Source organism: Coffea arabica, chromosome 1e, assembly GCF_036785885.1.
Source record: "Coffea arabica cultivar ET-39 chromosome 1e, Coffea Arabica ET-39 HiFi, whole genome shotgun sequence".
In the NCBI taxonomy this organism is placed as follows: domain Eukaryota; kingdom Viridiplantae; phylum Streptophyta; class Magnoliopsida; order Gentianales; family Rubiaceae; genus Coffea; species Coffea arabica.
In genome coordinates, this window is record NC_092311.1 from 27,578,750 (window position 1) to 27,650,838 (window position 72,089).

Here is a 72,089-nt window from a genome sequence, read left to right on the forward strand (position 1 = left end):
TAACTATTCAAGTGAAATATCGATTCGTTCTTATTCCCCGTAAATAGAGATCTCAAGTCCTTAGCATTGCCCTCAATTCTTAAATACTCGGGTACAAGAATCCGAAATAAGGTAATTCATAACTCGAGACGGCCGATCCCAAGAGTAAATCACCACATTTGAGATTCCTACCCAACATACCGATCTAATTTTCCCTAAGTATCAAGATAAAGGGTTTATACCTATCACACTCGGGGATAGGAATTTCAAGTTCTTTCATTCGGTGGTAGCGGATAGAAGGGGAAAGGCTATTAGTCATTGAATTAGGAAGTCGGATGGTATTTGGATTGAGGCAGAGTCACAGATTTATAGCGAAACAGTTTCCTATTTCCAAGATCTACTCATGGCGGAGAATGGCTCAGCATCACTTGAAATGCTAAATGTTATACCTAAATTAGTTACTGATTAGGAAATTCGATGCTAACGGATGTTCCTTCACTCCAAGAAGTAAAGGGGCTAGTCTTTTCAATGGATAAGGAGAGTGCTGCGGGTCCGGATGGGTTCACGGGGAAGTTTTTCACCTTTCCGTAGGAGGTGATTGCCATGGGCATCCACAATGCAATAGTGAGTTTCTTTTCAGGTGAGAAGTTGCCAAGAAGCGTTATAGCTACATCAATTATTCTGTTGCCAAAAGTTGAAAATCCCTAAGACTTCACTCAGTACAGGCTGATAAGTTTGTGTAACTTCATCAACAAGATCGTCTCTAAGCTATTATTGGAGAGATTAGCTAAAATTCTACCCTAGATTATTTCTCCGCAATATAGTGGCTTTGTACAAGGGAGGTAGATTGCAGATAATTTTCTGTTGGCTCAAGAGTTGGTAACTGACATCAATAAGTCAAATCGTGGAGGCAATATGGTAATCAAGTTGGATATGATGAAAGTGTATGATAGGGTATCCTGGTACTTTCTTCTGCAAGTGCTACATCGATTTGGGTTTAGTCATACCTGGATTGACATGATTTGGCAACTGATCTCTAATGTCGGGTTCTCGGTGATGGTTGATGGCTTACCGCAAGGTTTTTCTAAGTCTTCATGAGGTTTGAGATAGGGTGACCCTATTTCTCTAGCCTTGTTTGCTATTGGAGCTGAAGTTTTGTCTAAGGCTCTAAATGCTTTATCTATACAGATGTGCTTTACTTCTTTCAAGATACTTGCCCGATGTCTAATTGGTTTGCATTTGGCATATACAGCTGATGTGATAATTTTTTCTAATGGCCTTAAGTCATCGTTAACATTGATAATGGGGGTTTTAGATGATTATTGTACGGCATCGGTTCAGAGAGTTAATTGGCAGAAGAGCTAATTTTGGCGTATCTGTGGTTATCTGCCCAACGGGTAGCCTTGGTTGGACAGGTGACTGGCTTTTAGAGGAAGGCATTTCCGATCAAGTATTTGGGGTGCCCATTGTACATTGGAAGGCAAAATAATGCTTATTTTGCTAATATCTATAACTCAATGGCTAGTCAAATCTTGTCATGGAAGAATCAAGTTCTGTCACCTAGGGTAGAATTGTGTTGATTAAGAGTGTATTATCCTTGATGATGATTCATTTGTTAGCAACTTCCTCTCCGCCAAAGGGAGTTTTTGTGGCGCTGGAGAGGATGTTGGCTAATTTTTTGTGGGGTTTGTCGGACTTTGGCTCCAAATTGCATTAGATGAGTTGGGAGGGTCCGTGTCATCCTTAGCATAAGGGTAGATTGGTCTTCGGAGTATTAATGAGGTCTATGCAACCCTCTCGATTAAGCTCTGGTGGAAATTTAGGCAAAAACAGTCTCTATTGTGACAGCCCCACCTTCCCCTAAGGCGAACCAAAGGGGTTAGCGGACTGCCTGCCCAGCTCTCGCCAGGACTAACGGTTCAGTATAGAGCGATCTATTGCGTTCCGGAACTTACAAACGCGCGTAAACAAGTCAAAATGTCAAAATAAAAAAAAAAACAAAATCGGAGTCGGCTATGAATAGTAACCGACCCGTCAGAACCCAACCAAATATCAAGCAAACATTCACATCTTGAAACTTAGCATTTACAAGCCAAAGTGGCATACAAAAGTATTCAAAAGTGGATACATGTCTGGTTTGCCAAATCAAAAGAGAAACGGTCCCAAAAGTACATTTAGGGTTTCAATAAATGAGCTATACAAAAGATATGTCCAACTAGCTCATTTCGGCAACCAATTATCAATTGCAGTCCAAAAGTATTTATTTTCCTGTAAGGAAAACAAAAGGAATAGAGTGAGCTAATTGCCCAGTGAGATAATACTACTCAAGCAACCAAGTTCATAGATGCATCAAGCTTTTCAGTCCAATTCATCAAAAGTAAATAAAGACACACATCAATAATGATGATAAAAGGATACGGGCGACTCTCAAGAGCCCTTTTCCTCGTCTGCATTCTTGATCGGATCTCATTGACTCTCCGTCAATGTTTAAAAGTAACCATGTGACAGCCCCACCTCCCCTAAGGCGAACCAGAGGGTTCGGCGGGTCGCCTGCCCAGCTCTCGCCGGGACTCAGTCGTTCACTACAATCCTCAATTGAATTTCAAGATATATATATCAAATATACATCAAAGGTTCCCAAACTTTACATATCAAAAGCGAAGCGTCCACGCTTCCGCTGCGCTACTCTGATCCTTGATACCAACTATTATACAGGAGGAAGTCCAAAACTAGACTATTACACATCCAATCAATTCTAAACGTTCAATACAATCCCAATATGAACGATTACACAAAAGGAATTCTAAGTTCAATCCATACATGAGATAATCCACGAATAAACACTACAAGCCCTTCCTTCGCCTTGAGCCCTGTGGAGGGGAATAAAACATTTTTGGGGTGAGCTAGAAGCTCAGCGAGTAACCAATAAAATCAGTAATCAAATCTGTTTAACAATAGTTCATTTCAATGATGTCATTTCAATATGGAGTATCAATAATTCAAGAAACATTTACAATGGAAAGCGATAGTAACATTCATGAAAAGGATACGTTCGTTCTCCTGTCATTTCATTGCATTTGGTTTCATTCGTGCATTCATTCACCCCGTCCCTGGCTTTTGGCCAGGCTCCACCAACCTACAAGGTAATACTCGAGTATACCGAAACGTTCACCCAAGTTCCTAGTCGCCCGACCGAGTCCGCTTCTGGCTCGAGACGACCGGTAACAAGGGGCAATGGCCAGTTCAGCCCAAAAGGCTTACATTCATGCGCAAGTAGCATTTAATCATTAATCATTGAAAATTTCATATTTATTTAGGTCGAGTGCGATAAAGTACACACTCGCCTAGAAAACTCGTTTTAACAATCATTGAAAGCAAAATCAATAATAACAAGACACTGATATGCAAGCACGCATGATATGTAAGAAAACATATCCAAAATTAACTTTGAAAACAGTTCAAAAGTAAATAATGCGGGAAAGCGGTTCAAAAGTAAATTTGGAAACAGTTCAAAAGTAAATAATGCAAGAAACGGTTCATAATAATTTTAGAAATAGTTTGAGGTCACTCACCTCCACGGCTCACAATCCTCGTCCAATATAGCCAATTCCATCATTCAAGTCCAAGCCTTTCACATGAAACTTAAGGTAACCAACGCTATTAAAAATCGGACAGCATTTCCCCATAAATTCATCCTTTCCATCCTACAATCAAACCCAATCACATAGCAATTAACCACAATTGCTCAAAACCAGAAAACAGTTTTGACGTCCTTTTGCGGTAATGGCACCAAAGGTACTACGAGTATCGGATGGAGGTCCAAGACCCACCGTTTCGAAGCTAAGAACCAGGGCTACAACAATGTAGAAGGTCACTCAGTCCAAATCCTAGCACAACTAGGTCAAATATGCAGAATACCAAACCAGAATCGTAATTGCAGGTTCCCAAATCACACAATGCTGTAATTCGTCCAACTCAGTCTACACAGGTCCAAATGCATTGATTCCAAAGGAATATGATAGATAAGGCATCAAGATACATTTCATCAGAAGACACCAACAACAAAATCCAAACCAATTCCAGTCAAAATGGCCAATTACAAGTGCAGTTCGCACATACTGATCACCCAGAACAGCAACAGTAAAAATGACATAACTCACTCTACACTACTCCAAATGCCCTGAAATTTTGTAGGCACCTCTAAAATGTCATTCTCTACACCTTTAATGTTTTGAGATAAGGCCAATTCGGCCTCTATCTAGGACCTAAAAATTCGGACAGAATGTTCATCACAAAACCCTCACTTTTCAATTTTTGGTCCAAAACAGAAATTGGTTGCAATTAATCACTTTTCCCACCTCATAGAGTCCTTAAACATAATTTCCAATCATCAAACATAGCCACATAATCATGCTTATAGTAAAACAGAAAAATCCCCAAAAATAATAAAACTTCACCAATTCAACCAAAACTCAAGATTTAATCCATAAATTTGCATCTTATACTACCACTAAGCATGATTTAAGCATCAATTAAAGGAGGAGGGTGGTTCTTCACAACTTACCTTAAGAACAAGAGAGAGAGAGCTATTGGTCACCTTAACTTTCCAAAAAAACTTCACACAACAACTCACAATCACTACTTGAAGAGGTTTTATGGAAGGAATTCAAGATTAAATGGTTAGTTTGTGAGATTGGACATGATTGGAGCAAGAAACTTGGAAGCTTTTCTTTCTTTTCTTGTAAGAGGAGGTTCGGCCAAGCTTGAAGGAAAAATGGAAGATATTTGATCAATTTTTTTTTTATTTAGTAATTGGTAAAAGGTTGAATAGTAAGTCAAAACAAGATTTAATCATATGGTGACACATGTCCCTCTCATTAATTGCTTGCCTAACTTTTTGTCTCTCTTACACAAATATCTTAACACATTGTAAAATAATATCACTTAATACAAAATTCCAACAAGTTGTCAAAAATATAATGCATTTACCGCACTTGCGGGTCCCACGTCCAAAATACGCTTTTAATTTCTCAAAAACTAACCGATACTAGAAAAATCATTTTAAAACTATTTTTGCTCATAAACTTTATCTGGGGAATTTTTCTAATCAAGAAAATGTAGAAAAGGCGGGCGTTTAAAAAATAAACCCTAGAAAAGTAGAAAATTTCCGGGTTCTCACACTTATACTTTTCGGGGCGTCACAAACCAACCGTAGACTTCACCTTACTTCCATTCCTTCCACCTAACATTCCCCTACCGGGCCCGAACTCCAAACACTTGCACTGTGGTATTACTCGAGTATACCGGAATCGAGAGTCTCTCATACTACAAGATTCCATATAATATTTTCCCAAGGATCATTAATTGGCACGACCAATCCCTCGCCGGCTCGATTCAATCAACTGCCAATGGGGTTGAGCTCAATGATAACAATTGTAGTCATTGGATACTCGTCCAATCGACACCAAGTCAAGTACTTTCATTTCATGTAACATTTCATATAACATTCCAATAACATGATAAACAATAAGTGAGAGTGATAAAGTACGCTCTCACTTCAATCAATTAACATTCAACTCATCAAGTTCAAGTATCAAAGCTATATAGTAACACACAAGTGAGTAGTACACTCACCAAGCATGCAAATGGTGTTTCATGCACTTCCGTCAAAAGAACGTCGTGAACCACCGTCACGCCCTAGAACATGCAAACAGGTACAATGAGACTCGATAACGAGTCATAAACCAATGCCAAATACGACCCCAATAGGGTTCCATAAGCATATACAAGCATTAGGGGAAAACCAGAAAATCCGGAAATGGAATTAGCTTTAGCCCTGAAAAAAACAGTTTTTGACCTCATTTTACGGTAATGGCACCAAAGGCACTACGATTATCGTATGAAGGTACAAGACCCACCGTTTCGAAGCTAAGAGATAGGGATACAATATTTCAGAAAGTCACTCAACCCAGTTTCGAGTGTAACCAGGTCAAAAATGCAAGATACTACACCAGAACCGCAAAATAAGATTCACAGAACGTATTCTAGTGCAAACATCATAAAACAGCGTACATAAGTCCAAATCCAGAAATTCCAAAGCCATATAAAAGCTAAGGAACAGGGATACATTTCATCAGAAGACCTCAACATCCAATTCGGAAGAATTCCTAACCAAAATAACCAATTACAGAAGCAATTCCCAAATTCGGGTAAAACCAGGGCAGCAAGGGTAATTCCATCTTTTCTCAAGCTACACTACTCCTATTGACCTGAAATTTTTCAGGAACCTCTAAAATATCATTCCCTAAAACTTTAATGTTTTAACCCAAGGCCAATTCGGCCTCTAACTATGAGCTAAAAAACCGGGCAGAATGTAGAACATTAAAACCCTAACTTTTCAATTTTCTTCCAAAACAGAAATTGCTTGCAATTAACCACTTTTTCCACCTTCTAACTTCCTTAAATACCATTTCCAATCATCATACATGACCACATAATCATATTCATATGAAAACAGAAAAATCCCCAATAATTACAAAACTTCACCAATTCAACCAAAATCAAGAAATAATCTATAAAATTGCATCTTATACTACCACTAATCATGATTTAAGCATCATTAGAGGAAGGAGAGGGGTCCTTCTCAACTTACCTTAGCAAGACAAGAAAGAGAGCAACTAGTCCTCTTAGCTTTCAAATAACTCCACAAAACAACTCACAAACACTCCCTTAAGGGTTTCTATGGAACAAAAACAAGAGTAAATGGTTGATTTGGTAGATTGGAGCAAGATTGGAGCAAACTTGAAGAGCTTTCTTTCTTTCTTTCTTGAGAGAGAGGGCCGGCCACTAGAGCTTGGAAATGGAGGAATCTTTGGAAAATTTTTAGCTTATTTAGTCAATTGGTAAGACATGGAATAATAGTCAAAAGTTTCTACCAACCCTATCGTGACACTTGTCACCATCATTAATTGCTTGCCTAACTTTTGTCTCTCTTATACCAATCCACTTAGCATCCTCTACTTATCTCTTAACACCCAGTAAATTAATTCCAGTATCCAAAACTTAACCTAGTTGGCCGAATTTTTCCGAACTTTTCGCACTAGCGGGTCCCACGTCCGGTATACGCTCTTAATTTCTCAAAACCTATTCGATACTAGAAAAATCATGTAAAAACTATATCTGCTCCTTAGAAGGATCTAGAATTTTTCCTAATCACGAAAATGCAGAAAACAAGCCATGAAAGATAATAAAACCTAGAAAAGGGGAAAAATTACGGGTTCTCACATCTATGGACAGAGTTTATGCCCGAAAAATATTGTGGGGATCTGCATCCTTGTCTAGTAGAAGAAAGCCATTTGAGATCTTATACATGGCGTAGGCTACTTTCGGTGCAACAAGTAGCGAAGGACAACATTAGTTGGATCATGCAACAGGGCTCAATGAATTTCTGCCATGAGAATTGGATGGGTTCGGGTGCTCTAAGCAATAAGGTTGAGATTTTTCATGACCATTTGGTATCCGATTTTGTAGCTCATGGGGGGTGGAATGTCTACATGCTGTGTCAGTACTTAGATCCAGAATTGGTTAGGCAAGTCTTAAATGTTACACCTCCATCTTTTCGAGGCTCTGATAGAATGGTTTGGTCATTAATAGATAATGGTACATTCTCAGTTTCATCGGCCTATTCGCTTGTCAGACGAATTACTAACAACTCTTGGCTTGCGTCATTTGTTTGGCATAAAGGTCTCGCAATTAAAATCTCCTTTTTTATGCTGAGGTTGTTACAGTTCAGGATTCCTCTTATGGACCAGTTGAGAAGGTTCGGGATACAGGGGCCATCTAGGTGTTGGTGTTGCCAGGATCTGCAGGTGGAGGACTTGAATCATGTTTTTTGCACAGGGGAAATAGCAAGGAAGGTTTGGAGATCCTTTAAGACCAATGCTGGTGAATCAGAGTCGATTTGTATGGTGCGACATATGGTGTTGTTGTGGTGGTTACACCAAGGAAAAAACACTTACCTGACATTCGTTTAGCATATTTTCCCGTCTTAGATTTGTTGGGAATTGTGGAGGGCAAGGAATAGTAATGTTTTCGAAGGGCGGAAAGTGATGGTCGAGGAACTTGCTAATTAAGTGTTTCAGCATTTACGTGAGCTTTTCCAAGTACAGTTTCCATGGGTGACATTTTCCTTTTGCTCTTGGGAAGGTCTGTTTCTCCTCTTGGCCGGCCAACTGAGGAGGTTATCTATTTTGCCGGTTAGATGGTTGTCATCGTAGATGGGATACAAGTTAAACTCGGATGGATGTTCTCGAGGGAATCTAGGTTTAAGTAGAGGAGGATTGTTGTGGGATCGGCAAGGTAATTTTATCTTTGGTTATTCATATTGCTCTGGGAATTTGATGAGTTTGCATGCAGTGCTTAGAGCTCTGCTGCTTGGGATTTGGCAATGTATCTCTCGAGGTTATTATGAGCTGCACATTGGGGCTGATTCTCTCATCCGTGGAGGCTGCAAAGGGAGTTTAAGGAGCTGTTCATGCTTAAACAACATTTTCAAGTGATTTTGCATTGCTAACAGGGAGGCAAACAAACGGGCTGGTTGACTTACAAACTTAGGTGGTAATTCTAGCATAGGAAAGGTCTTTGACAGTTTTATGGATTTGCCTTGATTGGTTCGTGGGGATGTTAAGCTGGATAGACTAGGGTTTCCTTCTTTTCACAGAAGGATATGCTGATGCCTTTTTGTGTGAATCTCTTGTATGTTTTTTTTTTAAAAACCCTTTAGGGGATAGGGTTGCCATACCCTATTTTATTCACAGACTAGAAGGTTTTACTGGAGTTGAATGGGGCCAACCTGACCTCAGCCAATATTACCCTAAAGATACAACTGTGCGCACACTTGGCATGCCTTTCGAGTAAAGAACTAGAGTGGCCCGAACTAAACAAGGCAATTGATGCATATGATCATATACAATCTCACGAATCCGTCAAAGAATTTGCTTGTTGGAAAACATGCATTAATGACACTGAGAACTCCTGTAGTAGTCTTCTAATTTGTCGTAAAATATTACACAAAGGCCATTTAGCAGGTGTCTCTGAGCATACCAATCTGACCAAAACCTACGAAACCACTTCAAAAAATGACTGAAAAACACTTTTGCACTGACAGAGTTGAAGGCTAAATAACAAAGACAAGCATTCCGCCATCAATACATCCTATTCCCCAAATTCTTTATAATATGTGAACACCAATCTTCCTTAGGAATCTCGTACAAAACCTCCCCTCGATGCCTTGCCTTGTCAAACACTGGCATCTGAATTGAGCTTCCATGTTTCTTGAGGTGGCTTTTCTCATGCCACCACGATACATGAGAATTTCTTGGGTGAAAACTTCACAAATTTCAACAAATAACAATCCCAATCACCTTTAAAATGCGATATACGAAACATACATGAAATACCAAGCTGCTCAAAAAAACTATCAACTACCCATATCACTTGGTCTGCACTCCATAAAACACTCTGAAATCGAGCTAGATTATGAGCTAACCATGGAAACCAGCAAACCACAATTGGCATGAAAACCTGTACATGACTCCTTTTAGTCCTCGGTGAAGAGTAAAACCAACTAACAAATATAGATGCCAAACTGGAGCATTTTTACAACGAAAACTCAAACCTTCCTCTGAACCTGGTCCAAACTTCCTTTGCTACCGGCCTATTTAAAAACACACGCAGAGCAGTCTCTTCAGCAAGTTGATAATAGTCGCACCTCGACGGAATGTTCAAACCCCGAGAACGTAAATTTACATCCAATGAAAGATAATTATTCACCATCCACCAAGCAAAAAAGGACATTTTTGCTGGTAAAGTCGAGCTCCAAAGTAGGGAGTCCACAAGAGACAAATTCCTCTTTTGGCACAACAATTTCCATGCAAATTTAATCGAAAACGCACCAATCTACGAAGAAAGCCATACCATCTTATCTTTCTAATCTATTTGAAAATAGACCTCCTTGATATCACCTTCCCCTAAGGCGAACCAAAGTGGTTAGCGGACTGCCTGCCCAACTCTCGCCAGGACTAACAGTGTAGTTTAGAGCGATCTATCACGTTCCGAAACTTATAAACGCGCGTAAACAAGTCAAAATGGAAAAATAACCCAAAATAAAAAAAATGAAATCCGGAGTCGGCCATGAATAGTAATCGACCCGTCAGAACCCAACCAAAACAACAAGCAAACATTCACATCTTGAAATTTAGCATTTACAAGCCAAAGTGGCATACAAAAGTATTCAAAAGTGGATATATACACGGTTTGCCAAATCAAAAGAGAAACGGTCCCAAAAGTACATTTAGGGTTTCCATAAATGAGCTATACAAAAGATATGTCCAACTAGCTCAATTCGGCAACCAACTATCAATTGCAGTCCAAAAGTATTTATTTTCTTGTAAGGAAAACAAAAGGAATAGGGTGAGCTTACGCCCAGTGAGATAATACCACTCAATCAGCAAAGTTCACGTAAGCATAAAGCTTTTCATTTCAATTCATCAAAAATAAGCAAAGGCACACATTAATGGTGGAGATAAAAGGATACGGGCGGCTCTCAAGAGCCATTTTCCTCGTTTGCATTCTTGATCGAACCTCATTGACTCTCCGTCAATGTTTAAAAGTAACCAACCGTAGACTCCACTTTACTTCCATTCCTTCCACCCAACATACCCCTACCGGGCCCGAACTCCAAACACTTGCACTGTGGTATTACTCGAGTATACCGGAATCGAGAGTCTCTCATACTACAAGATTCCGTATAACAGTCCCCAAAGTTCATTAATTGGCACGACCAAGCTCTCGCCGGCTCGATTCAATCAACTACCAATGGGGTTGAGCTCAATGGTAACAATCATGGTCATTGGATACTCGTCCAAACGACACCCAGTCATGTACTTTCATTTCATGTAACATTCCAATAACATGAGAAATAAGTGAGAGTGATAACGTACACCCTCACTTCAATCAATATCAATGGTGCAATAAACATTTAACTCATCAAGTTTAAGTATCAAAGCCATATAGTAACACATAAGTGAGTAGTACACTCACCAAGTTCGAAAGTGATATTTCATGCACTTCCGTCTAAGGAACGTCGTGAACCACCGTCACGCCCTAAAACACGCAAACAAGTACAATGAGACTCGATAACGAGTCATAAACCAATGCCAAATATTCCCAAAATAGGGTTCCATAAGCACACACAAGCAATAGAGGAAACCAGAAAATCCAGAAATGGAACTAGCTTTAACCCTGAAAAAAACAGTTTTTGACGTCATTTTGCGGTAATGGCACCAAAGGCACTACAATTATCGGATGAAGGTCCAAGACCCACCTTTTCGAAGCTAATAGATAGGGCTACAATATTGTAGAAGGTCACTCAGCCCAGTTTTGAGTGTAACCTGGACAAAAATGTAATCTACTACACCAGAACCGCAAAAACAGATTCACAGAACGCATTCTAGTGTAAACATCATAAATCAGCCTACCTAAATCCAAATCCAGAAATTCCAAAGCCATATGAAAGCTAAGAAACAGGGATACATTTTCTCAGAAGACCTCAACAACCAATTCGGAATAATTCCTATCCAAAATAACCAATTACAGAAGCAATTCCCAAATTCAGGTAAAACCAGGTCAGCAAGGGTAATTCCGTCTTTTCTCAATCTACGCTACTCCGATTGACCTGAAATTTTGTCGACACCTCTAAAATATCATTCCATACAACTTTCATGTTTTAAGCCAAGAACAATTCGGCCTCTAACTATGAGCTACAAAACCGGGCAGAATGTAATTTCATAAACCCTAACTTTCCAAAATTCTTCCAAAACAGAAATTGCTTGCAATTATCCACTTTTTCCACCTCCTAGGTCCCTTACACACCATTTCCAATCATAATACATAGCCACACAATCATATTCATATTAAAACAGAAAAATCCCCAATAATTACAAAACTTCATCAATTCAACCAAAAATCACAATATAATCCATAAAGTTGCATCTTATACCACCACTAAGCATAAATTAAGCATCATTAGAGGGAGGAGAGTGGTTCTTCATAACTCACCTTAGAAACAAGAGAGAGAGAGCAACAAGTCCTCTTAGCTTTCCAAACAACTCCACCAAACCCCACACAAACACTCACTTAAGGTTTTCTATGGAACAAAAGTAAGATTAAGTGGTTGTTTTGATGATTTGGAGCAAGATGGAATCAAGAACTTGAAGAGTTTCCTTCTTTCTTCTTGAGAGAGAGGGCCGGCCAAGATGAAGAGTAAAATGGTGAATTTTTTGGTGATTTTTGTGATTTATTTGGTCAATTGGACAAAAGGTGAATAGTGGTCTTACTTAAGACCAAATCCCAGGGTGACACTTGTCACCTTCATTAATGCTTGCCTAACTTGTATCTCTTATACCAATCCACTTAGCATCCTCTACTTATCTCTCAACACCCGGTAAATTAAATCCAGTATCCAAAACTTAACCTAGTTGGCCGAATTTTTCTGAACTTTTCGCACTAGTGGGTCCCACGTTCGATATACACTCTTAATTTCTCAAAAACTATTTGATACTAGAAAAAATCATCTAAAAACTATATCTGCTCATAAAAATTATCTAGAAAATTTTCCGGATACAGAAAGTGCAGAAAACAAGCCATTGAATATAATAAAACCCTAAAATGGAAAAATTACGGGTTCTCACACAAGCACCATGCGCCGAAACCGATTGCTTAAGTTGTTGCCCATTCCAAAGCTCCCCCCGCAAAAAACTCGGACACTAAAGTGTGGCACCTCTTACCAACCCAACACATTATACAATGGCTCATTGTATACCCACCTATCTTTCCAAAAGTCCACTAAGCCCTCTCCTAGTGACCATCGAATATTCTGCTCAACCAATGGCCGAACTTCCTCCTGGTGTCCCCACAATGCTGTGGGTTGGGAGATGGACACAGCTGCTGGATGAAGACCCTTAATATTTTTTTATGCACAAACTTTGCCCATGGAGAAACATTAAACCAAAGCTTCCACCAAAGCTTGCATGCAAAAGTCTTAGCCATGTCCTCGAATAACCGAAAATCGAGAACCCCCTCCTCCACTAAAAAACACACCTTGTCCCAAGAAGACCAATGAATATGCCTATTCCCTAAACCCTGATCCCATAAAAATGCATTACAGATTCTTCCCAACCAAACCAAAACAGTGTTTGGAAGGATTTAACACTTACAGTAAGTACATCGGTAAGGATGATAAGACATGATGAATTAGGACTAGCTTACCCCCAGTGGACAGCAGCTTCGTAACCCAATTCATCAACCTCGACCTCATCTTAGCAACAATACCGTCAAACAATACACACCTCAGCCATCCCTCATAGATTGGAGCCCCCATTTATGTAAAGGGAAATTCTTGTTGACCACGACCAAGATTCATTAACAACGACGAACAAGGCTGGTAACAAAGGATCCCCCTGTCTCACTCCCCTAGATAATTTGAAAAAGCTCTACAACTCCCCATTTACCAAGATCAAAAATCAATTACTTGACACCACACGAAAAAAGAGATCAACCACTTGCCTTTGAAAACCAAAGCTACGAAGCATAAACAAAAGGAACGACCACTCTACCCGATCATAAGCCTTCTCCATATTAAGTTTTAGTATGATATTAGGATGTTGTAATCTTCTATCCAAATCCTGAGTTAGTTCCTGAGTGATCATGATATTCTCCGTTATACCTCTCTTCGGGATGAAACCTGCTTGCCAGGGTGAGATCAAGTCAGGAAACAAACTCCCCAACCTATTGGCAATAATTTTAGAGTTAACATTGCAGAAGCTTATCGGTCTAAAATCCTTCCACTTATTTGCCCCATCGATCTTTGGCACTAGCATAATCAAAGTGCTCGTATAGCCCCTTGGAAGATATATCCCTTGGAAAAAGGCATGCACTGTATGACGACCCCACTGCTCCCTAGGGCGTACCCCAGGGTTTAGCGGACCGTCTGCCCAGCTCTCGCCAGGACTCGCTCACTTAACTCAATCAAAATAAGTTACAACCGCAAGAGCAAATGAAACAATAGTTCCTAAGCTTGGAATGTACATTTACATTCATTTTTATCTCAAACATTCATACAATCCCAAATGTGACAAAAGATTTGAGTTCCAGATACATTCAGCCCTAATTCGAGCACTAGCGCGAGTACAATCGCCAAAAATTCCAAAACTAGACAAAACTAGCCTGTACCAGCCTTATGTCCTCGCTCATACCCCTTGTAAGGAAAACAAAGCTAATAGAGTGAGTTAAAACTCAGTGAGGCTCCAAAACATCATGCAGACCCAAATAGCAAGTTGACCATTATTTAAAAGTGTAAATATCAAAATAGCGAGCATAAAAAGTCAAGAAAATGAGCAACAACCCTTCGTATAGCCAATCACTAAATATTCAATAGTTCAAGTAAAAGGATACAATCACTTTTGCAAACTAGCTCCGCCATAGCTTGATCAAGTAATAGTTGACACTCCATCAACTTTCAAGTAAAATAACCAGTCCAATAGTGCTCCACTTAACTCCAATCTCCGTCCATCATTCAAACCCCCTACCGGGCCCGAACTCCAAGATAAACACTGGTGGTAATACTCAAGCATACCAATTAGTCGAGGAGATAACACTCCACTCGACAACACTAGATACCCAGGATTCGTTATCTAATCGACCAAACCCTTGCCGGCTCGACTCGATTAACTCACCACAGGGTTTTTGGAATTCCAGATAGTATTCAAGTCATATACATGTATATCAAGCCTGTGAGAACCCGAAATTTTCTTATTTTCTAGCCATTATTTTATTTATTTGCACCCATTTTCTATATTTTCTTTATTATGAAAAATTTCTGAATAATTTTTATGAGTAAAATAGTTTTTAAATTTTTTTTTCTAGTATAAGTTAGTTCATGAGATATTAGGAGTGTATATCGGACGTGGGACCCGCTAGTGCGATAAGTGTGATAAATTCGGCCAATGACGTTAAGTTTTGCATAAAGGGATTAAATTACTAGGTGTTAGGAGATAATTAGAGCTTACCTAGATGGATTAACATTGGAGAGACATGGAGATAAGTTTAAACCCAAAAGGTGGCATGTGTCAATTTCTTATTCAACTTGGACTTTGACCATTTTACTTTACCTTTACCAAATATCAAAAATTGACCCAAAATCATCTTCTTTTTCATCCTTCTTGGCCGAGCTTCTTGAGCGGAAAGAAGAGAGAGACTTTCAACTTGTTTAATCCATTTCTTGCTTATATCTTGTGATCTAACCATTAAAACTTCAAATTACTCCATAAAAATCCTTTGCAAGGTAGGATTAAAGAAGGTGGTGGAGTGGTTTTAGAAGAGAAGGTGCTAAGTTGCTATCTTTTGTGAGTTTATAAGGTGAGTTGCTAAGAAATTTCTTCTTTGTACTTAATAAGGGTAGATTAGTAGTTTTTAGTGGCTAAAAATGTTATTTTGTGGAAGACTTCATGGTTTTATGTAGAGTTTGTTAAATTTCTGATTTGATATGATAATTATTGTTTAGTCATGGAATGATGGCTTGTTGTGGTGTGAAATGGAGTTTGTATATGTTGGATATGATTATTTGCGGAAAATTTCAGCTTTGTGCAGAAATTTTGATTTTAGGGTTTCAATTTGGGGCTTTTCTAGGGTTTGTTGTGGAACTCTTGATTGGCTAAGATTAAAGGGTATTGTAACCCTAATAGGATGTGTTGAATGGCTTATGAATTGTAGATGTATTTGTGGTTGTGTTGGATGAATATAAATGGTTGTTTGTAGGATGGAAAATCTGAAATTTTAGGGGAAATGCTGTCCAACTTTTAAGTCTATGTGATTCTTTGGAATTGGGTTGCTTTGTGTGGAAATGTGTGACTTTAGGGGTTGTCTAAACCTTTGGCACCACATGTTCCGTATTTTGTTTCCAAGTTCTATTTTGGCCATGCATTAGTCATTTTTTATTAGGTTTATGACTCGTGTGCGAGTCTCAATTGTGTTTCTTGATTGTTATAGGACGTGCCGGTGATTCAAGGCATACGTCAGGCGGAAATTTGTGACTTTGCTTTGCTTGAATTTGTGAGTGTACTACTCACATGATTGTTATTTCATGGCTTTATTGTACTTGAAATCTGTGATTGGACTATTTGTGATTACTGCTTATGCTAGATGAGATGAGGGTGTACTTGATCACTCTCGTACTCTATGGCTTATTTGACTGTTTACTGTATCACATGGAATTTTCTTGATAATACTTGAACTGATGTCGTTTGGACGTGTATCCAACGACCATTACTGTTACCTCTGAGCTCAACCTCATTGGAAGTCAATTGACTCGAGCCAGTAAGGACTTGGTCGAGGAAAATTGACAAGCCATGGGGACTGTTTTCAGGAATCTATGGGTATGAGACTCTTGATTCCGGTATACTCGAGTATTACCATTTCTGTTCTGCTTGGTGTTCGGGCCCGGTAAGGGGAATGTGTGGTGGACGGAAATCGGAGTAAAGTGGAGTCTACGGTAATGGTTAATCTATATACATTGACGGAGAGTCGATGAGGTGAGAACAAGTACGGCAAAAGAGGAAAAGGGCTCTTGAGAGCCATCCGTATCCTTTTACTCATTATTGTTGCTTGGTGTTGATTTTTGCTCTCTTGATGAACATATTTGAATTGAGTATCATTGTGTTTATGTGATCCTTGAATGCTTGAGTTGTGACGCCCCGAGGCAGAAGAAAAGGGAAAAATTTCTGGTGAATAGTGTTTTGTGGAGAATCCGGCCAGAAGCCGTGCAAATTCCTTATATTTTTCTTAAAAATTCCCTTTTCTTTGACAAATACCACTTTATAATGGCCCTACAACTCAATCACCCCACAATAAGTGCCAATGAACCTAGAAAGTAGGGTTTCACTTTTTGTTTTCAAGTTGGAGCAAGTTAGGGTTTTCGCGTTTTTTCGTAGGGTGATTTTCCGGTACAGAGTAAGGATCATATTTGGTGCTTAAGAGTGACTTTTAGGTGAGAAATAATATGTGATTAGGAGCAATGATAAAAAGTTAGTGAATAGGAAGTAAAAACTCTAGTACGTGTGATTTAAGGAAAAATGGCGCGAACCGACGGGTACCGCGCACTACCGATTGAACGCACCACTTGACCACCACTTTCTTAGCACATGAGCTCATTAATACTTGAGCAAAATATCTCCTTATTTCCAGCTAGCTTTGACCGAAATTTAGGGCTAAAAATGCAAGGAAAAGAAACAAAAAAATGAGTGGTGTTGGTGAAGCCACTTGTCGCCACCTAAGGGTTTCTTGACCAACCAAGAGTCCAACCTTCTTATCCCCAATTTTGCTCTTTCTTCTTCATTATTTCTGCTGGTGGCTAAGACAAGAGAGGGGAAAAGAGAGAGCAAAACCCACCTTCCTTCATCTTGAATTTGAGCTACAAAGTGAGGAAACAAAGAAAGTAAACCGATTAAAGTTATCTTTGAGTGTTGGTTTAGTGAGGTGTTGGTGAATTTTTTAAGGGGAAAGCTAGGGCTGCTCTTGGTAGACACTAAGCAAGGTAAGGATGGTGATATCCTCAATTTTTACTCTTAATCTTGTTTAAATTATCTTAGCATCTCAAATTTGTGGTGAATAATGGTTGTTATCATGTCTTGGGTGTTGTTTTTCCTTGTGGATACATGAATTAGGGTTTGATGAATTGCTGTCAAACTTGATGTATGGATGATATATATTGTATTTAAGCTTATATAAGTGGTTGTGGTGATGATTGGAGCAAGAAATCAAGAAAGGTTGCATTGAATCCCAAAATTCCAGATTTCTGGAAAATTTCTGCTCTATTCTGTCCGGTTTTATTGCAGCATGTTAGAGGCCGAATTAGGCTTGGTATAAAACATGAAAAGTTGTATAGAATGGTATTTTATAGGAGTCTACAAAATTTCAGCTCAATCAGAGCAACGTAGCCTGTGAAAAGACCAAAATACCCTCACTGCCCTAGGTTAAATTCCAGTGTTCCGTTTAGACAGTTCAGTCTATTTGGCTGTGTTTATTCACTATAATACGTGCGGATTTAGCCATTTTCCAAAACATGAAAGTTTTAGTACTCTGTCTTAGCTTTTCAACGCCTCCAAGAACTCCTTAAACGGACCTTGGTAGAATGAGATATGGCCATTTGAATGCAGTACGGTTAAATAGCCGATTAGTTGGAATTAGGTTGTGTGAATTGGGAATTTGATTAGGTTACACTGGAAATTAGACTAAGTATCTTCATGAAAGTTGTAACTCTTTGTCTAAGCTTCGAGACACTACCTAGTACATTTTGATCTGATAACCACAGCTCTAGTTATGGGCAAAATCGTGTAACCCGTTTTGTACCATTTTCATTTCCGCGCACGCCCGATGCATTCCTTTACTGTTTTTCCGCTTTGATCATTTTAGTCCTTATTTCCATTTGTGATCTAGGGCTTGGACTTGAGCCTATTGAACGGCTATTGAAATTAGATTGTTGTGTGTGTACCTTTGGGTTTGGGTGTGTGCCATGACATAATTTGGCTCCAATGAGTTCCTGGAAAGTCTTGTGCTTAGAACCAATGTCTCCACTACTATTTACACATTCTTTGGAGCACGATGGCTCCTTACTTCTGTTTCACGGTTACCTGATCTAAACGAGCGTTGGATATTTAAGTACAAGAACTTCACTGGCTCACATGAGCAATAAATGAACATTTGATTACTGCATCATGACATCATATCAATGCTTTATTGTGAAATATACTTGGCTGCTGATTTTACTGGTCACTCACTGAGCTTCTAGCTCACTCCCTATTATCTTCTTCTCCCCACAGGGATCGAAGTAAAGGAAGAACTTGTATTTGGATCTTTGTGTGGCTGGATGGCGTATATCTTGTATAGTTTAGATTTGGTTTTGGTTTATGTACTTTTGGCCCTGTGTAAGTATTTGGAATTGAATCGGATGTATATCTACATTCTACGCTTAGAACTAGTTTCCGCTTCGCTTATGATATGTAATTTTTGGAGAATTGGATGTATTATTTGAGTTGTACCTTGTAATTTACTTGAGGAATGTAGTAAGTGAGTGAGTCCCGGCGAGAGCTGGGCAAGCGGTCCGCTAAACCCTTTGGTTCGCCTTAGGGGGAGGTAGGGCCGTCACAGGTGGTATCAGAGCTTAGGTTTCAGATCTTTGTAGTGTATCCTAGGCTTAAAGTTTAGGATGCCGGACTGTGGGATTGGTTTGTACGTTCAGTGCTCTTTTGGAGCGTCAGTTGTGAATCTTGAAAGTGGTACGCGTAAGATATGATTTGGTTGATGTACGCTTGAGAGCGTACGGCCTGAGCTGTACAGTTTCTTAGTTTTGGATTCTTGGCTAGTGTTTTGATAGATTATGGTGGTGGCCGGAATTGTTGAGAAAAGTTTTGGTTTGCTTTTTTCTTCTAATTTTCCTGTTTGATTAAGGTTACACCACCCGAGTGGTAAATGTTAAGATTTGAGATATTTGAACTGTCTAAAACCGACTAGACTGAGCTCATTTGAGACTTGAATTTGAATCGGCTAGTGTACCCTTACGTACACTTGATGGACCTGACCTGACTGAAAATAGGGTATCTCTTTTACGCTTGAGCAAGTATCTTGATTCATATATGATCTGTATGTGGATTTGAGTTTGATGACTGCTTGAGAGTGTGAATTACTGGGCATAAGCTAGGCGAGTGAGTTCCTACTCGTACCCGTGTTCTTTGAACCTGAAATAATTGACCCTGCTTTTAAACCGATACACTTGAACCCTGCTTTTGACTCTGTTTCTGAACATTTTCGTACTTGTTTGGTAATAGACCGGCTACTACTCTTCTGTAGCGGTTGAACAGAACCTCTCTGGTGAGGCATTGCCTGTTGTGTTTTCAAGCACCGCCATTCTTCTGGCGAGGCATGCCTGTTGTGTTTTCAAGCACCATCAGGGATTGAAATTCTTGAACAGAACTTCTCTGATGAGGTATTGCCTGTTGTGTTTTCAAGCACCGCCATTCTTCAAGCGAGGCATGCCTGTTGTGTTTTCAAGCACCATCAGGGATGAAACTTTGACTTGAGGCTCTCTGGTGAAGCTTATCCGTAGTGCTAGCTTGTTGTGTTTTCAAGCACCACCGGGGACAAATTCCTGAGACTTTCTGGTGAAGTATAGCTGAGTGCTAGCTTGTTGTGTTTTCAAGCACTACCAGGGGTAATTTCTGACCTGAGACATCATTATGTCCTGAATTTTTTTTTCCAAATATCAGGGACTTTAAGTCCGATTTCGAGCCCCTTTTGTATATGTATCCAGTTACTCGCCTGACTATCTATTGGATCAAGATTATTTGATAAGTTGGATTGGAGTACTTTTAGTACTTGATTGTGATGAGTGATTCTTAGTATGTGATTGACCTTTCAGATATTTGATCTGATTAGTATTTGATTATGATAAGCGAGATTGAAATGATTCTTAATACGTGATCGACTTTCGAGAACTATTTTGATCTGATTAGTACAAGTTGGAATGTCGAGAACGACATTCTTTTAAGGGAGGGAGTTTGTGACGCCCCGAGGCAGAAGAAAAGGGAAAAATTTCTGGTGAATAGTGTTTTGTAGAGAATCCGGCCAGAAGCTGTGCAAATTCCTTATATTTTTCTTAAAAATTCCCTTTTCTTTGACAATACCACTTTATAATGGCCCTACTACTCAATCACCCCACAATAAGTGCCAATGAACCTAGAAAGTAGGGTTTCACTTTTTGTTTTCAAGTTGGAGCAAGTTAGGGTTTTCGCGTTTTTTCGTAGGGTGATTTTCCGGTACAGAGTAAGGATCATATTTGGTGCTTAAGAGTGAATTTTAGGTGAGAAATAATATGTGATTAGGAGCAATGATAAAAAGTTAGTGAATAGGAAGTAAAAACTCTAGTACGTGTGATTTAAGGAAAAACGGCGCGAACCGACGGGTACCGCGCACTACCGATTGAACGCACCACTTGACCACCACTTTCTTACCACATGAGCTCATTAATACTTGAGCAAAATATCTCCTTATTTCCAGCTAGCTTTGAACGAAATTTAGGGCTAAAAATGCAAGGAAAAGAAACAAAAAAATGAGTGGTGGTGGTGAAGCCACTTGTCGCCACCTAAGGGTTTCTTGACCAACCAAGAGTCCAACCTTCTTATCCCCAATTTTACACTTTCTTCTTCATTATTTCTGCTGGTGGCTGAGACAAGAGAGGGGAAAAGAGAGAGCAAAACCCACCTTCCTTCATCTTGAATTTGAGCTACAAAGTGAGGAAACAAAGAAAGTAAACCGATTAAAGTTATCTTTGAGTGTTGGTTTAGTGAGGTGTTGGTGAATTTTTGAAGGGGAAAGCTAGGGCTGCTCTTGGTAGACACTAAGCAAGGTAAGGATGATGATATCCCCAATTTTTACTCTTAATCTTGTTTAAATTATCTTAGCATCTCAAATTTGTGGTGAATAATGGTTGTTATCATGTCTTGGGTGTTGTTTTTCCTTGTGGATACATGAATTAGGGTTTGATGAATTGCTGTCAACTTGATGTATGGATGATATATGTTGTATTTAAGCTTATATAAGTGGTTGTGGTGATGATTGGAGCAAGAAATCAAGAAAGGTTGCATTGAATCCCAAAATTCCAGATTTCTGGAAAATTTCTGCTCTATTCTGTCCGGTTTTATTGCAGCATGTTAGAGGCCGAATTAGGCTTGTCATAAAACATGAAAGTTGTAGAGAATGGTATTTTATAGGAACCTAAAAAATTTCAACTCTATCGGAGCAACGTAGCCTGTGAAAAGACCAAAATACCCTCACTGCCCTAGGTTAAATTCCAGTGTTCCGTTTAGACAGTTCAGTCTATTTGGCTGTGTTTATTCACTATAATACGTGCAGATTTAGCCATTTTCCAAAACATGAAAGTGTTATTACTCTGTCTTAGCTTTTCAACGCCTCCAAGAACGCCTTAAACGGACCTTGGTAGAATGAGATATGGCCATTTGAATGCAGTACGGTTAAATAGCCGATTAGTTGGAATTAGGTTGTGTGAATTGGGAATTTGATTAGGTTACACTGGAAATTAGACTAAGTATCTTCATGAAAGTTGTAACTCTTTGTCTAAGCTTCGAGACACTACCTAGTACATTTTGATCTGATAACCACAGCTCTAGTTATGGGCAAAATCGTGTAACCCGTTTTGTACCATTTTCATTTCCGCGCACGCCCGATGCATTCCTTTACTGTTTTTCCGCTTTGATCATTTTAGTCCTTATTTCCATTTGTGTTCTAGGGCTTGGACTTGAGCCTATTGAACGGCTATTGAAATTAGATTGTTGTGTGTGTACCTTTGGGTTTGGGTGTGTGCCATGACATAATTTGGCTCCAATGAGTTCCTGGAAAGTCTTGTGCTTAGAACCAATGTCTCCACTACTATTTACACATTCTTTGGAGCACGATGGCTCCTTACTTCTGTTTCACGGTTACCTGATCTAAACGAGCGTTGGATATTTAAGTACAAGAACTTCACTGGCTCACATGAGCAATAAATGAACATTTGATTACTGCATCATGACATCATATCAATGCTTTATTGTGAAATATACTTGGCTGCTGATTTTACTGGTCACTCACTGAGCTTCTAGCTCACTCCCTATTATCTTCTTCTCCCCACAGGGATCGAAGTAAAGGAAGAACTTGTATTTGGATCTTTGTGTGGCTGGATGGCGTATATCTTGTATAGTTTAGATTTGGTTTTGGTTTATGTACTTTTGGCCCTATATAAATATTTGGAATTGAATCGGATGTATATCTACATTCTACGCTTAGAACTAGTTTCCGCTTCGCTTATGATATGTAATTTTTGGAGAATTTGATGTATTATTTGAGTTGTACCTTGTAATTTACTTGAGGAATGTAGTAAGTGAGTGAGTCCCGGCGAGAGCTGGGCAAGCGGTCCGCTAAACCCTTTGGTTCGCCTTAGGGGGAGGTAGGGCCGTCACATGAGTGATGGTACCTCATTGGGTGAAAGCTCACTCCGTTAAATTTGTTTTCCTTACAGGGAACAACTTTTAGACCTGTGATTTTTGAAGAATGAGTTGAGCTAGTTTAGATATTTTGTATAGCTCCTCAGTGGTTGGAAACCCTAAATGTACCATGATTCAAATGTTTCCCTTTTGATTTGTAAATGTACGAATGTGGTATATAAAAGCGTGTAATCCTGTTCATGTGTTATATTTGGTTTGTAAATGTCCATTTTCAAGGATTATATAAAGTTAATTGTATTCGGTTGGGTTTCGAATAGGTTCGAAATTTGAACGATGAAGAAAAAAATTTTGGCGGGAATTTGTGCAGGAGAATCCGGCCAGATCTTGGCCAAATTGACGGCCGAATTGACAGGGAAATTTTGGAATCCGGTGGATTGGCTACTGTCTCCAATCCGGCCGAATATCCGGCCAGAATTCGGTCGGATTGTGACGTGGAAGTCACTATTCACTTTCCGTTTTGATTTTCATTTTTTCGTTTCGTGATTATTGCCTTGTTTAAGCGCGCTAATGTATTCCGGAACAATTTGAGTTGTGTATAACCGTCTTAGTAGTCCTGGCGAGAGTTGGGCAGGCAGTTCGCTGATCCCTTTGGTACGCCTTAGGGGAAGGTGGGGCTGTCTGTGAGAACCTGAAAATTTTCACATTTTACGGGCATTATTTTATTTCTTTGCCGATATTTTTATTACTTTCCTTTAAAATATTACATTTTCTATATATGTTATAAGTAAGTACAGTTTTTAAATCATTTTTTTGATATAAGTTAGTGTACATTGAATTTGAAGTGCATTAGAGGCGTGGGACCCGCTAATGTGCTTAGTACGATAAAATTTTTGGCGATTAATTGAATTTTGTATTAAGAGATATTATTTTACAAGGTGCTAGGAAATAATTAGAGGTTACCTAGATGGATTAACCATGGGGAGACAAGAAGATAACTTTAAGCAACAACAAAGTGCCAAGTGTCACTTACCTATTCAAGGTTGGACTTGCCTAACTTTCTTACCTTTACTAAAACTCCAATTTTGACCAAGAAACCATCTTCATTTCCAACCTCTTGGCCGAACCTCTCAAGGAGAGAAAAGAAAAGAAAGCTTCAACTACTTCTTCCATTTCTTGCTTAAATCTTGAAATCTAACCGATTAAATCTTGAATTTGTCCACCAAAGTAACTTGCTAAGGGAGTTTCAAGGTATTGGTGGAGTTGATTTGGAGGAGAAACACCTAAGTTACTACCTTTCTTGAGGTGTCAAGGTGTTTTGCTTGGAAACTCACTCTTTGTTCCTAATCATGGTAAATTGGTGACTTATGGTAGCTAACTAGGTTATTTTATGAAAGATTTCATGGATTAAAGTGGAGTTAGCTAAATTTCTGATTTTTTTTTGGGATTTTTCTGTTTTCATATGATGTTATGGTTGGCCTTGGATTGATAGCTCTAAATTGTGTTAAATGGAGCCATTGTGCGTTAATTGTGGTTGTTTGCAGAAAATTTCAGTTTTGTACGGAAATTTCAGTTTTAGGGTTCCAATCTGCCCTGTTCTGACAGACTTTATTCATGCATGTTAGAGGCTGAATCAGGCTTAGGTTAAAATATGAAAGTTAGAGAAAATGGTGTTAACTAGCTGCCTACAAAATTTCAGCTTGATCAAAGCACTGTAGCATGTGAAATGACTGAAATACCCTTGACTGCCCATGAGCCCTATTTCACGGACAGATTTCTGTTTTCGTGGGGATTTCCATTTTTGACCATGAAAATGCATGATTTGGCTTTGGAGGTCTTCATAAGAAATGTAGGTATATGTTTTGGTTTCGAAAGCCATAAGATTCGTTTCAATCCGATAAGTGTAGCTTCAGTTGTGCTTATTGTGCCGAAAGGTGTATTTTATAGTCTATGATGTGTATGTGGTTGATTTGAGATGAATTGGTGTTGCTTGTAGGATGGAAAAGTAAGGAAATGTAGGTGATATGCTGTCCAAATTTTTGGAGTGTTGGATTTCTTCGAGTTTGGTTTGGTTTGGGATATATATAAGAAGGGCTTTTGGGGTTGTTCGAGCCTTAGGTCTTCATGTTATCTTTTCGTCCCAAAATCATGTTTTGCACACTTGCATAAGTGATTATTTGGCGAGCTCTACGACTTGTAGTCGAGCCTCATTTGTGTATTTTATTTACTGGATTTGTGGTTGTGTGAACCATAATTGTTTACCTTGGTTATTCTAGGGTTTCTCGGCGATTAGAGCCCTACTTTGGTTGAAACTTTTGAAGTATCCTTGCTTTAACTGGTGAGTGTACCACTCCCCTGAATTATTGCTAAACTGGTTATCTGTACTTGCAAATTATTATTTGAATGTCCTTACTGACTGTTTATTTTGTACGAGACGAGTGTGTACTTTATCGCACTTGTTCTCTGGCCTGTGTGACTTGTTTCCTGTATATACTTGAATCTGTTACCTGCGCCTGTTATAATGTCGTTTGGAAGTGCATCCAACGACCTTCCTATTAAATCTGAGCTCAACCTCATGGGGAGTCAATTGGATCGAGCTAGCAAGGGCTTGGTCGATAAAATTTGACAATCCATGGGTGCCTGTTCCTGGGAAATCTTTGGGTATTGGAGACTCTAGATTTCCGGTATACTCGAGTATTACCATTCCTGTTCTTGTTTGGCGTTCGAGCCCGGTAAGGGGTATGTTTGGTGATCGAGATTTTGGCATAAGCGGGGTCTACAGACATGTGTGTTTCAATAAACGTTGACGGCGGGTCAACGAGGTTGGATCAAGTATTGCAACGGGGATTTGGCTCCTGAGAGCCACTTGTATCCTTTAAATTGTGATGTTCGTTCATTTCTCTTATTTGATGTGTGTATGTGCCTTAAAAGTGTTTTCTCATGATTTCTACTAGTTATACTTTTGGTACCTCATTGAGCTTCTACCTCACCCCGTTCCATTATTCTTGTTTTCCTTACAGGGGACCATCTTTTGGACCAATGATCATTTTGAAGGATGAAATGAGCTAGTAAAAATACTCTTTTGTATAGCTCATTGGGAGTTGGAAAACCCTAAATGTACCTTGATCCAAATATTTCCCTTTTGATTTGGAAATTACAAACCTATGTATATAAAACTGTTTAATCATATTCATGCATTTTATTTGGTTTGGAAATGTTATTCTCTAGAGTTATATAACGTTATCTGTATTCGATTGGGTTCCGGCCGGATTGTGACGTGGCAGCGGCACTTCCATTTCGTTTTGATTTCTCGTGGGAACGTTGTACCAAAGATTGATTGTATCTTTTAGTTTGGCTCAATTGGGTTCTGAATGTTCATCTTCTCGAAGTTCCTTTGAGCGGTTGGTAGGGTTTACATTTGTTCCCGACCCGCAGTCCCGGCGAGAGTTGGGCAGGCGGTCCGCCGAACCCTTTGGTTCGCCTTTGGGTGAGTTGGGGCTGTCACAGGTGGTATCAGAGCCGCTTCGCGTGGTCTCTGCGTGGAGTGAGCTTGGGGCCAAGTGGTGATGTGGTCTCGCTCATGTGAATGAGTATAAGGGACAAAATACTCTTTTGAGCATAAGCTATGAATTACGGTGTATTCTAGGTTTCAAAACATTATTCTAGTACTTGGAGACTATAGATACATATGTCAGGTAGGAATTACAAATATAGATGATTTACTCTTGGGACTGGCCAGCTCGAGTGGTGAATTATTTTATTTTGGATTCTTGTACCCGAATAGAAATGAAAGCCTAGGTTAGAAATGACTTGGGCAAAATAGACGTCTGATTCTACGAAACTTTATATGATGTGTGGATGATTAACCCTGCCTAAGAGATAAATTGTGATTTCTTGTAGGTTACGGATAGAACCCTAGGGGGGAGCTTTTCGTTAGTTGCTTTTGTACTCTTGGTCTAGTTCGTAGTATGTACTATTGAATGACCCCCTTACTTCCATAGGATTTCCTTTGCTTGTATCTGACTGACTGTTACTGTGTGATTTGTTTGATATAGTCGTGTTATATGTATATTTGCTTTTGAATTGATGTGGACGTATTATATGTATGTCTGACTGACTAACCTCGCTAGTTTGTATCTTGTATTCGCGCCTCTAGCCTAGATTAGTTAATCCAATGGAAGGAACTCGTAGTGGACGAGGCCGGGACCGTGGACGTAGGAAACCCTCGAATGAAGGGGGAAATCGGGAACCAATGCCTGAATCCAACCCTGAACCTAGAGTGGATCCTAACGTTCAGGTAGCTGCGGCTATCCAGCGCATGATTGATCTTTTAGCTCACGTAGTCGAGCATCAGGGCCAAAACCCTACTCCTCAACCTGGAAACCCTGGTAACCATATAGAGGGGGAAGATAGGGCCCTCGAACGATTTCAGAAGTTCTCCCCACCGAAATTCCTTGGAGGACCAAACCCTGATGTGGTCGAGCGGTGGCTAGAGCAGATGATTGATATTTTTGCAGCGTTGCACTATACGGAGGAAAGACAAGTGACATTTGCTGTCTTCCAACTGGAGGGAGCAGCCCGTTCTTGGTGGAATGTAATAAGATTGAAATGGGAAAGAGCACAAACACCGAGAACGTGGGCGAAATTCATGATAGAGTTCAACGCAAAGTATTTCCCACCCCTAATTCAAGAAAAGAAAGAAGACAAGTTCATTAGGCTTCGCCAGGGAGCTCAGACTGTCGCCGAATATGAGAGCCAGTTCACTAAGTTGTCGAAGTTCGCTCCCGAGCTGATCGTGACTGAGCAAAGGAGGATAAGGCATTTTGTCCAGGGCTTAAATGTTGAGATTCAGAAGGATCTAGCTGTAGCCCAACTGAGTGCCTTCAGTGACGCGGTGGAAAAAGCTCAACGAGTTGAAAGCGCGAGGTTGCAAGTTAGAACCTTTCAGGCGAAGAAAAGAGCTATTCCTGGAAGTAGCATGGGACAAGAGGATACGAGTACACCTCCCATGCTCGGAAAGGGAACTGGAGGGTTAAGATTTCCTGGAATGTCAAGTGATGCTTCAAAGAGAGGCTCGGGCTCTGCTTCCCATGGTCCCTGCGGGTACTGTGGAAAAATCCGAAACACACAGAGGATGTCTGCTGGAAAAAAGGAAGAAAATGTCAATGTTGTGGGAGTACAGATCATCAAATCGCTAACTGCCCAGGCAGATCTCGAGAAGGGAGTGGGAATCGACAATCAACCAAGACCAACTCTAACCAGTCGAAGGGGGAAGTGACTGGACCAAAGGTGTCGACTCGGGTGTATTCCCTAGAGTTACATCAAGCCCCTGACCCGTCTGAGGACGTAGAAGGTACGATCTGCCATTTACGTTAGATTTTAATAGATCCCGTTCTTAAGAAAATTTCGAGGACGAAATTTCTTTAAGGGGGAGAGTGTGTGAGAACCTGAAAATTTTCACATTTTACGGGCATTATTTTATTTTTTTGCCTACATTTTTATTACTTTCCTTTAAAATATTACATTTTATATATATGTTATAAGTAAGTACAGTTTTTAAATCATTTTTCTGATATAAGTTAGTGTACGTTCAATTTGAAGTGCATTAGAGGCGTGGGACCCGCTAGTGCGCTTAGTACGATAAAATTTTTGGCGATTAATTGAATTTTGTATTAAGAGATATTATTATACAAGGTTCTAGGAAATAATTAGAGGTTACCTAGACGGATTAACCATGAGGAGACAAGAAGATAACTTTAAGCAACAACAAAGTGCCAAGTGTCACTTACCTATTCAAGGTTGGACTTGCCTAACTTTCTTACCTTTACTAAAACTCCAATTTTGACCAACAAACCATCTTTATTTCCAACCTCTAGGCCGAACCTCTCAAGGAGAGAAAAGAAAAGAAAGCTTCAACTACTTCTTCCATTTCTTGCTTAAATCTTGGAATCTAACCGATTAAATCTTGAATCTGTCCACCAAAGTGTCTTGCTAAGGGAGTTTCAAGGTATTGGTGGAGTTGATTTGGAGAAGAAACCCCTAAGTTACTACCTTTCTTGAGGTGTCAAGGTATTTTGCTTGGAAACTCACTCTTTGTTCCTAATCATGGTAAATTTGTGACTTATGGTAGCTAACTAGGTTATTTTATGAAAGATTTCATGGATTAAAGTGGAGTTAGCTAAATTTCTGATTTTTTTTTTTGGGATTTTTCTGTTTTCATATGATGGTTATGGTTGGCCTTGGATTGATAGCTCTAAATTGTGTTAAATGGAGCCATTGTACGTTAATTGCGGTTGTTTGCAGAAAATTTCAGTTTTGTGTGGAAATTTCAGTTTTAGGGTTCCAATCTGCCCTGTTCTGACCGGCTTTATTCATGCATGTTAGAGGCCGAATCTGTGACGCCTCCGCTTCTCCCAAGGGCGAACCCTAGGGTATCGGCGGGAGGCCTGCCTAGCTCGCGCCAGGACTCGAAATTTCAAAACAGTAAAATTAGGTAAACCAAAAGCGTACCATTCACACTATAGCCAACTCTAAAAGAGTTCTATTTATATCCCCAAAAGTAGCTATTCAGACCAAAACGTTACACTATGATAACAACCAGCAGAAAGTGGACCCTAAGGAGGGTCCTTATACAAACCACCCAAAACAAAAGGAACATCATAATTGTCTAACTATTACAAATTAAACCTAACTATACTAGTGGCAGTGCCAAAAATTCCCCGCGTCGGCCCCTACTAAGGAAAACAAAAGGAAATGGGTTAGCTATATGCTTAGTAAGTAAACAGGGGTAAAAACGTAAATTGTACATTCAGATAAACATACAAATCCAAATATTTCACATCAGTACAGAAGTGTAACATCACAATGGTAGGATACGGGTTGGCTCCAAAGCCAAGTCATTTGCCATGCGTGACCTCCTGCCGACACTCCGTCGACCACAAATAAGGTCCGTAGAACTCCACTTGTACTCCCACCTAACACCTTATCACCCTCACTGGCCAGTCACCTCACAAACTTGCTCAAGCGAACGAAATCACAAACTTGAGCTTGAGTCACAAGTTCGGGTCACAAACTTGGTTCACAACTTGAACCTACGAACTTGGTGACCTCAAGACTAGGTTGGACTAGCTTCGACCAAGCCCCGACCGGCTCGAATAGTCCATCTAGGTCTTGAGATCGGGCCCACAACTTCATCATATTTCACAAATTCACGAAAGTCACCCCGAGCTCCAAGCTCAAGAGGTTCAACACCAAAATAATTCATGTATACACATCTCATAAAGAAACATAGGTACAAACTAGGGTTTAGGTCGAGTGTGATAAAGTACACCCTCGCCTAAGTCCCCCTTTTATTCACATCAAAACACATAAGCAGTTTATACACATAAACGGCCTGAATACTTAGTCCAAAAGTACGTATAGCAAAAATGCAAGGATCACGTCACGTATACAGCTAGTAGGCCCCACCGGCACCGTCTAGCCCGTCACCGTCTGAAATAGAAGATTGCATCACAATATATCACAAACGGCTACTAACATGTATAACTCAAGTAAAACGGCAAAATCAGCACATACAAGTGCGGAAACGGCAAAATGGACAAGCGCGCGCGCGGAAACGGCAAACGGAAACAGCCAGATTTGGCACATAAAACCGTTTTGATCAAATTTCAGGCTACAGTTACCGGATCTAAATGCATGAGGTACTGTTACGAAGCTAAAAAGAAGGGCTACAACTTTCATGAAGACACTTTAATTTAGATCTGAATGGAAGCAGGTCGAAATTATGGAAAACAGTACCAGAAATTTGCATTTTAGGGTGACGGATAGGGTTTGTTTGCTGGACCATAACTCACAGCTTACAAATCCAAATCAAGAAATTCCAAAGGCGTTGGAAAGCTAAGACATAAGGATATAACTTTTGTACTTTGACCCAAAACTGAATCAGTACGGAGAATAGGAAAAAAGGGGTTCAAAGTTCCTGTCAGAACTGTCCAAATTCGAAGGTAGTTCTGACAACCGATCTTTTTCTGGTCATAACTGAAGCTACGGGACTCGGATTTGGATGTACTTTATACCATTTTGAAGCTAAGACCAAGATCTACATTTCTTATAAAGGGATCAATACCCAGTTCGCACGTAATCAAAACGGACAGAGCATGGTCAGAAGCAAAATTCAAAAACGTAACACAATCCAGTGTACAAAACAGGTGCAAGTGTTTTGGCTATAACTCGGGATACACTGATCCGTTTGACCTGAAATTTTGTAGGCATACTCAGGACTTAATAGGTTACAACTTTCATGTTTTGAGAAACTTCTGAATCAGCACGCAGCATAAAGAAAAACGGAACTCAAGTTTGAATTTGTGGACTGCCCTGCTTTTCCAGATTTGCTTGTTTTTGCGCGCCGCAACCGTACGGTCCGTTCTATGGTTCTTATGCAAGCTTTCTAACCCAATTCCTACCAAATAAACACACATGTACCAACTCCTAATAGCTCCTCAACAGACCCGAATTTCCACTCCCAAATTAACCTCAAAACCTAACAACTCTAACCGTATTCTATACCTTTAATCCTACAAGTTTAATTAACCTTCAACCTATCCAATCAAACCCTAAGCAATTAAACCCTAACTCAACCAAAATAACTTCCCCTAGAACTAGGGTTTCAAGACCAAATCTGATTTTTGCTAAAACCAACCATACAAGTGAAATTAACACATCAAAGATTCCATTTACAAACCAAAACCCAACCAAATCAACTTAGTGAATCATGAAGCAAGAAACCCTAATTCTTCCATAGTCTTAATCGAAATTTGGGCAGCAATAAATCACTGAAATTAACCATCCAATTACTCAATAATCACTACATAAACCACACAAGTTCATAATCACAACAAAAACATTACTTTCATGACTTCAAAACTTAAATCACCACAAGTTAACTTCCAAAAGAGATGACTTACCTTCAAGAAAGCTTTGTAAATGAAGAAAGCTACCACAAACAAGACCCAAGTTGTTTCCCTTAAACTCCAAGATCAAGATGGAAGCTAGATGAAGAAGAACTTTGAAGGATTTTTCCTTTCTCTCTTTGCTCTCTGTCTCGGCCTCTCTCTCTCTTTCTCTTTAGTTTTTGTTTTGTTGATTTCTTAGGATTATCTTGCAAGTCTAAGGTAATAAATAAGTCAAAGACAAGAGAAGATATTTCTTATGGCTAACCAATCACATAAAAATACCTTATTTACTTCTTAACCCTTGCACTTCAACTTAGCTTTTGTTCCACTCTTGCCCTCAAACATTTGGAACTCTTTCAATTTACTCCATAGGACTTAAACCTAATCTAGTCGAAAACATGTAATCCCACTTAATTGCTTCACTAATCACTTTCCCGTCTTAATCACCTATACTTAAACATACTTTATCCAAAATAAAAACAATAAAATAACAACCTTCATAACATCGGCAAAATTAGGGTTTTAAACCCAACTTAAGCTTTCTAATGGATTGTAACACTAGAGGTTTGACTAGTTTGGGGTTTTCTAGCTCTCAAACCTACCTAACCTTTGCTAAAAGAATCGAATCCTATACTTACCTTCATGATAACATATTTTAGCATGCCCATTACTATAATAGCACAAACTTGTAATTCATTACAAAAACTAGGGTTTTGGTAATAACCCAAATTAGGGTTTTCATAGTATATAGATGAAATAACCTTTTAAAGTATTACCACCAACCTTAAAACCAAATTTTATAGCAAAATAACGATAATACTCCTTTTCCAAATAATGTCAAAAATTAAGGACTCACCGGGGTCTCACAACCTCCCCCTCTTAAAAGAATTTCGTCCTCGAAATTAACCGGAGTCCATTTAGGTTCAAAAGTCTATAAATCGAAATATAACGTATACTTATGTTTTTTTCAAACTATGAACAAAATAAAGAACACAAAGCAGATGCACAAAAGATACACAAAAGATAAGTGCAAAAGAGTATACTCAAATATATACATATATTTACAAAGTCACACCAAAAGCTATACAATTTATCCGACATCCGGTCAATACAAAACCCTTTAAATACATGAGCATTCGAGTTCCAAAAATCTAGTTAGCTAGCTGATAACCAAAGAACCAGCTATACCGGTTAGAACAAAAACATGTCAGATGGGCAAAAGAGAATCCAAATAACGGCCCTACGCGCCTCCCCTAGGGCCCCAATCCCCAACGGAACCTAGAGTATCAACCTCGCCTATCAGCTCTGGGCCGGTAGCTCGTGGTGGTGCCTCCGCGGCCATATCTAGTAGAACTTCGCAGTCCAACGTAATACTCTGGGCCCTCTCCCTAAACTGCCTCTTCATAGCTAAGAGGTGCTGGTGTGCGTTTCGGAGACTCCGCTCCAAGTCCCTAATGCGCAACGCCTGTCCGTGGCCAACCTCTCTAGCCTCCTCTAGCTGTCTAGTCAAACGATCGCAAGCCTTCCCCAAGCTGCGTCGCTCGTCGTCCACTGCAAGGACGACCTCGTCAGGGTAGCCATACGTATAGCAACACTCACAGGGTCGGCCCAACACCTGACCAAAGGGGGAATACAAAATGTAGGGCTCTCCAAGCCTCTTCCTATATCGGATCACCCGCTTACGCAACACCTGGTCCTCCGAGCCCCTCGCACTCGGAGGTCTCGGTCCCGATCCCACGCCGTTGGGTCCCGCACCACTAGAACTGCTCGGATTCATACCTACAAACATTAATTCGTTAGTTCACCGACATTTCAGCTTAAAATATATCATTCATCTTAAAAGAATCAAATATGCCTAGTGCCTATCACGTATGTCCCACTTGCCCAAGTCCTCTAACGTAGGCGCTCTGATACCACCTGTGATGCCCCCGCTTCTCCCAAGGGCGAACCCTAGGGTATCGGCGGGACGCCTGCCTAGCTCGCGCCAGGACTCAAAATTTCAAAATAGTAAAACTAGGTAAACCAAAAGCGTACCATTCACACTATAGCCAACTCCAAAAGAGTTCTATTTATATCCCCAAAATTCAGCCCAAAAGGCTTACATTCATGCGCAAGTAGCATTTAATCATTAATCATTGAAAACTTCATATTTATTTAGGTCGAGTGCGATAAAGTACACACTCGCCTAGAAAACTCGTTTTAACAATCATTGAAAGCAAAATCAATAATAACAAGACACTGATATGCAAGCACACATGATATGTAAGAAAACAGTTCCAAAATTAACTTTGAAAACAGTTCAAAAGTAAATAATGCGGGAAAGCGGTTCAAAAGTAAATTTGGAAACAGTTCAAAAGTAAATAATGCAAGAAACGGTTCATAAATAATTTTAGAAATAGTTTGAGGTCACTCACCTCAATGGCTCAGCAATCATCCATCATACACTCAATGCAATCAAGTCCTTTCAAAGTTCGGACAGCACTTCCCCTGAATTTGCTTACTTTTCCAGCCATCATGGCTTCATTATTTCCTCATTCCATCCCAAAGGTACACACACAACAACAAGTTCATCCAACAGCCATTCAGCAAGCTCCAAGTAGTACCAGTCAAGCTAGGGAAAAGTCTGGAAATGAAAGTTAAACGCAAAACCAGAAAAACAGTTTTGACGTCATTTTATGGTAATGGTGCCAAAAGCACTACGATGGTCGGATGAAGATCCAAGACCCACCGTTTCGAAGCTAAGAGACAGGGCTACAACAATGTAGAAGGCCACTCAGTCCAAATCCTAGCACAACTAGGTCAAATATGTAGAATACCAAACCAGAACCGTAATTGCAGGTTTACAAATTACACTATGCTGTAATTAGTCCAACTCAGTCTATACAGGTCCGAATGCAGAAATTACAAAGGCATATGATAGCTAGGACATCAAGATACATTTCATCAGAAGACCTCAACCACCAAATCCAAAGCAATTCCAGTCAAAACAGACGATTACAGGCGCAGTTCGGCCATCCTGATGAACCCAGAACAGCAATAGTAAATTCGACATTCCTCACTCTACACTACTCCAAATGACCTGAAATTTTACAGGCACCTCAAACACATCAATACCTACAACTTTCATGTTTTTAGCAAAGGCCAATTCGGCCTCTAACCATATGATACAAAACCGGACAGAAAGGGGGTTATGAAACCCTAACTTCCTCAAATTCCTTCCAAACCCAAAATTGGTTGCAATTACCAATCATTTACACCTACTAGAGTCATTACCCCTCATTACCAACCATCATAAATAATCACAACATCATGATCACATTAAACCAGAAAATTCATCAATAAAATAAAAACTTCACCAATTCATCTCAAACCAAGAAATAAGCCACAAATTTCAGCACTTTAGCTACCACTAAGCACATCTTAAGCTTCATTAAGTGTAGGAGGAAGTTCAATCACCACTCACCTAGTAAACAAGAGAAGAGGAGTTGTAGAACACCTTAGCTTCCTTGAACACTTCCACAAAATCACTTACTAGCACCAAATGGAGGGATTTTATGGAGTAGAAACAATTGTAAGCAATTGGTTTGGATGATTTGAGCTAGTTGGAAGCTTAAAATTGGAGAAGTTTTCTTTCTTCTTGAGCTTAAGGTGGCCGGCCAACATGGAGAAAGAAAGAGTGAATTTTTAGTCAATTTTTGAGATATTTAATCCAAGGGTAAGAAAGGTCAAAAAAGTGAATAGTTGTCTTAGGCTTCAACCGCTCACAAAGTGACACGTGTCACTTCATTAAATGCATTTCTATCCTTTTGTTTCCTCTCACATCAATCACTTCACCTCCTCTACATATATCTTAACACCCGATAAATTTCAACCAGTATCCGAAACTTAACCTTATTGGCCTAATTTTTCCGAACTTTCGCACTAGTGGGTCCCACGTCCGATATATATATCCTTAATTTCTCAAAAACTAACCGATACTAGAAAATCATTTTAAAACTTTTTTTGCTCATAAACTTTATATGGGGAATTTTTCTAATAAAGAAAATGTAGAAAAGGCGGGCGTTTAAAAAAATAAACCCTAGAAAATTAGAAAATTTCCGGGTTCTCAAACTCATTTTTTTTCGGGGCGTGACAATCTCCCCTCCTTAAAAGAATGTCGTCCTCGACATTCCATCTTGTACCAATCAAGTCGAGATATCCCGCAAGAATCACTAATATTGCAAACCAAACCCACAGTCCGGCATCCTAAACTTCAAGCCTAGGATACGCTACAGAGATCTGAAACCTAAGCTCTGATACCAATTGTCACGACCCCACCTCCCCCTAAGGCGAACCAGAGGGTTCGGCGGGCCGCCTGCCCGGCTCTCGCCGGGACTCAGTCTATACTACAAACCTCAATTAAAAACAAGATACGATCTCAAATAAAAATCAAATATCCCAAAACTTTACATATCAAAAGCGAAGCGTCCACGCTTCCACTGCGCCACTCTGATCCTTGATACCAACTATTATACAGGAGGAAGTCCAAAACTAGACTATTACACAACCAATCAATTCTAAACGTTCAATACAATCCCAATATGAACCATTACGCAAAAAGGAAATCCAAATTCAAGCCACACATGAGATAATCCATGAATAAACACTACAAGCCACTCCTTCGCCTTGAGCCCTGTGGAGGGGAATAAAACATTTTTGGGGTGAGCTAGAAGCTCAGCGAGTAACCAGTAAAATCAGTAATCAAATCGGTTTAACCATAGTTCATTTCAGTGATGTTCAATTCAAATCAAATGATAAGTCCAGAAACAATTTCAACGTTTACAAAACATTAAATATGGAGTATCAATAATTCAAGAAACATGTACAATGGAAAGCGATAGTAACATTCGTGAAAAGGATACATTCGTTCTCCTGTCATTTCATTGCATTTTTGGTTTCATTCACCCCCCGTCCCTGGCTTTTGGTCAGGCTCCACCAACCTACAAGGTAATACTCGAGTATACCGAAACGTTCACCCAAGTTCCTAGTCGCCCGACCGAGTCCGCTTCTGGCTCGAGACGACCGGTAACAAGGGGCAATGGCCAGTTCAGCCCAAAAGGCTTACATTCATGCGCAAGTAGCATTTAATCATTAATCATTGAAAATTTCATATTTATTTAGGTCGAGTGCGATAAAGTACACACTCGCCTAGAAAACTCGTTTTAACAATCATTGAAAGCAAAATCAATAATAACAAGACACTGATATGCAAGCACGCATGATATGTAAGAAAACAGTTCCAAAATTAACTTTGAAAACAGTTCAAAAGTAAATAATGCGGGAAAGCGGTTCAAAAGTAAATTTGGAAACAGTTCAAAAGTAAATAATGCAAGAAACGGTTCATAAATAATTTTAGAAATAGTTTGAGGTCACTCACCTCAATGGCTCAGCAATCATCCATCATACACTCAATGCAATCAAGTGCTTTCAAAGTTCGGACAGCACTTCCCCTGAATTTGCTTACTTTTCCAGCCATCATGGCTTCATTATTTCCTCATTCCATCCCAAAGGTACACACACAACAACAAGTTCATCCAACAGCCATTCAGCAAGCTCCAAGTAGTACCAGTCAAGCTAGGGAAAAGTCCGGAAATGAAAGTTAAACGCAAAACCAGAAAAACAGTTTTGACGTCATTTTGCGGTAATGGTGCCAAAAGCACTACGATGGTCGGATGAAGATCCAAGACCCACCGTTTCGAAGCTAAGAGACAGGGCTACAACAATGTAGAAGGCCACTCAGTCCAAATCCTAGCACAACTAGGTCAAATATGCAGAATACCAAACCAGAACCGTAATTGCAGGTTTACAAATTACACTATGCTGTAATTAGTCCAACTCAGTCTATACAGGTCCGAATGCAGAAATTCCAAAGGCATATGATAGCTAGGACATCAAGATACATTTCATCAGAAGACCTCAACCACCAAATCCAAAGCAATTCCAGTCAAAACAGACGATTACAGGCGCAGTTCGGCCATCCTGTTGAACCCAGAACAGCAATAGTAAATTCGACATTCCTCACTCTACACTACTCCAAATGACCTGAAATTTTACAGGAACCTCAAACACATCAATACATACAACTTTCATGTTTTTAACAAAGGCCAATTCGGCCTCTAACCATATGATACAAAACCGGACAGAAAGGGGGTTATGAAACCCTAACTTCATCAAATTCCTTCCAAAACCAAAATTGGTTGCAATTACCAATCATTTACACCTACTAGAGTCATTACCCCTCATTACCAACCATCATAAATAATCACAACATCATGATCACATTAAACCAGAAAATTCATCAATAAAATAAAAACTTCACCAATTCATCTCAAACCAAGAAATAAGCCACAAATTTCAGCACTTTAGCTACCACTAAGCACATCTTAAGCTTCATTAAGTGTAGGAGGAAGTTCAATCACCACTCACCTAGTAAACAAGAGAAGAGGAGTTGTAGAATACCTTAGCTTCCTTGAACACTTCCACAAAATCACTTACTAGCACCAAATGGAGGGATTTTATGGAGTAGAAAAAATTGTAAGCAATTGGTTTGGATGATTTGAGCTAGTTGGAAGCTTAAAATTGGAGAAGTTTTCTTTCTTCTTGAGCTTAAGGTGGCCGGCCAACATGGAGAAAGAAAGAGTGAATTTTTAGTCAATTTTTGAGATATTTAATCCAAGGGTAAGAAAGGTCAAAAAAGTGAATAGTTGTCTTAGGCTTCAACCACTCACAAAGTGACACGTGTCACTTCATTAAATGCATTTCTATCCTTTTGTTTCCTCTCACATCAATCACTTCACTTCCTCTACTTATCTCTTAACACCCGATAAATTTCAACCAGTATCCGAAACTTAACCTTATTGGCCGAATTTTTCCGAACTTTCGCACTAATGGGTCCCACGTCCGATATATATATCCTTAATTTCTCAAAAACTAACCGATACTAGAAAATCATTTTAAAACTATTTTTGCTCATAAAATTTATATGGGGAATTTTTCTAATAAAGAAAATGTACAAAAGGCGGGCGTTTAAAAAAATAAACCCTAGAAAATTAGAAAATTTCCGGGTTCTCAAACTCATTTTTTTTCGGGGCGTCACAATCTCCCCTCCTTAAAAGAATGTCGTCCTCGACATTCCATCTTGTACCAATCAAGTCGAGATATCCCGCAAGAATCACTAATATTGCAAACCAAACCCACAGTCCGGCATCCTAAACTTCAAGCCTAGGATACGCTACAGAGATCTGAAACCTAAGCTCTGATACCAATTGTCACGACCCCACCTCCCCCTAAGGCGAACCAGAGGGTTCGGCGGGCCGCCTGCCCGGCTCTCGCCGGGACTCAGTCTATACTACAAACCTCAATTAAAAACAAGATACGATCTCAAATAAAAATCAAATATCCCAAAACTTTACATATCAAAAGCGAAGCGTCCACGCTTCCACTGCGCCACTCTGATCCTTGATACCAACTATTATACAGGAGGAAGTCCAAAACTAGACTATTACACAACCAATCAATTCTAAACGTTCAATACAATCCCAATATGAACCATTACGCAAAAAGGAAATCCAAATTCAAGCCACACATGAGATAATCCATGAATAAACACTACAAGCCACTCCTTCGCCTTGAGCCCTGTGGAGGGGAATAAAACATTTTTGGGGTGAGCTAGAAGCTCAGCGAGTAACCAGTAAAATCAGTAATCAAATCGGTTTAACCATAGTTCATTTCAATGATGTTCAATTCAAATCAAATGATAAGTCCAGAAACAATTTCAACGTTTACAAAACATTAAATATGGAGTATCAATAATTCAAGAAACATGTACAATGGAAAGCGATAGTAACAGTCGTGAAAAGGATACATTCGTTCTCCTGTCATTTCATTGCATTTTTGGTTTCATTCGTGCATTCATTCACCCCGTCCCTGGCTTTTGGCCAGGCTCCACCAACCTACAAGGTAATACTCGAGTATACCGAAACGTTCACCCAAGTTCCTAGTCGCCCGACCGAGTCCGCTTCTGGCTCGAGACGACCGGTAACAAGGGGCAATGGCCAGTTCAGCCCAAAAGGCTTACATTCATGCGCAAGTAGCATTTAATCATTAATCATTGAAAATTTCATATTTATTTAGGTCGAGTGCGATAAAGTACACACTCGCCTAGAAAACTCGTTTTAACAATCATTGAAAGCAAAATCAATAATAACAAGACACTGATATGCAAGCACGCATGATATGTAAGAAAACAGTTCCAAAATTAACTTTGAAAACAGTTCAAAAGTAAATAATGCGGGAAAGCGGTTCAAAAGTAAATTTGGAAACAGTTCAAAAGTAAATAATGCAAGAAACGGTTCATAAATAATTATAGAAATAGTTTGAGGTCACTCACCTCAATGGCTCAGCAATCATCCATCATACACTCAATGCAATCAAGTCCTTTCAAAGTTCGGACAGCACTTCCCCTGAATTTGCTTACTTTTCCAGCCATCATGGCTTCATTATTTCCTCATTCCATCCCAAAGGTACACACACAACAACAAGTTCATCCAACAGCCATTCAGCAAGCTCCAAGTAGTACCAGTCAAGCTAGGGAAAAGTCCGGAAATGAAAGTTAAACGCAAAACCAGAAAAACAGTTTTGACGTCATTTTGCGGTAATGGTGCCAAAAGCACTACGATGGTCGGATGAAGATCCAAGACCCACCGTTTCGAAGCTAAGAGACAGGGCTACAACAATGTAGAAGGCCACTCAGTCCAAATCCTAGCACAACTAGGTCAAATATGCAGAATACCAAACCAGAACCGTAATTGCAGGTTTACAAATTACACTATGCTGTAATTAGTCCAACTCAGTCTATACAGGTCCGAATGCAGAAATTCCAAAGGCATATGATAGCTAGGACATCAAGATACATTTCATCAGAAGACCTCAACCACCAAATCCAAAGCAATTCCAGTCAAAACAGACGATTACAGGCGCAGTTCGGCCATCCTGATGAACCCAGAACAGCAATAGTAAATTCGACATTCCTCACTCTACACTACTCCAAATGACCTGAAATTTTACAGGCACCTCAAACACATCAATACCTACAACTTTCATGTTTTTAGCAAAGGCCAATTCGGCCTCTAACCATATGATACAAAACCGGACAGAAAGGGGGTTATGAAACCCTAACTTCCTCAAATTCCTTCCAAACCCAAAATTGGTTGCAATTACCAATCATTTACACCTACTAGAGTCATTACCCCTCATTACCAACCATCATAAATAATCACAACATCATGATCACATTAAACCAGAAAATTCATCAATAAAATAAAAACTTCACCAATTCATCTCAAACCAAGAAATAAGCCACAAATTTCAGCACTTTAGCTACCACTAAGCACATCTTAAGCTTCATTAAGTGTAGGAGGAAGTTCAATCACCACTCACCTAGTAAACAAGAGAAGAGGAGTTGTAGAACACCTTAGCTTCCTTGAACACTTCCACAAAATCACTTACTAGCACCAAATGGAGGGATTTTATGGAGTAGAAACAATTGTAAGCAATTGGTTTGGATGATTTGAGCTAGTTGGAAGCTTAAAATTGGAGAAGTTTTCTTTCTTCTTGAGCTTAAGGTGGCCGGCCAACATGGAGAAAGAAAGAGTGAATTTTTAGTCAATTTTTGAGATATTTAATCCAAGGGCAAGAAAGGTCAAAAAAGTGAATAGTTGTCTTAGGCTTCAACCGCTCACAAAGTGACACGTGTCACTTCATTAAATGCATTTCTATCCTTTTGTTTCCTCTCACATCAATCACTTCACCTCCTCTACTTATCTCTTAACACCCGATAAATTTCAACCAGTATCCGAAACTTAACCTTATTGGCCGAATTTTTCCGAACTTTCGCACTAGTGGGTCCCACGTCCGATATATATATCCTTAATTTCTCAAAAACTAACCGATACTAGAAAATCATTTTAAAACTATTTTTGCTCATAAACTTTATATGGGGAATTTTTCTAATAAAGAAAATGTACAAAAGGCGGGCGTTTAAAAAAATAAACCCTAGAAAATTAGAAAATTTCCGGGTTCTCAAACTCATTTTTTTTCGGGGCGTCACAATCTCCCCTCCTTAAAAGAATGTCGTCCTCGACATTCCATCTTGTACCAATCAAGTCGAGATATCCCGCAAGAATCACTAATATTGCAAACCAAACCCACAGTCCGGCATCCTAAACTTCAAGCCTAGGATACGCTACAGAGATCTGAAACCTAAGCTCTGATACCAATTGTCACGACCCCACCTCCCCCTAAGGCGAACCAGAGGGTTCGGCGGGCCGCCTGCCCGGCTCTCGCCGGGACTCAGTCTATACTACAAACCTCAATTAAAAACAAGATACGATCTCAAATAAAAATCAAATATCCCAAAACTTTACATATCAAAAGCGAAGCGTCCACGCTTCCACTGCGCCACTCTGATCCTTGATACCAACTATTATACAGGAGGAAGTCCAAAACTAGACTATTACACAACCAATCAATTCTAAACGTTCAATACAATCCCAATATGAACCATTACGCAAAAAGGAAATCCAAATTCAAGCCACACATGAGATAATCCATGAATAAACACTACAAGCCACTCCTTCGCCTTGAGCCCTGTGGAGGGGAATAAAACATTTTTGGGGTGAGCTAGAAGCTCAGCGAGTAACCAGTAAAATCAGTAATCAAATCGGTTTAACCATAGTTCATTTCAATGATGTTCAATTCAAATCAAATGATAAGTCCAGAAACAATTTCAACGTTTACAAAACATTAAATATGGAGTATCAATAATTCAAGAAACATGTACAATGGAAAGCGATAGTAACAGTCGTGAAAAGGATACATTCGTTCTCCTGTCATTTCATTGCATTTTTGGTTTCATTCGTGCATTCATTCACCCCGTCCCTGGCTTTTGGCCAGGCTCCACCAACCTACAAGGTAATACTCGAGTATACCGAAACGTTCACCCAAGTTCCTAGTCGCCCGACCGAGTCCGCTTCTGGCTCGAGACGACCGGTAACAAGGGGCAATGGCCAGTTCAGCCCAAAAGGCTTACATTCATGCGCAAGTAGCATTTAATCATTAATCATTGAAAATTTCATATTTATTTAGGTCGAGTGCGATAAAGTACACACTCGCCTAGAAAACTCGTTTTAACAATCATTGAAAGCAAAATCAATAATAACAAGACACTGATATGCAAGCACGCATGATATGTAAGAAAACAGTTCCAAAATTAACTTTGAAAACAGTTCAAAAGTAAATAATGCGGGAAAGCGGTTCAAAAGTAAATTTGGAAACAGTTCAAAAGTAAATAATGCAAGAAACGGTTCATAAATAATTATAGAAATAGTTTGAGGTCACTCACCTCAATGGCTCAGCAATCATCCATCATACACTCAATGCAATCAAGTCCTTTCAAAGTTCGGACAGCACTTCCCCTGAATTTGCTTACTTTTCCAGCCATCATGGCTTCATTATTTCCTCATTCCATCCCAAAGGTACACACACAACAACAAGTTCATCCAACAGCCATTCAGCAAGCTCCAAGTAGTACCAGTCAAGCTAGGGAAAAGTCCGGAAATGAAAGTTAAACGCAAAACCAGAAAAACAGTTTTGACGTCATTTTGCGGTAATGGTGCCAAAAGCACTACGATGGTCGGATGAAGATCCAAGACCCACCGTTTCGAAGCTAAGAGACAGGGCTACAACAATGTAGAAGGCCACTCAGTCCAAATCCTAGCACAACTAGGTCAAATATGCAGAATACCAAACCAGAACCGTAATTGCAGGTTTACAAATTACACTATGCTGTAATTAGTCCAACTCAGTCTATACAGGTCCGAATGCAGAAATTCCAAAGGCATATGATAGCTAGGACATCAAGATACATTTCATCAGAAGACCTCAACCACCAAATCCAAAGCAATTCCAGTCAAAACAGACGATTACAGGCGCAGTTCGGCCATCCTGATGAACCCAGAACAGCAATAGTAAATTCGACATTCCTCACTCTACACTACTCCAAATGACCTGAAATTTTACAGGCACCTCAAACACATCAATACCTACAACTTTCATGTTTTTAGCAAAGGCCAATTCGGCCTCTAACCATATGATACAAAACCGGACAGAAAGGGGGTTATGAAACCCTAACTTCCTCAAATTCCTTCCAAACCCAAAATTGGTTGCAATTACCAATCATTTACACCTACTAGAGTCATTACCCCTCATTACCAACCATCATAAATAATCACAACATCATGATCACATTAAACCAGAAAATTCATCAATAAAATGAAAACTTCACCAATTCATCTCAAACCAAGAAATAAGCCACAAATTTCAGCACTTTAGCTACCACTAAGCACATCTTAAGCTTCATTAAGTGTAGGAGGAAGTTCAATCACCACTCACCTAGTAAACAAGAGAAGAGGAGTTGTAGAACACCTTAGCTTCCTTGAACACTTCCACAAAATCACTTACTAGCACCAAATGGAGGGATTTTATGGAGTAGAAACAATTGTAAGCAATTGGTTTGGATGATTTGAGCTAGTTGGAAGCTTAAAATTGGAGAAGTTTTCTTTCTTCTTGAGCTTAAGGTGGCCGGCCAACATGGAGAAAGAAAGAGTGAATTTTTAGTCAATTTTTGAGATATTTAATCCAAGGGCAAGAAAGGTCAAAAAAGTGAATAGTTGTCTTAGGCTTCAACCGCTCACAAAGTGACACGTGTCACTTCATTAAATGCATTTCTATCCTTTTGTTTCCTCTCACATCAATCACTTCACCTCCTCTACTTATCTCTTAACACCCGATAAATTTCAACCAGTATCCGAAACTTAACCTTATTGGCCGAATTTTTCCGAACTTTCGCACTAGTGGGTCCCACGTCCGATATATATATCCTTAATTTCTCAAAAACTAACCGATACTAGAAAATCATTTTAAAACTATTTTTGCTCATAAACTTTATATGGGGAATTTTTCTAATAAAGAAAATGTAGAAAAGGCGGGCGTTTAAAAAAATAAACCCTAGAAAATTAGAAAATTTCCGGGTTCTCAAACTCATTTTTTTTCGGGGCGTCACAATCTCCCCTCCTTAAAAGAATGTCGTCCTCGACATTCCATCTTGTACCAATCAAGTCGAGATATCCCGCAAGAATCACTAATATTGCAAACCAAACCCACAGTCCGGCATCCTAAACTTCAAGCCTAGGATTACGCTACAGAGATCTGAAACCTAAGCTCTGATACCAATTGTCACGACCCCACCTCCCCCTAAGGCGAACCAGAGGGTTCGGCGGGCCGCCTGCCCGGCTCTCGCCGGGACTCAGTCTATACTACAAACCTCAATTAAAAACAAGATACGATCTCAAATAAAAATCAAATATCCCAAAACTTTACATATCAAAAGCGAAGCGTCCACGCTTCCACTGCGCCACTCTGATCCTTGATACCAACTATTATACAGGAGGAAGTCCAAAACTAGACTATTACACAACCAATCAATTCTAAACGTTCAATACAATCCCAATATGAACCATTACGCAAAAAGGAAATCCAAATTCAAGCCACACATGAGATAATCCATGAATAAACACTACAAGCCACTCCTTCGCCTTGAGCCCTGTGGAGGGGAATAAAACATTTTTGGGGTGAGCTAGAAGCTCAGCGAGTAACCAGTAAAATCAGTAATCAAATCGGTTTAACCATAGTTCATTTCAATGATGTTCAATTCAAATCAAATGATAAGTCCAGAAACAATTTCAACGTTTACAAAACATTAAATATGGAGTATCAATAATTCAAGAAACATGTACAATGGAAAGCGATAGTAACAGTCGTGAAAAGGATACATTCGTTCTCCTGTCATTTCATTGCATTTTTGGTTTCATTCGTGCATTCATTCACCCCGTCCCTGGCTTTTGGCCAGGCTCCACCAACCTACAAGGTAATACTCGAGTATACCGAAACGTTCACCCAAGTTCCTAGTCGCCCGACCGAGTCCGCTTCTGGCTCGAGACGACCGGTAACAAGGGGCAATGGCCAGTTCAGCCCAAAAGGCTTACATTCATGCGCAAGTAGCATTTAATCATTAATCATTGAAAATTTCATATTTATTTAGGTCGAGTGCGATAAAGTACACACTCGCCTAGAAAACTCGTTTTAACAATCATTGAAAGCAAAATCAATAATAACAAGACACTGATATGCAAGCACGCATGATATGTAAGAAAACAGTTCCAAAATTAACTTTGAAAACAGTTCAAAAGTAAATAATGCGGGAAAGCGGTTCAAAAGTAAATTTGGAAACAGTTCAAAAGTAAATAATGCAAGAAACGGTTCATAAATAATTTTAGAAATAGTTTGAGGTCACTCACCTCAATGGCTCAGCAATCATCCATCATACACTCAATGCAATCAAGTCCTTTCAAAGTTCGGACAGCACTTCCCCTGAATTTGCTTACTTTTCCAGCCATCATGGCTTCATTATTTCCTCATTCCATCCCAAAGGTACACACACAACAACAAGTTCATCCAACAGCCATTCAGCAAGCTCCAAGTAGTACCAGTCAAGCTAGGGAAAAGTCCGGAAATGAAAGTTAAACGCAAAACCAGAAAAACAGTTTTGACGTCATTTTGCGGTAATGGTGCCAAAAGCACTACGATGGTCGGATGAAGATCCAAGACCCACCGTTTCGAAGCTAAGAGACAGGGCTACAACAATGTAGAAGGCCACTCAGTCCAAATCCTAGCACAACTAGGTCAAATATGCAGAATACCAAACCAGAACCGTAATTGCAGGTTTACAAATTACACTATGCTGTAATTAGTCCAACTCAGTCTATACAGGTCCGAATGCAGAAATTCCAAAGGCATATGATAGCTAGGACATCAAGATACATTTCATCAGAAGACCTCAACCACCAAATCCAAAGCAATTCCAGTCAAAACAGACGATTACAGGCGCAGTTCGGCCATCCTGATGAACCCAGAACAGCAATAGTAAATTCGACATTCCTCACTCTACACTACTCCAAATGACCTGAAATTTTACAGGCACCTCAAACACATCAATACCTACAACTTTCATGTTTTTAGCAAAGGCCAATTCGGCCTCTAACCATATGATACAAAACCGGACAGAAAGGGGGTTATGAAACCCTAACTTCCTCAAATTCCTTCCAAACCCAAAATTGGTTGCAATTACCAATCATTTACACCTACTAGAGTCATTACCCCTCATTACCAACCATCATAAATAATCACAACATCATGATCACATTAAACCAGAAAATTCATCAATAAAATGAAAACTTCACCAATTCATCTCAAACCAAGAAATAAGCCACAAATTTCAGCACTTTAGCTACCACTAAGCACATCTTAAGCTTCATTAAGTGTAGGAGGAAGTTCAATCACCACTCACCTAGTAAACAAGAGAAGAGGAGTTGTAGAACACCTTAGCTTCCTTGAACACTTCCACAAAATCACTTACTAGCACCAAATGGAGGGATTTTATGGAGTAGAAACAATTGTAAGCAATTGGTTTGGATGATTTGAGCTAGTTGGAAGCTTAAAATTGGAGAAGTTTTCTTTCTTCTTGAGCTTAAGGTGGCCGGCCAACATGGAGAAAGAAAGAGTGAATTTTTAGTCAATTTTTGAGATATTTAATCCAAGGGCAAGAAAGGTCAAAAAAGTGAATAGTTGTCTTAGGCTTCAACCGCTCACAAAGTGACACGTGTCACTTCATTAAATGCATTTCTATCCTTTTGTTTCCTCTCACATCAATCACTTCACCTCCTCTACTTATCTCTTAACACCCGATAAATTTCAACCAGTATCCGAAACTTAACCTTATTGGCCGAATTTTTCCGAACTTTCGCACTAGTGGGTCCCACGTCCGATATATATATCCTTAATTTCTCAAAAACTAACCGATACTAGAAAATCATTTTAAAACTATTTTTGCTCATAAACTTTATATGGGGAATTTTTCTAATAAAGAAAATGTAGAAAAGGCGGGCGTTTAAAAAAATAAACCCTAGAAAATTAGAAAATTTCCGGGTTCTCAAACTCATTTTTTTTCGGGGCGTCACAATCTCCCCTCCTTAAAAGAATGTCGTCCTCGACATTCCATCTTGTACCAATCAAGTCGAGATATCCCGCAAGAATCACTAATATTGCAAACCAAACCCACAGTCCGGCATCCTAAACTTCAAGCCTAGGATTACGCTACAGAGATCTGAAACCTAAGCTCTGATACCAATTGTCACGACCCCACCTCCCCCTAAGGCGAACCAGAGGGTTCGGCGGGCCGCCTGCCCGGCTCTCGCCGGGACTCAGTCTATACTACAAACCTCAATTAAAAACAAGATACGATCTCAAATAAAAATCAAATATCCCAAAACTTTACATATCAAAAGCGAAGCGTCCACGCTTCCACTGCGCCACTCTGATCCTTGATACCAACTATTATACAGGAGGAAGTCCAAAACTAGACTATTACACAACCAATCAATTCTAAACGTTCAATACAATCCCAATATGAACCATTACGCAAAAAGGAAATCCAAATTCAAGCCACACATGAGATAATCCATGAATAAACACTACAAGCCACTCCTTCGCCTTGAGCCCTGTGGAGGGGAATAAAACATTTTTGGGGTGAGCTAGAAGCTCAGCGAGTAACCAGTAAAATCAGTAATCAAATCGGTTTAACCATAGTTCATTTCAATGATGTTCAATTCAAATCAAATGATAAGTCCAGAAACAATTTCAACGTTTACAAAACATTAAATATGGAGTATCAATAATTCAAGAAACATGTACAATGGAAAGCGATAGTAACAGTCGTGAAAAGGATACATTCGTTCTCCTGTCATTTCATTGCATTTTTGGTTTCATTCGTGCATTCATTCACCCCGTCCCTGGCTTTTGGCCAGGCTCCACCAACCTACAAGGTAATACTCGAGTATACCGAAACGTTCACCCAAGTTCCTAGTCGCCCGACCGAGTCCGCTTCTGGCTCGAGACGACCGGTAACAAGGGGCAATGGCCAGTTCAGCCCAAAAGGCTTACATTCATGCGCAAGTAGCATTTAATCATTAATCATTGAAAATTTCATATTTATTTAGGTCGAGTGCGATAAAGTACACACTCGCCTAGAAAACTCGTTTTAACAATCATTGAAAGCAAAATCAATAATAACAAGACACTGATATGCAAGCACGCATGATATGTAAGAAAACAGTTCCAAAATTAACTTTGAAAACAGTTCAAAAGTAAATAATGCGGGAAAGCGGTTCAAAAGTAAATTTGGAAACAGTTCAAAAGTAAATAATGCAAGAAACGGTTCATAAATAATTATAGAAATAGTTTGAGGTCACTCACCTCAATGGCTCAGCAATCATCCATCATACACTCAATGCAATCAAGTCCTTTCAAAGTTCGGACAGCACTTCCCCTGAATTTGCTTACTTTTCCAGCCATCATGGCTTCATTATTTCCTCATTCCATCCCAAAGGTACACACACAACAACAAGTTCATCCAACAGCCATTCAGCAAGCTCCAAGTAGTACCAGTCAAGCTAGGGAAAAGTCCGGAAATGAAAGTTAAACGCAAAACCAGAAAAACAGTTTTGACGTCATTTTGCGGTAATGGTGCCAAAAGCACTACGATGGTCGGATGAAGATCCAAGACCCACCGTTTCGAAGCTAAGAGACAGGGCTACAACAATGTAGAAGGCCACTCAGTCCAAATCCTAGCACAACTAGGTCAAATATGCAGAATACCAAACCAGAACCGTAATTGCAGGTTTACAAATTACACTATGCTGTAATTAGTCCAACTCAGTCTATACAGGTCCGAATGCAGAAATTCCAAAGGCATATGATAGCTAGGACATCAAGATACATTTCATCAGAAGACCTCAACCACCAAATCCAAAGCAATTCCAGTCAAAACAGACGATTACAGGCGCAGTTCGGCCATCCTGATGAACCCAGAACAGCAATAGTAAATTCGACATTCCTCACTCTACACTACTCCAAATGACCTGAAATTTTACAGGCACCTCAAACACATCAATACCTACAACTTTCATGTTTTTAGCAAAGGCCAATTCGGCCTCTAACCATATGATACAAAACCGGACAGAAAGGGGGTTATGAAACCCTAACTTCCTCAAATTCCTTCCAAACCCAAAATTGGTTGCAATTACCAATCATTTACACCTACTAGAGTCATTACCCCTCATTACCAACCATCATAAATAATCACAACATCATGATCACATTAAACCAGAAAATTCATCAATAAAATGAAAACTTCACCAATTCATCTCAAACCAAGAAATAAGCCACAAATTTCAGCACTTTAGCTACCACTAAGCACATCTTAAGCTTCATTAAGTGTAGGAGGAAGTTCAATCACCACTCACCTAGTAAACAAGAGAAGAGGAGTTGTAGAACACCTTAGCTTCCTTGAACACTTCCACAAAATCACTTACTAGCACCAAATGGAGGGATTTTATGGAGTAGAAACAATTGTAAGCAATTGGTTTGGATGATTTGAGCTAGTTGGAAGCTTAAAATTGGAGAAGTTTTCTTTCTTCTTGAGCTTAAGGTGGCCGGCCAACATGGAGAAAGAAAGAGTGAATTTTTAGTCAATTTTTGAGATATTTAATCCAAGGGCAAGAAAGGTCAAAAAAGTGAATAGTTGTCTTAGGCTTCAACCGCTCACAAAGTGACACGTGTCACTTCATTAAATGCATTTCTATCCTTTTGTTTCCTCTCACATCAATCACTTCACCTCCTCTACTTATCTCTTAACACCCGATAAATTTCAACCAGTATCCGAAACTTAACCTTATTGGCCGAATTTTTCCGAACTTTCGCACTAGTGGGTCCCACGTCCGATATATATATCCTTAATTTCTCAAAAACTAACCGATACTAGAAAATCATTTTAAAACTATTTTTGCTCATAAACTTTATATGGGGAATTTTTCTAATAAAGAAAATGTAGAAAAGGCGGGCGTTTAAAAAAATAAACCCTAGAAAATTAGAAAATTTCCGGGTTCTCAAACTCATTTTTTTTCGGGGCGTCACAATCTCCCCTCCTTAAAAGAATGTAGTCCTCGACATTCCATCTTGTACCAATCAAGTCGAGATATCCCGCAAGAATCACTAATATTGCAAACCAAACCCACAGTCCGGCATCCTAAACTTCAAGCCTAGGATTACGCTACAGAGATCTGAAACCTAAGCTCTGATACCAATTGTCACGACCCCACCTCCCCCTAAGGCGAACCAGAGGGTTCGGCGGGCCGCCTGCCCGGCTCTCGCCGGGACTCAGTCTATACTACAAACCTCAATTAAAAACAAGATACGATCTCAAATAAAAATCAAATATCCCAAAACTTTACATATCAAAAGCGAAGCGTCCACGCTTCCACTGCGCCACTCTGATCCTTGATACCAACTATTATACAGGAGGAAGTCCAAAACTAGACTATTACACAACCAATCAATTCTAAACGTTCAATACAATCCCAATATGAACCATTACGCAAAAAGGAAATCCAAATTCAAGCCACACATGAGATAATCCATGAATAAACACTACAAGCCACTCCTTCGCCTTGAGCCCTGTGGAGGGGAATAAAACATTTTTGGGGTGAGCTAGAAGCTCAGCGAGTAACCAGTAAAATCAGTAATCAAATCGGTTTAACCATAGTTCATTTCAATGATGTTCAATTCAAATCAAATGATAAGTCCAGAAACAATTTCAACGTTTACAAAACATTAAATATGGAGTATCAATAATTCAAGAAACATGTACAATGGAAAGCGATAGTAACAGTCGTGAAAAGGATACATTCGTTCTCCTGTCATTTCATTGCATTTTTGGTTTCATTCGTGCATTCATTCACCCCGTCCCTGGCTTTTGGCCAGGCTCCACCAACCTACAAGGTAATACTCGAGTATACCGAAACGTTCACCCAAGTTCCTAGTCGCCCGACCGAGTCCGCTTCTGGCTCGAGACGACCGGTAACAAGGGGCAATGGCCATTTCAGCCCAAAAGGCTTACATTCATGCGCAAGTAGCATTTAATCATTAATCATTGAAAATTTCATATTTATTTAGGTCGAGTGCGATAAAGTACACACTCGCCTAGAAAACTCGTTTTAACAATCATTGAAAGCAAAATCAATAATAACAAGACACTGATATGCAAGCACGCATGATATGTAAGAAAACAGTTCCAAAATTAACTTTGAAAACAGTTCAAAAGTAAATAATGCGGGAAAGCGGTTCAAAAGTAAATTTGGAAACAGTTCAAAAGTAAATAATGCAAGAAACGGTTCATAAATAATTATAGAAATAGTTTGAGGTCACTCACCTCAATGGCTCAGCAATCATCCATCATACACTCAATGCAATCAAGTCCTTTCAAAGTTCGGACAGCACTTCCCCTGAATTTGCTTACTTTTCCAGCCATCATGGCTTCATTATTTCCTCATTCCATCCCAAAGGTACACACACAACAACAAGTTCATCCAACAGCCATTCAGCAAGCTCCAAGTAGTACCAGTCAAGCTAGGGAAAAGTCCGGAAATGAAAGTTAAACGCAAAACCAGAAAAACAGTTTTGACGTCATTTTGCGGTAATGGTGCCAAAAGCACTACGATGGTCGGATGAAGATCCAAGACCCACCGTTTCGAAGCTAAGAGACAGGGCTACAACAATGTAGAAGGCCACTCAGTCCAAATCCTAGCACAACTAGGTCAAATATGCAGAATACCAAACCAGAACCGTAATTGCAGGTTTACAAATTACACTATGCTGTAATTAGTCCAACTCAGTCTATACAGGTCCGAATGCAGAAATTCCAAAGGCATATGATAGCTAGGACATCAAGATACATTTCATCAGAAGACCTCAACCACCAAATCCAAAGCAATTCCAGTCAAAACAGACGATTACAGGCGCAGTTCGGCCATCCTGATGAACCCAGAACAGCAATAGTAAATTCGACATTCCTCACTCTACACTACTCCAAATGACCTGAAATTTTACAGGAACCTCAAACACATCAATACATACAACTTTCATGTTTTTAACAAAGGCCAATTCGGCCTCTAACCATATGATACAAAACCGGACAGAAAGGGGGTTATGAAACCCTAACTTCATCAAATTCCTTCCAAAACCAAAATTGGTTGCAATTACCAATCATTTACACCTACTAGAGTCATTACCCCTCATTACCAACCATCATAAATAATCACAACATCATGATCACATTAAACCAGAAAATTCATCAATAAAATAAAAACTTCACCAATTCATCTCAAACCAAGAAATAAGCCACAAATTTCAGCACTTTAGCTACCACTAAGCACATCTTAAGCTTCATTAAGTGTAGGAGGAAGTTCAATCACCACTCACCTAGTAAACAAGAGAAGAGGAGTTGTAGAACACCTTAGCTTCCTTGAACACTTCCACAAAATCACTTACTAGCACCAAATGGAGGGATTTTATGGAGTAGAAAAAATTGTAAGCAATTGGTTTGGATGATTTGAGCTAGTTGGAAGCTTAAAATTGGAGAAGTTTTCTTTCTTCTTGAGCTTAAGGTGGCCGGCCAACATGGAGAAAGAAAGAGTGAATTTTTAGTCAATTTTTGAGATATTTAATCCAAGGGTAAGAAAGGTCAAAAAAGTGAATAGTTGTCTTAGGCTTCAACCACTCACAAAGTGACACGTGTCACTTCATTAAATGCATTTCTATCCTTTTGTTTCCTCTCACATCAATCACTTCACTTCCTCTACTTATCTCTTAACACCCGATAAATTTCAACCAGTATCCGAAACTTAACCTTATTGGCCGAATTTTTCCGAACTTTCGCACTAGTGGGTCCCACGTCCGATATATATATCCTTAATTTCTCAAAAACTAACCGATACTAGAAAATCATTTTAAAACTATTTTTGCTCATAAAATTTATATGGGGAATTTTTCTAATAAAGAAAATGTACAAAAGGCGGGCGTTTAAAAAAATAAACCCTAGAAAATTAGAAAATTTCCGGGTTCTCAAACTCATTTTTTTTCGGGGCGTCACAATCTCCCCTCCTTAAAAGAATGTCGTCCTCGACATTCCATCTTGTACCAATCAAGTCGAGATATCCCGCAAGAATCACTAATATTGCAAACCAAACCCACAGTCCGGCATCCTAAACTTCAAGCCTAGGATACGCTACAGAGATCTGAAACCTAAGCTCTGATACCAATTGTCACGACCCCACCTCCCCCTAAGGCGAACCAGAGGGTTCGGCGGGCCGCCTGCCCGGCTCTCGCCGGGACTCAGTCTATACTACAAACCTCAATTAAAAACAAGATACGATCTCAAATAAAAATCAAATATCCCAAAACTTTACATATCAAAAGCGAAGCGTCCACGCTTCCACTGCGCCACTCTGATCCTTGATACCAACTATTATACAGGAGGAAGTCCAAAACTAGACTATTACACAACCAATCAATTCTAAACGTTCAATACAATCCCAATATGAACCATTACGCAAAAAGGAAATCCAAATTCAAGCCACACATGAGATAATCCATGAATAAACACTACAAGCCACTCCTTCGCCTTGAGCCCTGTGGAGGGGAATAAAACATTTTTGGGGTGAGCTAGAAGCTCAGCGAGTAACCAGTAAAATCAGTAATCAAATCGGTTTAACCATAGTTCATTTCAATGATGTTCAATTCAAATCAAATGATAAGTCCAGAAACAATTTCAACGTTTACAAAACATTAAATATGGAGTATCAATAATTCAAGAAACATGTACAATGGAAAGCGATAGTAACAGTCGTGAAAAGGATACATTCGTTCTCCTGTCATTTCATTGCATTTTTGGTTTCATTCGTGCATTCATTCACCCCGTCCCTGGCTTTTGGCCAGGCTCCACCAACCTACAAGGTAATACTCGAGTATACCGAAACGTTCACCCAAGTTCCTAGTCGCCCGACCGAGTCCGCTTCTGGCTCGAGACGACCGGTAACAAGGGGCAATGGCCAGTTCAGCCCAAAAGGCTTACATTCATGCGCAAGTAGCATTTAATCATTAATCATTGAAAATTTCATATTTATTTAGGTCGAGTGCGATAAAGTACACACTCGCCTAGAAAACTCGTTTTAACAATCATTGAAAGCAAAATCAATAATAACAAGACACTGATATGCAAGCACGCATGATATGTAAGAAAACAGTTCCAAAATTAACTTTGAAAACAGTTCAAAAGTAAATAATGCGGGAAAGCGGTTCAAAAGTAAATTTGGAAACAGTTCAAAAGTAAATAATGCAAGAAACGGTTCATAAATAATTTTAGAAATAGTTTGAGGTCACTCACCTCAATGGCTCAGCAATCATCCATCATACACTCAATGCAATCAAGTCCTTTCAAAGTTCGGACAGCACTTCCCCTGAATTTGCTTACTTTTCCAGCCATCATGGCTTCATTATTTCCTCATTCCATCCCAAAGGTACACACACAACAACAAGTTCATCCAACAGCCATTCAGCAAGCTCCAAGTAGTACCAGTCAAGCTAGGGAAAAGTCCGGAAATGAAAGTTAAACGCAAAACCAGAAAAACAGTTTTGACGTCATTTTGCGGTAATGGTGCCAAAAGCACTACGATGGTCGGATGAAGATCCAAGACCCACCGTTTCGAAGCTAAGAGACAGGGCTACAACAATGTAGAAGGCCACTCAGTCCAAATCCTAGCACAACTAGGTCAAATATGCAGAATACCAAACCAGAACCGTAATTGCAGGTTTACAAATTACACTATGCTGTAATTAGTCCAACTCAGTCTATACAGGTCCGAATGCAGAAATTCCAAAGGCATATGATAGCTAGGACATCAAGATACATTTCATCAGAAGACCTCAACCACCAAATCCAAAGCAATTCCAGTCAAAACAGACGATTACAGGCGCAGTTCGGCCATCCTGTTGAACCCAGAACAGCAATAGTAAATTCGACATTCCTCACTCTACACTACTCCAAATGACCTGAAATTTTACAGGAACCTCAAACACATCAATACATACAACTTTCATGTTTTTAACAAAGGCCAATTCGGCCTCTAACCATATGATACAAAACCGGACAGAAAGGGGGTTATGAAACCCTAACTTCATCAAATTCCTTCCAAAACCAAAATTGGTTGCAATTACCAATCATTTACACCTACTAGAGTCATTACCCCTCATTACCAACCATCATAAATAATCACAACATCATGATCACATTAAACCAGAAAATTCATCAATAAAATAAAAACTTCACCAATTCATCTCAAACCAAGAAATAAGCCACAAATTTCAGCACTTTAGCTACCACTAAGCACATCTTAAGCTTCATTAAGTGTAGGAGGAAGTTCAATCACCACTCACCTAGTAAACAAGAGAAGAGGAGTTGTAGAATACCTTAGCTTCCTTGAACACTTCCACAAAATCACTTACTAGCACCAAATGGAGGGATTTTATGGAGTAGAAAAAATTGTAAGCAATTGGTTTGGATGATTTGAGCTAGTTGGAAGCTTAAAATTGGAGAAGTTTTCTTTCTTCTTGAGCTTAAGGTGGCCGGCCAACATGGAGAAAGAAAGAGTGAATTTTTAGTCAATTTTTGAGATATTTAATCCAAGGGTAAGAAAGGTCAAAAAAGTGAATAGTTGTCTTAGGCTTCAACCACTCACAAAGTGACACGTGTCACTTCATTAAATGCATTTCTATCCTTTTGTTTCCTCTCACATCAATCACTTCACTTCCTCTACTTATCTCTTAACACCCGATAAATTTCAACCAGTATCCGAAACTTAACCTTATTGGCCGAATTTTTCCGAACTTTCGCACTAATGGGTCCCACGTCCGATATATATATCCTTAATTTCTCAAAAACTAACCGATACTAGAAAATCATTTTAAAACTATTTTTGCTCATAAAATTTATATGGGGAATTTTTCTAATAAAGAAAATGTACAAAAGGCGGGCGTTTAAAAAAATAAACCCTAGAAAATTAGAAAATTTCCGGGTTCTCAAACTCATTTTTTTTCGGGGCGTCACAATCTCCCCTCCTTAAAAGAATGTCGTCCTCGACATTCCATCTTGTACCAATCAAGTCGAGATATCCCGCAAGAATCACTAATATTGCAAACCAAACCCACAGTCCGGCATCCTAAACTTCAAGCCTAGGATACGCTACAGAGATCTGAAACCTAAGCTCTGATACCAATTGTCACGACCCCACCTCCCCCTAAGGCGAACCAGAGGGTTCGGCGGGCCGCCTGCCCGGCTCTCGCCGGGACTCAGTCTATACTACAAACCTCAATTAAAAACAAGATACGATCTCAAATAAAAATCAAATATCCCAAAACTTTACATATCAAAAGCGAAGCGTCCACGCTTCCACTGCGCCACTCTGATCCTTGATACCAACTATTATACAGGAGGAAGTCCAAAACTAGACTATTACACAACCAATCAATTCTAAACGTTCAATACAATCCCAATATGAACCATTACGCAAAAAGGAAATCCAAATTCAAGCCACACATGAGATAATCCATGAATAAACACTACAAGCCACTCCTTCGCCTTGAGCCCTGTGGAGGGGAATAAAACATTTTTGGGGTGAGCTAGAAGCTCAGCGAGTAACCAGTAAAATCAGTAATCAAATCGGTTTAACCATAGTTCATTTCAATGATGTTCAATTCAAATCAAATGATAAGTCCAGAAACAATTTCAACGTTTACAAAACATTAAATATGGAGTATCAATAATTCAAGAAACATGTACAATGGAAAGCGATAGTAACAGTCGTGAAAAGGATACATTCGTTCTCCTGTCATTTCATTGCATTTTTGGTTTCATTCGTGCATTCATTCACCCCGTCCCTGGCTTTTGGCCAGGCTCCACCAACCTACAAGGTAATACTCGAGTATACCGAAACGTTCACCCAAGTTCCTAGTCGCCCGACCGAGTCCGCTTCTGGCTCGAGACGACCGGTAACAAGGGGCAATGGCCAGTTCAGCCCAAAAGGCTTACATTCATGCGCAAGTAGCATTTAATCATTAATCATTGAAAATTTCATATTTATTTAGGTCGAGTGCGATAAAGTACACACTCGCCTAGAAAACTCGTTTTAACAATCATTGAAAGCAAAATCAATAATAACAAGACACTGATATGCAAGCACGCATGATATGTAAGAAAACAGTTCCAAAATTAACTTTGAAAACAGTTCAAAAGTAAATAATGCGGGAAAGCGGTTCAAAAGTAAATTTGGAAACAGTTCAAAAGTAAATAATGCAAGAAACGGTTCATAAATAATTTTAGAAATAGTTTGAGGTCACTCACCTCAATGGCTCAGCAATCATCCATCATACACTCAATGCAATCAAGTCCTTTCAAAGTTCGGACAGCACTTCCCCTGAATTTGCTTACTTTTCCAGCCATCATGGCTTCATTATTTCCTCATTCCATCCCAAAGGTACACACACAACAACAAGTTCATCCAACAGCCATTCAGCAAGCTCCAAGTAGTACCAGTCAAGCTAGGGAAAAGTCCGGAAATGAAAGTTAAACGCAAAACCAGAAAAACAGTTTTGACGTCATTTTGCGGTAATGGTGCCAAAAGCACTACGATGGTCGGATGAAGATCCAAGACCCACCGTTTCGAAGCTAAGAGACAGGGCTACAACAATGTAGAAGGCCACTCAGTCCAAATCCTAGCACAACTAGGTCAAATATGCAGAATACCAAACCAGAACCGTAATTGCAGGTTTACAAATTACACTATGCTGTAATTAGTCCAACTCAGTCTATACAGGTCCGAATGCAGAAATTCCAAAGGCATATGATAGCTAGGACATCAAGATACATTTCATCAGAAGACCTCAACCACCAAATCCAAAGCAATTCCAGTCAAAACAGACGATTACAGGCGCAGTTCGGCCATCCTGATGAACCCAGAACAGCAATAGTAAATTCGACATTCCTCACTCTACACTACTCCAAATGACCTGAAATTTTACAGGCACCTCAAACACATCAATACCTACAACTTTCATGTTTTTAGAAAAGGCCAATTCGGCCTCTAACCATATGATACAAAACCGGACAGAAAGGGGGTTATGAAACCCTAACTTCCTCAAATTCCTTCCAAACCCAAAATTGGTTGCAATTACCAATCATTTACACCTACTAGAGTCATTACCCCTCATTACCAACCATCATAAATAATCACAACATCATGATCACATTAAACCAGAAAATTCATCAATAAAATAAAAACTTCACCAATTCATCTCAAACCAAGAAATAAGCCACAAATTTCAGCACTTTAGCTACCACTAAGCACATCTTAAGCTTCATTAAGTGTAGGAGGAAGTTCAATCACCACTCACCTAGTAAACAAGAGAAGAGGAGTTGTAGAACACCTTAGCTTCCTTGAACACTTCCACAAAATCACTTACTAGCACCAAATGGAGGGATTTTATGGAGTAGAAACAATTGTAAGCAATTGGTTTGGATGATTTGAGCTAGTTGGAAGCTTAAAATTGGAGAAGTTTTCTTTCTTCTTGAGCTTAAGGTGGCCGGCCAACATGGAGAAAGAAAGAGTGAATTTTTAGTCAATTTTTGAGATATTTAATCCAAGGGTAAGAAAGGTCAAAAAAGTGAATAGTTGTCTTAGGCTTCAACCGCTCACAAAGTGACACGTGTCACTTCATTAAATGCATTTCTATCCTTTTGTTTCCTCTCACATCAATCACTTCACTTCCTCTACTTATCTCTTAACACCCGATAAATTTCAACCAGTATCCGAAACTTAACCTTATTGGCCGAATTTTTCCGAACTTTCGCACTAGTGGGTCCCACGTCCGATATATATATCCTTAATTTCTCAAAAACTAACCGATACTAGAAAATCATTTTAAAACTATTTTTGCTCATAAACTTTATATGGGGAATTTTTCTAATAAAGAAAATGTAGAAAAGGCGGGCGTTTAAAAAAATAAACCCTAGAAAATTAGAAAATTTCCGGGTTCTCAAACTCATTTTTTTTCGGGGCGTCACAATCTCCCCTCCTTAAAAGAATGTCGTCCTCGACATTCCATCTTGTACCAATCAAGTCGAGATATCCCGCAAGAATCACTAATATTGCAAACCAAACCCACAGTCCGGCATCCTAAACTTCAAGCCTAGGATACGCTACAGAGATCTGAAACCTAAGCTCTGATACCAATTGTCACGACCCCACCTCCCCCTAAGGCGAACCAGAGGGTTCGGCGGGCCGCCTGCCCGGCTCTCGCCGGGACTCAGTCTATACTACAAACCTCAATTAAAAACAAGATACGATCTCAAATAAAAATCAAATATCCCAAAACTTTACATATCAAAAGCGAAGCGTCCACGCTTCCACTGCGCCACTCTGATCCTTGATACCAACTATTATACAGGAGGAAGTCCAAAACTAGACTATTACACAACCAATCAATTCTAAACGTTCAATACAATCCCAATATGAACCATTACGCAAAAAGGAAATCCAAATTCAAGCCACACATGAGATAATCCATGAATAAACACTACAAGCCACTCCTTCGCCTTGAGCCCTGTGGAGGGGAATAAAACATTTTTGGGGTGAGCTAGAAGCTCAGCGAGTAACCAGTAAAATCAGTAATCAAATCGGTTTAACCATAGTTCATTTCAATGATGTTCAATTCAAATCAAATGATAAGTCCAGAAACAATTTCAACGTTTACAAAACATTAAATATGGAGTATCAATAATTCAAGAAACATGTACAATGGAAAGCGATAGTAACAGTCGTGAAAAGGATACATTCGTTCTCCTGTCATTTCATTGCATTTTTGGTTTCATTCGTGCATTCATTCACCCCGTCCCTGGCTTTTGGCCAGGCTCCACCAACCTACAAGGTAATACTCGAGTATACCGAAACGTTCACCCAAGTTCCTAGTCGCCCGACCGAGTCCGCTTCTGGCTCGAGACGACCGGTAACAAGGGGCAATGGCCAGTTCAGCCCAAAAGGCTTACATTCATGCGCAAGTAGCATTTAATCATTAATCATTGAAAATTTCATATTTATTTAGGTCGAGTGCGATAAAGTACACACTCGCCTAGAAAACTCGTTTTAACAATCATTGAAAGCAAAATCAATAATAACAAGACACTGATATGCAAGCACGCATGATATGTAAGAAAACAGTTCCAAAATTAACTTTGAAAACAGTTCAAAAGTAAATAATGCGGGAAAGCGGTTCAAAAGTAAATTTGGAAACAGTTCAAAAGTAAATAATGCAAGAAACGGTTCATAAATAATTTTAGAAATAGTTTGAGGTCACTCACCTCAATGGCTCAGCAATCATCCATCATACACTCAATGCAATCAAGTCCTTTCAAAGTTCGGACAGCACTTCCCCTGAATTTGCTTACTTTTCCAGCCATCATGGCTTCATTATTTCCTCATTCCATCCCAAAGGTACACACACAACAACAAGTTCATCCAACAGCCATTCAGCAAGCTCCAAGTAGTACCAGTCAAGCTAGGGAAAAGTCCGGAAATGAAAGTTAAACGCAAAACCAGAAAAACAGTTTTGACGTCATTTTGCGGTAATGGTGCCAAAAGCACTACGATGGTCGGATGAAGATCCAAGACCCACCGTTTCGAAGCTAAGAGACAGGGCTACAACAATGTAGAAGGCCACTCAGTCCAAATCCTAGCACAACTAGGTCAAATATGCAGAATACCAAACCAGAACCGTAATTGCAGGTTTACAAATTACACTATGCTGTAATTAGTCCAACTCAGTCTATACAGGTCCGAATGCAGAAATTCCAAAGGCATATGATAGCTAGGACATCAAGATACATTTCATCAGAAGACCTCAACCACCAAATCCAAAGCAATTCCAGTCAAAACAGACGATTACAGGCGCAGTTCGGCCATCCTGATGAACCCAGAACAGCAATAGTAAATTCGACATTCCTCACTCTACACTACTCCAAATGACCTGAAATTTTACAGGCACCTCAAACACATCAATACCTACAACTTTCATGTTTTTAGAAAAGGCCAATTCGGCCTCTAACCATATGATACAAAACCGGACAGAAAGGGGGTTATGAAACCCTAACTTCCTCAAATTCCTTCCAAACCCAAAATTGGTTGCAATTACCAATCATTTACACCTACTAGAGTCATTACCCCTCATTACCAACCATCATAAATAATCACAACATCATGATCACATTAAACCAGAAAATTCATCAATAAAATAAAAACTTCACCAATTCATCTCAAACCAAGAAATAAGCCACAAATTTCAGCACTTTAGCTACCACTAAGCACATCTTAAGCTTCATTAAGTGTAGGAGGAAGTTCAATCACCACTCACCTAGTAAACAAGAGAAGAGGAGTTGTAGAACACCTTAGCTTCCTTGAACACTTCCACAAAATCACTTACTAGCACCAAATGGAGGGATTTTATGGAGTAGAAACAATTGTAAGCAATTGGTTTGGATGATTTGAGCTAGTTGGAAGCTTAAAATTGGAGAAGTTTTCTTTCTTCTTGAGCTTAAGGTGGCCGGCCAACATGGAGAAAGAAAGAGTGAATTTTTAGTCAATTTTTGAGATATTTAATCCAAGGGTAAGAAAGGTCAAAAAAGTGAATAGTTGTCTTAGGCTTCAACCGCTCACAAAGTGACACGTGTCACTTCATTAAATGCATTTCTATCCTTTTGTTTCCTCTCACATCAATCACTTCACCTCCTCTACTTATCTCTTAACACCCGATAAATTTCAACCAGTATCCGAAACTTAACCTTATTGGCCGAATTTTTCCGAACTTTCGCACTAGTGGGTCCCACGTCCGATATATATATCCTTAATTTCTCAAAAACTAACCGATACTAGAAAATCATTTTAAAACTATTTTTGCTCATAAACTTTATATGGGGAATTTTTCTAATAAAGAAAATGTAGAAAAGGCGGGCGTTTAAAAAAATAAACCCTAGAAAATTAGAAAATTTCCGGGTTCTCAAACTCATTTTTTTTCGGGGCGTCACAATCTCCCCTCCTTAAAAGAATGTCGTCCTCGACATTCCATCTTGTACCAATCAAGTCGAGATATCCCGCAAGAATCACTAATATTGCAAACCAAACCCACAGTCCGGCATCCTAAACTTCAAGCCTAGGATTACGCTACAGAGATCTGAAACCTAAGCTCTGATACCAATTGTCACGACCCCACCTCCCCCTAAGGCGAACCAGAGGGTTCGGCGGGCCGCCTGCCCGGCTCTCGCCGGGACTCAGTCTATACTACAAACCTCAATTAAAAACAAGATACGATCTCAAATAAAAATCAAATATCCCAAAACTTTACATATCAAAAGCGAAGCGTCCACGCTTCCACTGCGCCACTCTGATCCTTGATACCAACTATTATACAGGAGGAAGTCCAAAACTAGACTATTACACAACCAATCAATTCTAAACGTTCAATACAATCCCAATATGAACCATTACGCAAAAAGGAAATCCAAATTCAAGCCACACATGAGATAATCCATGAATAAACACTACAAGCCACTCCTTCGCCTTGAGCCCTGTGGAGGGGAATAAAACATTTTTGGGGTGAGCTAGAAGCTCAGCGAGTAACCAGTAAAATCAGTAATCAAATCGGTTTAACCATAGTTCATTTCAATGATGTTCAATTCAAATCAAATGATAAGTCCAGAAACAATTTCAACGTTTACAAAACATTAAATATGGAGTATCAATAATTCAAGAAACATGTACAATGGAAAGCGATAGTAACAGTCGTGAAAAGGATACATTCGTTCTCCTGTCATTTCATTGCATTTTTGGTTTCATTCGTGCATTCATTCACCCCGTCCCTGGCTTTTGGCCAGGCTCCACCAACCTACAAGGTAATACTCGAGTATACCGAAACGTTCACCCAAGTTCCTAGTCGCCCGACCGAGTCCGCTTCTGGCTCGAGACGACCGGTAACAAGGGGCAATGGCCAGTTCAGCCCAAAAGGCTTACATTCATGCGCAAGTAGCATTTAATCATTAATCATTGAAAATTTCATATTTATTTAGGTCGAGTGCGATAAAGTACACACTCGCCTAGAAAACTCGTTTTAACAATCATTGAAAGCAAAATCAATAATAACAAGACACTGATATGCAAGCACGCATGATATGTAAGAAAACAGTTCCAAAATTAACTTTGAAAACAGTTCAAAAGTAAATAATGCGGGAAAGCGGTTCAAAAGTAAATTTGGAAACAGTTCAAAAGTAAATAATGCAAGAAACGGTTCATAAATAATTTTAGAAATAGTTTGAGGTCACTCACCTCAATGGCTCAGCAATCATCCATCATACACTCAATGCAATCAAGTCCTTTCAAAGTTCGGACAGCACTTCCCCTGAATTTGCTTACTTTTCCAGCCATCATGGCTTCATTATTTCCTCATTCCATCCCAAAGGTACACACACAACAACAAGTTCATCCAACAGCCATTCAGCAAGCTCCAAGTAGTACCAGTCAAGCTAGGGAAAAGTCCGGAAATGAAAGTTAAACGCAAAACCAGAAAAACAGTTTTGACGTCATTTTGCGGTAATGGTGCCAAAAGCACTACGATGGTCGGATGAAGATCCAAGACCCACCGTTTCGAAGCTAAGAGACAGGGCTACAACAATGTAGAAGGCCACTCAGTCCAAATCCTAGCACAACTAGGTCAAATATGCAGAATACCAAACCAGAACCGTAATTGCAGGTTTACAAATTACACTATGCTGTAATTAGTCCAACTCAGTCTATACAGGTCCGAATGCAGAAATTCCAAAGGCATATGATAGCTAGGACATCAAGATACATTTCATCAGAAGACCTCAACCACCAAATCCAAAGCAATTCCAGTCAAAACAGACGATTACAGGCGCAGTTCGGCCATCCTGATGAACCCAGAACAGCAATAGTAAATTCGACATTCCTCACTCTACACTACTCCAAATGACCTGAAATTTTACAGGCACCTCAAACACATCAATACCTACAACTTTCATGTTTTTAGAAAAGGCCAATTCGGCCTCTAACCATATGATACAAAACCGGACAGAAAGGGGGTTATGAAACCCTAACTTCCTCAAATTCCTTCCAAACCCAAAATTGGTTGCAATTACCAATCATTTACACCTACTAGAGTCATTACCCCTCATTACCAACCATCATAAATAATCACAACATCATGATCACATTAAACCAGAAAATTCATCAATAAAATAAAAACTTCACCAATTCATCTCAAACCAAGAAATAAGCCACAAATTTCAGCACTTTAGCTACCACTAAGCACATCTTAAGCTTCATTAAGTGTAGGAGGAAGTTCAATCACCACTCACCTAGTAAACAAGAGAAGAGGAGTTGTAGAACACCTTAGCTTCCTTGAACACTTCCACAAAATCACTTACTAGCACCAAATGGAGGGATTTTATGGAGTAGAAACAATTGTAAGCAATTGGTTTGGATGATTTGAGCTAGTTGGAAGCTTAAAATTGGAGAAGTTTTCTTTCTTCTTGAGCTTAAGGTGGCCGGCCAACATGGAGAAAGAAAGAGTGAATTTTTAGTCAATTTTTGAGATATTTAATCCAAGGGTAAGAAAGGTCAAAAAAGTGAATAGTTGTCTTAGGCTTCAACCGCTCACAAAGTGACACGTGTCACTTCATTAAATGCATTTCTATCCTTTTGTTTCCTCTCACATCAATCACTTCACCTCCTCTACTTATCTCTTAACACCCGATAAATTTCAACCAGTATCCGAAACTTAACCTTATTGGCCGAATTTTTCCGAACTTTCGCACTAGTGGGTCCCACGTCCGATATATATATCCTTAATTTCTCAAAAACTAACCGATACTAGAAAATCATTTTAAAACTATTTTTGCTCATAAACTTTATATGGGGAATTTTTCTAATAAAGAAAATGTAGAAAAGGCGGGCGTTTAAAAAAATAAACCCTAGAAAATTAGAAAATTTCCGGGTTCTCAAACTCATTTTTTTTCGGGGCGTCACAATCTCCCCTCCTTAAAAGAATGTCGTCCTCGACATTCCATCTTGTACCAATCAAGTCGAGATATCCCGCAAGAATCACTAATATTGCAAACCAAACCCACAGTCCGGCATCCTAAACTTCAAGCCTAGGATTACGCTACAGAGATCTGAAACCTAAGCTCTGATACCAATTGTCACGACCCCGCCTCCCCCTAAGGCGAACCAGAGGGTTCGGCGGGCCGCCTGCCCGGCTCTCGCCGGGACTCAGTCTATACTACAAACCTCAATTAAAAACAAGATACGATCTCAAATAAAAATCAAATATCCCAAAACTTTACATATCAAAAGCGAAGCGTCCACGCTTCCACTGCGCCACTCTGATCCTTGATACCAACTATTATACAGGAGGAAGTCCAAAACTAGACTATTACACAACCAATCAATTCTAAACGTTCAATACAATCCCAATATGAACCATTACGCAAAAAGGAAATCCAAATTCAAGCCACACATGAGATAATCCATGAATAAACACTACAAGCCACTCCTTCGCCTTGAGCCCTGTGGAGGGGAATAAAACATTTTTGGGGTGAGCTAGAAGCTCAGCGAGTAACCAGTAAAATCAGTAATCAAATCGGTTTAACCATAGTTCATTTCAATGATGTTCAATTCAAATCAAATGATAAGTCCAGAAACAATTTCAACGTTTACAAAACATTAAATATGGAGTATCAATAATTCAAGAAACATGTACAATGGAAAGCGATAGTAACAGTCGTGAAAAGGATACATTCGTTCTCCTGTCATTTCATTGCATTTTTGGTTTCATTCGTGCATTCATTCACCCCGTCCCTGGCTTTTGGCCAGGCTCCACCAACCTACAAGGTAATACTCGAGTATACCGAAACGTTCACCCAAGTTCCTAGTCGCCCGACCGAGTCCGCTTCTGGCTCGAGACGACCGGTAACAAGGGGCAATGGCCAGTTCAGCCCAAAAGGCTTACATTCATGCGCAAGTAGCATTTAATCATTAATCATTGAAAATTTCATATTTATTTAGGTCGAGTGCGATAAAGTACACACTCGCCTAGAAAACTCGTTTTAACAATCATTGAAAGCAAAATCAATAATAACAAGACACTGATATGCAAGCACGCATGATATGTAAGAAAACAGTTCCAAAATTAACTTTGAAAACAGTTCAAAAGTAAATAATGCGGGAAAGCGGTTCAAAAGTAAATTTGGAAACAGTTCAAAAGTAAATAATGCAAGAAACGGTTCATAAATAATTTTAGAAATAGTTTGAGGTCACTCACCTCAATGGCTCAGCAATCATCCATCATACACTCAATGCAATCAAGTCCTTTCAAAGTTCGGACAGCACTTCCCCTGAATTTGCTTACTTTTCCAGCCATCATGGCTTCATTATTTCCTCATTCCATCCCAAAGGTACACACACAACAACAAGTTCATCCAACAGCCATTCAGCAAGCTCCAAGTAGTACCAGTCAAGCTAGGGAAAAGTCCGGAAATGAAAGTTAAACGCAAAACCAGAAAAACAGTTTTGACGTCATTTTGCGGTAATGGTGCCAAAAGCACTACGATGGTCGGATGAAGATCCAAGACCCACCGTTTCGAAGCTAAGAGACAGGGCTACAACAATGTAGAAGGCCACTCAGTCCAAATCCTAGCACAACTAGGTCAAATATGCAGAATACCAAACCAGAACCGTAATTGCAGGTTTACAAATTACACTATGCTGTAATTAGTCCAACTCAGTCTATACAGGTCCGAATGCAGAAATTCCAAAGGCATATGATAGCTAGGACATCAAGATACATTTCATCAGAAGACCTCAACCACCAAATCCAAAGCAATTCCAGTCAAAACAGACGATTACAGGCGCAGTTCGGCCATCCTGATGAACCCAGAACAGCAATAGTAAATTCGACATTCCTCACTCTACACTACTCCAAATGACCTGAAATTTTACAGGCACCTCAAACACATCAATACCTACAACTTTCATGTTTTTAGAAAAGGCCAATTCGGCCTCTAACCATATGATACAAAACCGGACAGAAAGGGGGTTATGAAACCCTAACTTCCTCAAATTCCTTCCAAACCCAAAATTGGTTGCAATTACCAATCATTTACACCTACTAGAGTCATTACCCCTCATTACCAACCATCATAAATAATCACAACATCATGATCACATTAAACCAGAAAATTCATCAATAAAATAAAAACTTCACCAATTCATCTCAAACCAAGAAATAAGCCACAAATTTCAGCACTTTAGCTACCACTAAGCACATCTTAAGCTTCATTAAGTGTAGGAGGAAGTTCAATCACCACTCACCTAGTAAACAAGAGAAGAGGAGTTGTAGAACACCTTAGCTTCCTTGAACACTTCCACAAAATCACTTACTAGCACCAAATGGAGGGATTTTATGGAGTAGAAACAATTGTAAGCAATTGGTTTGGATGATTTGAGCTAGTTGGAAGCTTAAAATTGGAGAAGTTTTCTTTCTTCTTGAGCTTAAGGTGGCCGGCCAACATGGAGAAAGAAAGAGTGAATTTTTAGTCAATTTTTGAGATATTTAATCCAAGGGTAAGAAAGGTCAAAAAAGTGAATAGTTGTCTTAGGCTTCAACCGCTCACAAAGTGACACGTGTCACTTCATTAAATGCATTTCTATCCTTTTGTTTCCTCTCACATCAATCACTTCACCTCCTCTACTTATCTCTTAACACCCGATAAATTTCAACCAGTATCCGAAACTTAACCTTATTGGCCGAATTTTTCCGAACTTTCGCACTAGTGGGTCCCACGTCCGATATATATATCCTTAATTTCTCAAAAACTAACCGATACTAGAAAATCATTTTAAAACTATTTTTGCTCATAAACTTTATATGGGGAATTTTTCTAATAAAGAAAATGTAGAAAAGGCGGGCGTTTAAAAAAATAAACCCTAGAAAATTAGAAAATTTCCGGGTTCTCAAACTCATTTTTTTTCGGGGCGTCACAATCTCCCCTCCTTAAAAGAATGTCGTCCTCGACATTCCATCTTGTACCAATCAAGTCGAGATATCCCGCAAGAATCACTAATATTGCAAACCAAACCCACAGTCCGGCATCCTAAACTTCAAGCCTAGGATTACGCTACAGAGATCTGAAACCTAAGCTCTGATACCAATTGTCACGACCCCGCCTCCCCCTAAGGCGAACCAGAGGGTTCGGCGGGCCGCCTGCCCGGCTCTCGCCGGGACTCAGTCTATACTACAAACCTCAATTAAAAACAAGATACGATCTCAAATAAAAATCAAATATCCCAAAACTTTACATATCAAAAGCGAAGCGTCCACGCTTCCACTGCGCCACTCTGATCCTTGATACCAACTATTATACAGGAGGAAGTCCAAAACTAGACTATTACACAACCAATCAATTCTAAACGTTCAATACAATCCCAATATGAACCATTACGCAAAAAGGAAATCCAAATTCAAGCCACACATGAGATAATCCATGAATAAACACTACAAGCCACTCCTTCGCCTTGAGCCCTGTGGAGGGGAATAAAACATTTTTGGGGTGAGCTAGAAGCTCAGCGAGTAACCAGTAAAATCAGTAATCAAATCGGTTTAACCATAGTTCATTTCAATGATGTTCAATTCAAATCAAATGATAAGTCCAGAAACAATTTCAACGTTTACAAAACATTAAATATGGAGTATCAATAATTCAAGAAACATGTACAATGGAAAGCGATAGTAACAGTCGTGAAAAGGATACATTCGTTCTCCTGTCATTTCATTGCATTTTTGGTTTCATTCGTGCATTCATTCACCCCGTCCCTGGCTTTTGGCCAGGCTCCACCAACCTACAAGGTAATACTCGAGTATACCGAAACGTTCACCCAAGTTCCTAGTCGCCCGACCGAGTCCGCTTCTGGCTCGAGACGACCGGTAACAAGGGGCAATGGCCAGTTCAGCCCAAAAGGCTTACATTCATGCGCAAGTAGCATTTAATCATTAATCATTGAAAATTTCATATTTATTTAGGTCGAGTGCGATAAAGTACACACTCGCCTAGAAAACTCGTTTTAACAATCATTGAAAGCAAAATCAATAATAACAAGACACTGATATGCAAGCACGCATGATATGTAAGAAAACAGTTCCAAAATTAACTTTGAAAACAGTTCAAAAGTAAATAATGCGGGAAAGCGGTTCAAAAGTAAATTTGGAAACAGTTCAAAAGTAAATAATGCAAGAAACGGTTCATAAATAATTTTAGAAATAGTTTGAGGTCACTCACCTCAATGGCTCAGCAATCATCCATCATACACTCAATGCAATCAAGTCCTTTCAAAGTTCGGACAGCACTTCCCCTGAATTTGCTTACTTTTCCAGCCATCATGGCTTCATTATTTCCTCATTCCATCCCAAAGGTACACACACAACAACAAGTTCATCCAACAGCCATTCAGCAAGCTCCAAGTAGTACCAGTCAAGCTAGGGAAAAGTCCGGAAATGAAAGTTAAACGCAAAACCAGAAAAACAGTTTTGACGTCATTTTGCGGTAATGGTGCCAAAAGCACTACGATGGTCGGATGAAGATCCAAGACCCACCGTTTCGAAGCTAAGAGACAGGGCTACAACAATGTAGAAGGCCACTCAGTCCAAATCCTAGCACAACTAGGTCAAATATGCAGAATACCAAACCAGAACCGTAATTGCAGGTTTACAAATTACACTATGCTGTAATTAGTCCAACTCAGTCTATACAGGTCCGAATGCAGAAATTCCAAAGGCATATGATAGCTAGGACATCAAGATACATTTCATCAGAAGACCTCAACCACCAAATCCAAAGCAATTCCAGTCAAAACAGACGATTACAGGCGCAGTTCGGCCATCCTGATGAACCCAGAACAGCAATAGTAAATTCGACATTCCTCACTCTACACTACTCCAAATGACCTGAAATTTTACAGGCACCTCAAACACATCAATACCTACAACTTTCATGTTTTTAGAAAAGGCCAATTCGGCCTCTAACCATATGATACAAAACCGGACAGAAAGGGGGTTATGAAACCCTAACTTCCTCAAATTCCTTCCAAACCCAAAATTGGTTGCAATTACCAATCATTTACACCTACTAGAGTCATTACCCCTCATTACCAACCATCATAAATAATCACAACATCATGATCACATTAAACCAGAAAATTCATCAATAAAATAAAAACTTCACCAATTCATCTCAAACCAAGAAATAAGCCACAAATTTCAGCACTTTAGCTACCACTAAGCACATCTTAAGCTTCATTAAGTGTAGGAGGAAGTTCAATCACCACTCACCTAGTAAACAAGAGAAGAGGAGTTGTAGAACACCTTAGCTTCCTTGAACACTTCCACAAAATCACTTACTAGCACCAAATGGAGGGATTTTATGGAGTAGAAACAATTGTAAGCAATTGGTTTGGATGATTTGAGCTAGTTGGAAGCTTAAAATTGGAGAAGTTTTCTTTCTTCTTGAGCTTAAGGTGGCCGGCCAACATGGAGAAAGAAAGAGTGAATTTTTAGTCAATTTTTGAGATATTTAATCCAAGGGTAAGAAAGGTCAAAAAAGTGAATAGTTGTCTTAGGCTTCAACCGCTCACAAAGTGACACGTGTCACTTCATTAAATGCATTTCTATCCTTTTGTTTCCTCTCACATCAATCACTTCACCTCCTCTACTTATCTCTTAACACCCGATAAATTTCAACCAGTATCCGAAACTTAACCTTATTGGCCGAATTTTTCCGAAC